The sequence below is a fragment of the Equus caballus genome, chromosome 17 (assembly GCF_041296265.1).
Source record: "Equus caballus isolate H_3958 breed thoroughbred chromosome 17, TB-T2T, whole genome shotgun sequence".
Lineage (NCBI taxonomy): Eukaryota > Metazoa > Chordata > Mammalia > Perissodactyla > Equidae > Equus > Equus caballus.
Window position 1 is genome coordinate 94,925,074 of NC_091700.1, and position 72,089 is coordinate 94,997,162.

Genomic DNA, 72,089 nt, shown 5'->3' on the forward strand with positions numbered 1-72,089 from the left:
GACATGGAGGAACATTAAATGTATATTACTAAGTGAAAGAAGTTAATCTGAAAAGATTACATACTGTATAATTTCAACTATATGACATTCTGGAAATGGCAAAACTACGGAGACACTAAAAAGATCAGTGTCTCCTAGGGTTTAGGGGGTGGGGTGAAGGATGAACAGGTGAAATGCAGAGGATTTTCATGGCAGTGAAACTATTCTGTATGAGACTGAAATGACGCACACATGTCATTATATATATTTCTTGTCAAAACCCATAGGACACATAACATAAAGAATGAACCCTAATGTAAACTAGGTATTTTAGTTAATAATAATGTATCAGTATTGGCTTATCAGTTGTAATGCAAGATGGTAATAATAGGGGAAACCGGTTGAGTCGGGGAGAGTGAAGGGGATATATAGGAATTCTCTGTACTTTCTGCTCAATTTCTCTGTAAAACCAAAACAGCTCTCAGAATAAAGCCTATTAATTTTAAACAATTAACAGTTCTGAACATATACACTAATCATGCAAAACGCCATTGAAAGAGTCTATGAATGTCACTCCACAAATATGCCTTTTAACAACTTAGCATTTTAAAATATGCTTTAATATGCTTTGGATTGGAGAATCCAGTTGGAATTCTTTTCCTTCACCAATAAAGTATTTAATTATTAGCATGGGGTTGGATTAATAGTTTGGACCCCCAAACTTCTGTATTTTTATAACCTATCAAAGAGAAAAAAGGTTTCAATGCCTCACTTTCCTTTACCAATATAACCCCAGCACAACGAGATGGTTTCCACTTGCCCCTACTAAATCTGTTCCACTTTGACAGCTTATTACCTTGTAGACACAACCTTACCAAGAATGCTCTTAACCCCATCATCCTAGTCAATGATGGATTATTATCCATCTCTCCAAGACTGACCTCTCGTTACCCTTCATCAGTGTGTCCCAATCTGCTGCGAGAACGTTAATAAGCACCTTCAGCAGGGCCTTCCGGGGGTTTCACAGGGGCCTGGGTTCAGCAGAGGAGCCGAAGGGCCTGCCTCTCTGTGTGCAGCGCTCCTCCCGCCCCCAGTGAACTGGAAAGGAAACAGGAAGGGTGCTCAGGACAGTTCCTACTTTCTGTTTTCCAGATTGAAGTTTCAAGTAAAATTTCTTTCACAAAAAGGAAAAAATATATAGACCATATTATTTATCTTATTATAGTGAAATTAATCAAATTTCTCTTTAACTTGCTGTTCAAAGTGTTCATTCTGCTAGTAAGGTAAATTGCCTCTTTAAAACAAAATACATCGATAACTGAAATTGTAGCTAGTAGCTACCACCTGTCAAGAAATGTAACAGCAGATTGGAGGAGATCAAGGCAGTAGATACCAACCTAGAAAAAGACTGAGAGATGGGGACCTGGAGACTGGCAACAGGGAAGGATTTCCACTTGATATAAGATTAGCAAGTGGCAGGGGAAACCTCTGTGAGTAGAGGGAAGCTAGTAACAGATATTTATCCATCTCAGCAGAAAGACTTTGCTAAGAAAGAAATGATAACCTATTCCCTATTAGAACCTACATTAGTTCAAGCCCATATCCCACATCACACCAAGAGCTAAACACATGTGTACTTGGGCACACGTGCATGTGTGCACTCAGGAAAAGACCATGTGAAGACACAGCAAGAAGGAAGCCATCTGCAAGCCAAGGTGAGAGTCCTCAGAAGAAACCAACCCTGATGGCTCCTTAGCCTTTCAGCCTCCATGCTATGAACATTTGCATGCCCCAAGAATTCATACGTTGAAACCCTAATCCCCAATGCGATGATATTTCGAGGTGGGGCCTTTGTGAGGGAAGCAGATTATGAAAGCGGAGCCCTCCTAATGGATTATAAGAAGAGATTTGAGAGCGATGCTCTCTCTCCCAGCCACGTGAGGATTCAGCCAGAAGGTGGCCATCTGCACACCAGGCAGAGAGCCCTGCCCAGAACCCGACCATGCTGGCACCCTGGGCTCAGACGTCCAGCCTCCACAACTGTGAGAAAAAACGTTTGTTGTTTAAGCCACTCAGTTTATGGTATTATGTTACAGCAGCCCGTGCTGACTAAGTCCCTCCAGAACTGGGGGAAAATAAATCTCTGTGACTTAAGCCACTCAGTCTGTGGTATTTTTGTTATGGCTGCCCTAGCAAACTAATACAGTTTTCAAAAGGCCGAGAGTTCCACATTTCATTCTGCATCAATCAAAGATAGAGTAAGTCCCAGAAAAAAAAAAAATTGGAGAGCAAGAAGAGAAGTACTCCTCACATTCACAGGGTCGTAGGGCCACGGCTAACAAGAAGACAAAGGAGAGGTGCTTTAAAACGCTGAGACCCCCCCAGCTCTGGCCATCCGCACAGCCCACTCTCCCTTCTGCCACAGCCTCTACAGTTTGATTCTGCTTCTCCGGGAGGCTCAGACTCCCGTGGGAAGGCTTATAAGAGAGTGGAGCAAAGCAGCAACAAACAGAGCTATTTTGATTGGAGGAAGACAAGAGAACTGACTAATGCTCTCTAGCCGTGTTGTCCCTGTAACCCTGCGTGTTCGCTGTTCGTGGAACCCGTCCGCTCTCCTGCAGTGAGCAGCAGCGAGGACGCCAGGCGGTGTGCTGGGCACAGGCGGAGCCGAGCGCAGGTCTCCTACTGCTGCAGACGGGCCAGAGGGATCTGGATCAGGAGGCAGCTGAGGGTGTCACAGGCCTTTGGGGGAAAGGGAGGAACAAAGGCAGCCTCAGAGATCCATAAGGAACCGCCTGAATGGGGTTACAGACCGGGAGGCTGAGGGGGAACGACCTCAGGAGCAGACTGCAAAGGAGAGCCTTGCAGAAATGATGGCCTAACTGTAGGACCTATAGCAGAACTGGGTAATAAACTGTGAGAGGGAATTTAGCATGAAGTCAGAGAACAGCTGAAATTCTCAAGGAATTTGACATCATGTTAAAATTTGTAAAGACTTAGAAAAATATTAGTATTCTAATGAGGGTCTTTGACTATGATAGGGATATGATATGTTGATAAAGCGAGAACTGAAACAAGTAAGCAACGATAGATCCGGCGTCCGGCCGGGTACCCGCAGCGGACGACAAACGTCTAACAGACGCACACTGAATGGACGGATGCTTTGGAAGATGCCGGCAGGGTTAGGGGCAACATCCGGGGATGCTGAAACACCCAGGCACGACAAAATGCAAGACGCCACCACCCAGGCCTGAGGGGACAAGGGGCAGGGACGGCGGAAGCAGAGCTTGAGGGCGGGAGCTGGGGCCGGTGCAGGGATGCTGCCTCCACGGGACTCGCAGGGACCCGGAGGCAGAAGCGGCTGATGCCCTCTCCACTCCCCGCCTCCAAAATCTCTCTGTGCTCCCGTCGGGGCCGCCCCACTGAAGCCAAGGGCAAGAGAGCCGGGCGCCCTGGTCCCTAGAGCACCATCCCCCGCCACCCAGAGGGCAGGCAGGTGCCGGGCCGAGCAGGAGCGCCGCGGAAGAGCCCGTCGCCTGTCCCTCGGTTAGGATGCTCCGGAGCAAGAGGCCCCGAGCACGTGACCTCGTGTTGTTCAGCCAACAAGGAAAACAGCCCTCAGAAGCTCCAAGATGGGACTGACTGATGCTCAACAAACTCCTCAGGACCACGGCGCTGGCTCCCTCCCCTGCCGCTGGCCCAGGGCAAGGTGGGGGCTGCCGCCTGGTGCAGGGAAGAGGGGCGCCTTGTCCGTAGTGAATGTGAAAGCAGTAATAAAACCGCTCAAAGTCTGCTTTTTGTTATCACCGTGTGCTGGTAAAACTAAACAACGTCAGTGAGGAGAATGTTCCTCCCAGAGAAAATCTTTTGTGTCGAAAGTTCTAAGCAATTACTGGATAACTGTTGAGTTTTAGTAAGACGTGTCCGCTTCAAATTAGCACATGTTATTACTTGTCCTTGAGCAAACAAGGTATCAGAGAACCCCTGGTGATGGCGTTGACCCCTGGTACACCTGGAACCAGTTCCATACAGAAGTTTCAAGAATAACTTCCTAAAACTTTGGAACCGTTTGAGCTCACTGCAGACATGGCTCGTGTCCCCAGTCCTTGAGGGGCTAAATACTCCGGCATTCTAAGCCTCTTCTGCCGATCTTCCACCTCAGGAGGATGCTGTCATCCATCACATGTGGGGACCCCAGTCCACCTGCTGGGCCTGGGCTGCCCAGCGCCCACCCCCGGGATGGGAGAGGCCCCTCCTGCCGCTCCCACGGCCCTGAGGGAGTAGGGTGGGTGCTTGAGGGAAAGAGAGAGAGGCAGAGAGAGGGGAGTACTATAGTCGTGTTATACCATTGCTTTAAGAGTCATTCTAAATCTCATTTACTGTTTATTATTTGCGTATTTTTTTGTTTGAAATGACATGTGGGTCCCAACCTGGGTCTAGACGTGGCATTAGAGTACAGGTGGCAAAGGATATCATCCCACTCGTGCTTGAAATTCAGCCTCATTGTGGACCCCCGGCCTCCAGGAAGCACAGCACCAGTCAAGAACCTGGGAGACAGCCGAGGCCACCCTTAGGAAGGAAGACCACCTCATCCACCTCAGGAGGCTCCTGCAGGTCCAGGTCGGGAGCATGCTGCAAGCAAAGCTTCCTTACATCTCCGCCATTTGCATTCTTGCAGTCAAGGGAGGTGCCGAGTAAGAGGCCAAAAGAGCTCTCCAGATTCCCTGGGAAACACTGCCAGGAGCTCCCAGGAGCAGGGAGTCGGGACTGTGGGAGGGAGGTGTCTGAGGTTCTGCACCACCTTTGGGGCTGCAGGTTCAGGAATCTGAATCTGCTCTGTTGATCAGGTCTCATTAATATCCCCAGGCACATGAGACCTGTGGGGAACTCAGGTTACAAAATAAAGTACATAGATATTTTTAATACACATAAGGAATGGAAAATGCATCATTTAATCTGCTCGACCTTAGGACAGAAAGCGTCCATCTTTAATCTCCGGGAGCAGATGTGCTTTGTGGTTCAAAGGCTGAAGGAGGCGCAGTACCACTAATTGATAGCAGCGTCGTCACAGCGCAGCTGCTACAGAAATGATTAAATCCGTTTGAATCTTAAGCAGAAGAAAATAAGAGTTGAATTTTGGACAAATTTTTGGAGTTCAGAAAAGTACTTAAACTCAGTGCCTTTTTGAAATGTAAACAGTTTATTTAATTTTTCTTCCTTCTTATCTGGCCTCTCACTTTATCATCTTGACAGATGCTGAGGAAATAACTTTGTACACAAGTATGAGTTAAGAAAGGAATATCTGACCAACAGTTACCTCAGTGAACAGGTTTAGATGTGCAGAAGTCAGTGGCCACTGGCCTTGGCTCAGCAGCTTGGCTATGTCTCTCTAAATCCCTTGACTTTTCCTAATGACTGTTGCTTCAGAATCGCAAAATGGCTGCTGCATCTCCAGCCATTAAGTCCAAATGCTTGATAAGAAGAACGGTGAAAAATGACGGGCTTTCTTTTCTTGGGGCTTCTATTATTTATCAGGGAAGGATGGTTCTCCCCAGTGATCTACTCTTGCATCTCATTGGCCCAGAACTATATCCCAGGGCTACTCCTAGCTACGAGGGAGATTAAAAACTCAGATATTTAGTTTTCCAGGTTTTATATGCCTTATTTCCTGAATTGCAAAACAAAAGACAAAACAAAACAAAAGAACAAATTCACTCATTTCTCTTCTCCCACTCCCATTTTTTCATTCTTGGGTAATTGACATCATAGCTTCATTAGCAGAAGCCAGAAGATTTCTGAGCCATGAGATGACCCAATAACTTCTATGTACAGACCCCTCAGGCTTTGAGACATGGGTAGCTGAACGGGAAGCAACAAAGCCCAGGGCTCAAGAGGAAAGCTGATCCCTGAGGGTCTGTCCTGTCCTCCAGTGGCAGAGTCGGGATTTGGGAGGTCTCTTTGGGGTTCTGGGTTCTTGTTTCCTGATGCAGCAGCTGGATTACACTCTGAGTCTCAGTTTCCAATCTTATCAATGAGGAACAATAGTTCCTCCTTTTCCCATCAGAATGTTGGGAGGGTCAAATAAAACATTCCAAAACAATTGTGAAAACCTGAAAACATTATGGCAATGCAAGGTAATTAGTTACCTTCATGTTAAAATTAGTTCTAAAACAAGAGTAAAAAGAAGTACATGTGGACATATTTAGCTCACTGCCTCTCCTGGGGGCCTTTCTCGGTCCATCCCAATTTCCTTGAAAACACAGACCTCAAGTCCTCGCCTTTATCTTCAGATGCATTTGTCACATGCTAGTCATGGCCCAGCAGCAAGGCTTCCTTTTCAGTTCGTCTCCATCAGTCGTCTCTTCTCCCTTGCCGGCCGTCTACCCCCAGGAGAATTTACTCCACAGACATAATGATGTTGTCATAAACAGAGCCACGGGCTCTGCGCGCCCAGAAGCAGCCCACACTTTGGGTGCTGAGTTGCGCCGCCTCTCGTGTCTGAACAGGTTTAGTGGCACAGAATCAGTATTCAGTGCTTCCAGAAATACACTCATATACTGTAAAATAACCACTCTTCTATCAGAATATCATGAATATTAGGGGAGATAAATATACTGTCAAATGTAATGACATCCTCCTCCCAGCTCCCTCATAAAGAAGTATTGAGAACACATAATTGCCCTCAAAAGATGTCTATTTTATGATAATCATTACCTAAATATTACACACCAGAGACTTGTACTATTAAAGAGGGTTGAAATTACTCCTGAAATATTAGCTGTGTTTTACTTAAGCTCTTTGGACCTAATTCATAAAAATTAATTCATGGTTTATAAGAATGATCTCTATTCCTTAATAGAATACTTCTGTAATTGATTAAATTCTTTTATCCCATCACCTCTGATCATGTACATTTCAATTCTAGTCTTTCAGAAGGAAAAAAAGAGTAACTTTCAGCAAGTAGAAGAAAATCAGAGTTTTCAATCAGGACCCACATCTCATAAGATCATAAAGACACTTGTAGAATATGAAGGAAATAAGGTGAAACAAAAGTCGACCCAAATATGCCTGTTTTTCAAATATATTTATGACTACTTGGGAGCAAACATAAGTTAAGAAAATGTTAACTTTTGAGGAATTTCTCCAAGAATATGTGGATTGCTCCTGAGGGGGGAAGCGTAATTTCTATATTTTCAGGGCACATCCTGGATTTCCTACAATGGTTTCCCGCCTGGATGTTCAATATCTTTAAGATGTTACCAAGAAGGAGCTCCAGACCCTTTGGGGAGACTGTGGGGCTGTGTACCCCCGTCAGCTTTGGACATGAGTCTTCAGGGAAACAATATTGTGAAATGTAATTTATTATTTCCCATAATCATAATTAAGTAATTGTTTGTTCAATTTATCAGTTCACATCTATCGTGAATACAGCCCCTGGGCTGTAACACCCACGAGGGCAGGGCCTGCATCTGCCTCCATGGTCTCTGCACCTTTTGCCAAAAAGTTTCAATTAGCATTTTCAATCGAAAACTAAAATATTTTACTAAATTTACTCTTGTCCAATAGGGGTAAGTAATATCAATTCAAGTCACAATACATTTATTGATTTTCCACTAGAAATAAAAGCTTATAAAAATGAGGAAAATAGTCCTTTACATCTGTATTATCCTTAAGAGTTTCCTAACTTTTGATGTGCATTATGGAGTGTAACGCTAACACTAACCTTATGAGGAATTAGGGGAGATTTCTTTCCTGTATTTTATAGATAAAGATACTGAGATTCTAGGAAGTGACTTACAACAGAACGCAAACCAGTGACATGGTAGAGTGAAAGGCAACAGGTTCAGCATCAGCACCTGTGGATTCTAGATCCATCTGCCATATTTATTTTGAACAAGTCACTTAATTGTGGTGTCTTCATTAGAGAAATTGTCAGGAACAAAATGACCTTCAAGTTCCTTTCTAGTTAAATTAGTGTCTGCTGTGGAACACTTGTCCTAAGAGATAGAGAGAAATCAAGGTGCCTATGGTGTCTCCAGGACGTAGCATGTAGCCTCATGGCACAAAATCTGACTGCAGGAGTGTGCGCACAGGGAGGTATTGTGTCAGGTAACACTGAGTCCAGCAGCGGGCTGTCCCCGGCTGGCCCCGCTGCTCACCAGCGAGCCAGGCACTTTCCTCCCCCATCCTCATGGTTCAGGTGACTGCTCCACTTCCAGGCATCAGGACTATGTTCCGGGCAGAAGAGTAAAGGGCAAAGGCTCTCCCGCTTTAAAGAGTCTGTCACTTTAATTAGTATAACAAAAGCTTTTCTGACATTTTTACGTTAAAGACCTCCAGTTAAATCTCATTGGCCAGAATTGTATGATATGCCCCCCACCCCCACCCCAGATAAAGGGAGTGTAGATTTGTAAGCATATTAGCCTCCTGAACCAAAGCGTGGTTTTCTTCCAAAGGAAGAAAGCTAGAATAGCTATTGGCTGGATATCCAACATTATCTGTCACTCGTGGTAGAGTGACTGAGCTTCTTTAACATAGAATTTCTCAAATTTACCGTGTGAATCCTACAATGGGAAAGTGGGAGTGAGGGTGTGCTGTGCAGGGGTTGAATTATCTCCTCCCCCATTCATATGTTGAAGACCTAACTCCAGTAACTCCAAAGGTGACCTTTTTTGGAAATAGGGTCATTGCAGATGTAATTAGTTAAGATGAGGTCATTAGGGTGTGTCCTAATCCAATATGACTGGTGTCCTTATGAAAAGGGGAATTTTGAACAGACATGCACATGGGGAGAATGCCGTGCAAATATGGAGATGGCCCTCTACCAGCCAAGGAGAGCGGCCTGGAACAGACCCTTCCCTCACAGGCCGCAGGGGGAGCCAACACCACCCCTCCTTGATCTCAGACTTCCAGCCTCCAGAACGGTGAGACAATAAGTGACTATTGTTGAAGGCACCCAGCCTGTGGCACTTTGTTTCAACAGTCCTAGAAAACTTACACAGGGTAGATCTAGGAGACAGCTGTTCCCAAGTTGGTTTGACCAGGGAACACTTTCTTCACAGAACACTTCAAAAAGCTACTGACTGCAGAACTCATTTTGCTTAAATTCTACTGAAGTGGATTATGGCACTTAAAACCAGATTGTCTGACACCCAATCCACTATTCTTTTGACTATCTCATGTATTGAGTGTTCCCGAATAGGTTTTAAGTTTGTGTATGTCAGTGATTTTCTCCTAGTTTAATACCATAAAGTCCTACTTAATAAAGGTAACAATAGTATCAAATATCTCTTTTCTATATGTCAGCCATTGGACTTAGCACTTTACAATAATTTTCTTATTTAATCATCACCAAAAACACAATAGAGTAGGTACCACTATGTTTTCCATTTTACAAATGGGAAAACTTAAAAGATATGAAGACTTTCTTGACACGGTGACTCTAGATTGATTGTTGTTGATTTTTTTTAATAAATTTATTTAAGTATAACAAGCCTAATGAAAAGCATCCAAATCAAAACTGTACAGACTAATGAAGTTTCACAAAGCAAAATCACATCTATGTATACACCACCGTACCAGCAAATGGAACATCATGACCACTTTCCTTTCCAAAAATTAACACCATCCTGACTTCTATCACCCTAGAATAGTTTTATTGGCTTTAAACTTTAAATAATATAGTATGTACTCTTTTGTTTCAAGTCTTTCTTTATTTTCTTCCTTGTTTTTACTTTGATTAAAAAAGTAAGACAATCCTATGAACCAGCAATTACACTCTAATTATATACCCAATGGAAGTCCATACATATGTGCCCAAAAGACACATACAAAAACATTTCATAGAAGGAGCATTTGTAAAAGCCAAACCTGAAAAACAATCCAACAGGCCAGCATTACCCTGATACCAAAACCAGACAAAAACAACATGAGAAAAGAAAACTACAGTATCCCTCATGACCAAAGGGGAAAAATATCAGCAAATCAAATACAGCAACATATAAAAAAATAATAACACCAGACCAAGCGTGGTTTACCCCAGGAATGCAAGGTTGGTTCAACACTTGAAACTCAATCAATGTAACCCACTGGATTAAAAGTCTAAAGAAGAAAAATACCACAATCACATCAATTGATGAAGAAAAAAATTTGAAAAAACTCAACATTCATCCACAATTTAAACAGGAAAAAAAAACCTCTTAGCAAGCTAGGAATAGAAGGGAACTTCTGGTAGCAGACATCTACCAATACAAACAAACAAACGAGCAGAAACAACTTCACTAACATTGTACTTAATGGTGAAAGACCAACTATTTCGCCCTAAGATTGGAACAAGTCAAGGATGTACTCCCTCACCATTCCTACTTGACATCATACTGGAAATACTATTTAGTCCAATAAGGTAAGAAAAAGAAGTACAAGGCACACAGATTGAAAAGGAGAAATAAAACTGTCAATATTTGCAGATGATAGGATTGTCTTTTTAAAAACATCCTAAGGAATCTGCCAAAAAACAAAGCTCCAAGAACTAATGTGAATTTTGTAAGATTGAAAGACACAAGATCAACACACAAAAGTCAAGTGTATTTCTATATACTAACAATGAACAATTGCAAACCAAAATATCACAAAGTAATACCATTTTGGAATATCCAATTTCTCATAAAATTAAACATTTACTTATCATATGATCCAGTAATTTCACTACTGGGTATTTACCCTAGAAAAATGAAATTTTATTTTCACATAGAAACATGGGCACAAATGTTTACAGTAGTTCTATCCACAATCACCAACAGCTGGAGAAAACTCAAATATTCTCCAACAGGTAATCAACTCTTATACATCCATTCAGCGGAATACTACTTGGCAATCAAAACGAATGAACTGTTGATACACACAACTTGGATGAATCTCAAAGCCATTAAGCTGTGTGAAAGAAACCAGTCTCAAAAGGTTGTGCTCTGTATGATTCCACATATATGGCATTCTCAAAAAGACAAAACTATACAGTAGTGCCACCTCACAGGTCAGTGATGGCCAGGAGTCAGTGTGGGTGTGACTACAGATAGGCAGCCTGGGAGAGTTTGGGGGAGTAGTAGAATTTTCCTGTTTCCTGATTATGGTGATGGTTTAAAAATCCATACACGTGCTAAAATTCAAAGACCAAAATAATGAAAAGTCTACTTCACTATACATTAACTTAAAAAACAAAATTTGAAAAGTCAGCGATATATACATATTTAAAGGAGCCATAGCACATACTGAGAAAAGCAAACCACGCAAAACTGAAGCAAGGATGCCACTAGGAGCTTTGAGTATTTTAAAATGCTCATTTCAGAAGCAGCTCTCTCCTCCTTCCCACCACTTCTTCCCAGCCCACAAATACATTCTGCCATTAGTTCAATGATCCCAGCAATTTTATCAATAAAAATTAATATATTTGCCTTAAAAATATTTTTAAATAATCAACTCACTTGATTTAGCCTTGTACATATACCGCCCAGAAAGCAGTAACATTTTAAATATTAACATTCATTTACACCTTACCGGGAAGAAAGTTAAATAGTTATTATTACTAGTTAGCTTAGTGCCTTGTTGTACAAAGTAATAATAAATTTTCTTGAGCAAATGAAAGAAGTGAGCTCAGGATCTGATGCAAAGGAGAATGACAGGTGAAGGACACTCGGCTGCCAAGGTTGAGGAAGAGCCTGAACGAAAAGAAGGGAATCTGGGGCTCATGACACACGTCCAGCAGATCTCATGCCAACAAGTTTCCCTGAGGCCAGGTGAGATGACCAGTGGCTTCTGGCCTGGGCCAGACTTTGACCAGTACTGCCAATAATTGACTGGTATTTCACTAAACACCAAATAGGAGCTCAGACTACTGTTGCTTTTTAGATTCTGTGGCTCTGCCTCTGTCAGAATAATCGACAGATCAGTAGAGAAACTCAGCCATCGGGTTGAGCAGAATTAAACAACTCTTCAAAAATTTGGAGGAAATAAAAAAGACAGGAATTAGCAAAAAGTTTCCCCATGTTCTTATAGCATTCAGCAAAACTCTGAGAAATGCGTGAAGATTGCTACTGAGCATCGATCAGCATATGCAAAATGAGTACTATACCTTATAGATAATCCAGATTTGGCCATAAGCATCCATCTCTTCATCTTTTTATTTTTTATAGCTTTTTTCTGCTTAGAAGAGTAATATTTTCTTGGTGTAAAAAAGAAATAGAAAATTTTAACAAAGAGTAAAAGTCTCCCTTAATCCTCACTCTACGCCTTCCCCTCACCTCCATTTAAGCACTACAACAAGTCTGGGGACATTTTCTTCAAAATTGTTTGACAAGTACAATGTATAAAAATATACCTTCAAGGGGCCAGCCTAGTGGTGTACTGGTTAAGTTCGCATGTTCCACTTTGGCAGCCTGGGTTCACGGTTCTGATGAAGCAAAAAGGGAAAGATTGGCAACATATGTTAGCTCAAGGCCAATCTTCCCCACCAATATATATACATATATATATAGCTTCAAGAAAAAATCATGGCAGGCCAGTGGCACAGTGGATAACACGTCTGACTACAGATCAGAAGATTCTAGATTCAACTCCTGCGTGGTTCATCCTCTGGGCTGGCTCCGTCCCACAGCAGTTAACTGTGCACGTTCTGCTTCTCGGCAGGCCAGGGTTGGCTGGTTCGGAACCCGGGTGTGGACATGGCACCGCTTGGCAAAAGCCACGCTGTGGTAGGCATCCCACGTATACAGTAGAGGAAGATGGGCGTGGATGTTAGCTCAGGGCCAGTCTTCCTCAGCAAGAAGAGGAGGATTGGCAGTAGTTAGCTCAGGGCTAATCTTCCTCAAAAAAAAAAGAAAAAGAAAAAATAGGGTCTTTACTGCTTTATCTTAAATCTTTTTCATGTCAGTATATGGAGCTATATATCTTTTATAAATGACTATATAGTATCCCAATATGTATATTTACTTGATTTGTGCAATAATAGATATTTGGGTTGATTCTAACTTTTGACCATTACAAACAATTCCTGCAACTTATATATTCCTATTTATGCAGTTGTGCAAAAATTTCTATAGGACCCTTGCTAGAATTGGAATAGCCATAATAGTTCAGGTTTATAAACATTTTAAATTATAATAGATATTGCCAAATTTCTCTTCAAAAGCCTTATATGAGTTGTGTACCTAGCAGTAATATACAAGAGTGCCTGTTTCCCCAAACCCTCAATAGAGAATGATCAAATTTATACATTAATATTTGCCTTTCAACTCAAATGTCTTTTATAGTGATCTGGATTTCCTGCTGTTTAGCATATTTTATACTGGATATTCTTGTTTCTCATTCTATGAAATACCTGCTCATATCATTTGTCTATTTTTCTGGTGCAGTGTTTTGTTACAGACATTGAAATCCTCTCTGTATGCCATAAATGGTAATTGTTTCCCATCATATACCAATATTTGTTTCAAGGTCTTCTTTTATAGTTTGACTTCGTGGCGGTTTTTTGACGTGGAATTTAAATTTCCCATTCAGTCAAATTGAGCAACATTTTATGGCTTCAAGCTTTGCTGTCTTGTTTAAAATGTCTTCCTCACTCAGTTGTGTTTTCTAAGAGCAACTGGAAGCACCCATTTCAGTGGTTTGTGCCATCTTGGCATGAGCTTGTCTGTCCCCTGATGTAGGTTCAATTGTCTCCAGGACCTGGAGCACAAAATAAGCAAATTGAATTGGTTGGCTTAACATTTTTGTTGTTTTTGTTCAGAGTGATGGTTTGAATGTTATTTGCACCGCAAGGGCTTCTGGCTTCTCCCAAGGAGCCCCGGACTGGCCCCTGGCTCAGTGGAAGGCACAGATAAGAGGGTGGATATTTCCACGTTTAAGCTGATGTAATCATTAGACATCATATCAATGGACCAAATAAACAAAAACTTGCTCGCAAGGAAATGCATACTCGTTGCCCAAGTAACTACCTGGAGGATGATCTCACCTCTGCTCTAAAAAGCCCAGTCAATAGACTTCTTACCCATTGAAGACCGTTTCCTCACTTGGTATGGAATCCCATAGCCTCTGAAATAATGAAGGACAGCAAAGGGGAAAAAACAAAACTCAGTTTCCATATGGCTATATGGTGTGTGTACATGCACATGTGTATGTGTGTGTATATTCACATACGTTCATGTTTGTATATTACCCCTTCTCTTGTTTTCAATGAGCTTTTAATTGTAAGAAGGCCCTTGCTAAAGTCAACATATTTCAAAGACCCAAATAATTTGGATGGGAACAGTTGAATCATTGACAACCATCATACAAGACTTCTTTATGCACCATCATAGAATTTCTCTTGATTTCTTGGCAGTGCATGATCATAGTCTGGCTTCTTGAAAATCAGCCTCCATCTGCTTGTGTTCATGCCTCGAGGTAGGAGTCACATCTGGGTCATTGTGGCTTTTAGAGAAGCCTACAGAAAAAGGGCGGAAAGTGCACGGGTCAAAGGGTCCAGATTTTAAACAGAGTTTAGCTTTTTCTTCCTGCTTCAGCCCCTCAGGAGTGTATTTCCCATGAGAGGTTTTTCGGTTTTTTTAAGAACAGCCAAAGTGGGGGTCACCTCATGGAGAATCAGAAAAATCTCCCCAGGAAGTGTTAATTTAGTGCAAATGATTGGGTCCTGGTTGGGTGGACTGCAGTACAAACTGCGCCCCTCCCCCCCGCCGCCTGCCCTCGTTTTTCAAGAAGAGACACAGTAGGATTCAGGGGAAAAAAATTTTATGACGAGCATTAACCACAGAAAAACACTTTGTAGTTGTTATTTTTAAAATCCCAAGCTTTCAAGAGGAAAGACTTGTTTGTCTTAGGAAGGATTAACAGTAAGATGCTAGGCCAGTGATGGCCAAAGAGAACATTCTAAGGGATTACGTAGTCGCTTCTCAACACAGGGAAGCAGGAGACTTCCCTGAGTTTATTTGGAAAAGAGTGTTAAGAGCAAAGAAATTAAAGTTGTTTACGGTAATATTAAAAAATAGTTTATTTAAAGGAAGGAAAACATTGCAAATGAGTGATGTTATTATTTTGATCTTTAGAATGAAAAATTAGTAATCAACAATAAAGAAATATGAATAAAAGGAAAGGCTGTACATCTAATTAGTTTGAACACATTTAATTTGCAGCTTAAAACCAAAGCAATTAGTGAATTTAATGGTGGTTCTACCTGCTGATAAATTACTGTGAATACCAAACAAACACTCTATTAGCCACGATAACTCTGGGTTAGAATCTTGCATTAATTGGATTAGTTTGAGTTTATCTTTTAAGAATATCTACTGAGAGTCTAGATATTAATCCTCTATACTTTTAAATGGTTTAGTATGTAATTAAAGCAGATGTATATTAATCCTCTCAGACACAATATTTTCCAGAAATAGACAATGATAACAGATTGAAGTGCATACGAAGGGTGATAGCCGACTATCTTTCAGAGTTGAGCAAATGGTTGATGACAACCTTGAAACATGGGGAAAAAAATATCTTTTACTTCCTGTAGCTATTGCTGCTTGTCACATTTGAGATGTTTTAATTTAAGAAGATGTTTTGCATGTTAGCCAGATGTCTGAATTCTGAGGCGTCAGTATCTATGAATACTACGGGTCCTTTGGCCAGAGCAACAAATGGACTGGTCAGTAGAAAGTCACTGAGTAAACAATGAGTGTCTATGGCTACCTCTTCTGGCTGACACCTGAACCCAGAGGTCTTTGCCTTAAAAGCATAGGACACTGTGGCCCAGAGGAGGGCATGAGTGAGGGTTGTCTTCAGAGACCTCCTTTCCACTCTATTCCAAACCACATAGCCTGTGGCCTGCTGAGGGCCCCCCCACCCTGGCATGGCCTCTGAGTTCCTCAGGCCTCTCCCAGGCTGCTGAAGGCCCGCCAGGAGCAAGGAGGGCGCTTTCTGAAAAGGGGGATAACTCCCTCAGACACCCAAGGTACACAGTCCTGCTAACGCGGCAGTGGCCCCCCTGCAGAGCGCTCCCCACAGCCGCACCACCCTGGCACTGTCTCCATGTGGAGAAGAGGGGTGCAGACCCAGTTTCAGCAAAAGAGAAGAACTTTGGTGTTTCCTCAAACAACCGACTGAGACTGAACTCCATATGGATGCAAAAGGAAAAACGAAACAGCAATCGCAAAGGGAGATTGTTGGCTCCGAGGAGAATAACTCAGGATGACAGAAGCTCTGCTAAGAGCGGGCCTTGAAGGGAAATAGCGGGCAGTGTGGGGCAGGGAAGGGGGGCGGTGTCCACATCTAGAGTGGGCTGCAGACTCTCCAGGCCTCGGGCTCGGAGGAAGGAGACCGGCCGGTAAGTCACAGACCACAGAGGGGTCAGGGCTCAGGGCGACTTTTGTCTCTTAGCCAGTGTCCATGGTATGATCTTACGGTTGTCAATTACAGCTTGTTTCAGGAAAATTTCAGAAAATTACCATCATGTGTAAATGAACTAAAAACCTAGTTAATAACAAAACCACACACTTTTTGATAACTGATAAAATAATACCAAACACAGAAAACAGTCAGATTTCACTGTAAAGATTGAGATATATTCCTTGCCTCCTTCTACTCACAATGCCAGAAATAGTCTCTAATTAATAGAAAAAGATAGAAAATCGATTTACCTCTTAACGATTTTAAAGCATAATTCTTAAAGGGCCGGTAACTAAGTTAAGGCAAAGATAATAGTAACAAATATTTTAGTTCGTCTTGTTGTAAAAACATATTAGTTCTTATTATGATCATAAATGTGCTAACATGTAGTTTTATTAAGATATTTTAAAGCTAAACTTGGTAGTTAAACATGCTAACTTTGTATCTTTTTCATAGTATATATTAATTTAATCAGTGAAAAATATTTTGCAGCACAATCCCAGCTAAATAAATAAATGATAGACAACTGTAAGAGGCCACAAACAACATAAATATCCTGAAAAACACCAAGTCCCACCAGATTCTCAAACACAACTCCTGCCGCGAAAGGACAGCTGTGTTGACCTGAAGGCGATGTTGGGCCATAAGCAGTAAAATTCACGAGCACTCCAGGAAGCCAGCAAACACATTTCCAGATCTCTCTTGGTCATCCTTGACTCTGGAGCTGTCCTTCTGTCCTGAGCACCCAGATCACAGCCTCTAGTTTTTATCTCCCTTTTCCTGAGTCAAAATAAATCAAGATCTCATTGTATATCTGTGAAACCCATTGACAGAAGAATGGAGAGTGTCATCTGTTCTCTTTTATATACCGTTACGAACCACCATATGCATTATCAATACACAGGTAGGAGTAGGGATGGCAGGTAAACATATATTTCTTATCCAATGGTCTTGGAAAAGAAAAGGTTGCTTTCAATATAATTTATACCAGCATCAACACTGCTAGCTTTTTGTATATTTTGGTACTAGAAAATCATACAGTTGCACCAACATCTGCCAGTGGGGTACTTTTTCATTAGTTCACCTATTTTTGAGGTGTTATATTTCTTGACAATACCAAATCAATAAACCTAATTTGCAGCAACATACCACATTTCAGCATTTTATTTCAGACTTCCAAGAACCAGCAGTCTAAAATCCTGACAATTTAAGCCACGCACCAACTCCTGACATTTAGATCTTTTCCAGTAAAAAATATAATAAAGTTTTTTTTTATATACAGCGCAGTATCTGTCTTCCCTACTTCTTTCAATAGCACCATCATTTCAAACAGTCGCTGAGGCTTTAAACTTTGTAGCTAGCATCTTAGATTCTCTCTCTCCTGCGTGCCCGTGTCTGATCAGACACCAAGTCCTATGACTTGGTCAGAATGTCGTCTGCCTTCATCCATTCCATTTATTCCCGGGGGCATTATCCTTCTCCGGTCACAGGTCATTTCACACCAGGATTATCACTGTCCTTTCCTGATTCATCTCCTTATCTCTCAACTCTTCCCCGATTCATTCTACTTAAACACCACCTGATCGGTCTTCAAGAAATCTTAATGTTTCATGTTACTAACCTGCTTAAAAGCTCTCACTGTGTCAAGTCAGCATTCACATCCCTCCACAGTCTCCCCAGCTCAGCTTCCCAAGCGTCTGTCTCAGCTCTCCACAGTGTAACGACAGAGGAGCCTTCTCAAGCACCCTAACCACGCCGCACTCATGCCTCGCACCGCCCTTGTTCCTACGCTGCTCCTCACCAGGAATATGCCTACCAGCCTCCTCTCTTCATCAAAACTGTACCTGTCCTTCAAGGCTCAGCTCCAATCCAACTTCCTCCATAAAACTGCTCCCAAACATTCCTGCCCACGAGGATTTTCCTCTCTGAATTTCTCCAGACATAGGCTGTGCATTTGAATGCATCCTTCCTGCCTTTATTATTCAATCATATACATAGGTATACACACTCAGAAAACATACACACACATATTTTTCTTATGTAATTGCTACCGTTTGTAAATATTGCTATGTGTGCTGCTTGTTTTATATACTACCAATATATGTTGGAGGCCTGTTCCCAGGATACTTGTGGGATAATAGGTGGCTATTTCTTTATTTAAGTCTTTATTTTTCAAATTTTCTACAGTAATCATGTATAAACTTTGTAATGACATAAAAAAACATTATTTTCAGATTACAAAAACAAGTAGACTAAGAGAAGATATCAACATGAGGATCATGACTTCAACTTTCTATCTACTAGGGAAAAAGGAATTTCAATGATGATAAAAATGGATAAACAGAGGGGACAAAATTGTATCACCTTCAAAATTCAAAGGTTGTTGTAAAAAAACTTAGGATAGCTTATCTACAACAATATTCATATTCTTGTGCAATATACATTTAAGCATCTACTGGGTGCAAGGATTGTGGGATCCAAGCACAGCAATGAATTTGCCCCCAATCCCTGCTCTGGGGTGACAATTCATAGACATTTGCTTGTATTTCTTTTCTTGAAGCTCTCACTGCAAAGAAAAGGTATCTTTTGAAAGAAGTACGTTTGAAAACAGGGCTAAGCTATCAACCACAATGGTACGGATAAGAGTCTATGATTATGCAACATATGCAGTTAATTGCTTGATTTTAATATCTAAAAAATGATACCTTAGGCTTAAAGTGCTTTTGACTTTTTAAAACACCTTCCTAACTATTATCTCATGCTACATTCATGGCAACCCTTGCGGTTGGCAGGTATCCTTATACTGCAATAGGAAAACAGATTTGGGGTGTCTGAACCAAGATGTGAGGTTCCCCTGAACCAAGCCAAGGAATAAAACTTCGTGTTGACAAGAAAGATTCAGTCCTGGTCCCAGAACAAATTTTAACATTAGAACTAAGTTATAAATAAGTCGGATGGCAAGAGCCTAGTTTTACGGCCAAGATCATGTGGCACCCTGAGTGTTCTCATCTGTCTTTCCCATGACGATCCTGGGTAACTATGAACCAGAAAAGAGATTTGCTCAAGCACATTCCATTTGACAAGTGCAAATAAATTTATTCAATTGCTTATATTCTAAAACCATCCAAGCAACACTACATCACATAAATAAAAGCAGCCAAGTTGGAAACAAACCTATAAGTTCAGGCACGTGCAATGTTTCAAAAGATACTGATTTTAATATCTGATCAAATGTTGAATATGAGTGGGGGTAGGGGACACATACAAAAAGGACCATCTGTTACTTATTTAAGCCCTTCTTAGACAAGAATATATTACTTTTCAGGGGGGAAAATATTGTTCTTTCCAGAGGAATAGGAATGTGATGTAAACAATGAGATGAGATAAAGCTGTTTATATCAAAGGGTGAATCAGATTATAACACTGAAAAATAGTACACATTTCCTGTTATTGCTGCTATAAGTAAAACAGTATTTGAAAGACAAATTACCATGTTACTATTCTTGAAAATCCCAGGCTCTTCTATAAGTAATGACATCTTGGTAGACATGAGACTAACCAAGTGCAGACATATCTCCATCTACATAATTTACGGGGGGAAGAAATCAATCATTCCTCCTTCAAAAAAAGAGAATATTTTTTCCTTTAAACCTTAAGAAATCTAGAAAAGCTTAAATGTAAGAGAAACAAAAACCACAGCCAGGAGAGAAGATATAAGCGGTAAATATGCTCCCGGTGGGACTGGAGACGCCGTTCCAGATCATAAACAGCGGGCAGGAGAACAGAGCAGGTCCCCAGATCAGAAGTGCTTGCAAACCATTCACAAGCCCCCAGGGGCCTCCGCAACCACAGCTTCAACAAGGCTCAGGACAACAAAGGCTGGAAACCTCACCTGTGGCACTTGGCAGAGCAGGTTTCCAGTGAGGACTGCACAATGACACACGTGCACTTGGCATTTGCCGCCCATCCTGCCGCTGGCTGCAGCATGCGGACCTGGGTGCCCACGGAAACCACTATGGGTCTTGGCATGAAGAGACCCTGGTTCCAGCAGGAGCTCAATAACAGATTCCCACTCCACCCCCTACTCCAACCACCCCCTTATTTTGGAAGCTCACCTAATCTCACCTCTTAGCAACTCCTTGATTTCCTAAAGCAAAGGAACATTTGCATCTTGAGCCTGAGATGTCCCCTGCTCCCTAAAGTCCATCAAGAACTTGGGCCTAAGACCCACTTCTCTCTTGCTGGCAATTGAGGGACCATCTCTATCTCAGAGCCTCAAACATTCTGAAAGACAACCAAACCAAGAAGCTACCTGGTAACCAACCGTCCAGGTTCACCCTAGCTAAGGGGCTTCCCAGAACACAGGATTTGCAGTGCTATCACCAAGAAAGTCCCAGCAAACCAGGACTGTTGGTGACCCTATAAGTGTCATCTCTGGGTTGTGTCGAGGTCCTACATCAGCTCACCTGAGCCCCACCTCCGAGAGTCCTTCCTGGCAGATCCATGACAGCCGTTCTACTGTGAGACAAGAGAAGCTGCTCCAGGGAGCCCTAGGAGTCCCCCGAGGGACCCTTGCAATCACCAGGGCCTGACATGGCTTTTGTTTGAAAGTAGGTCATCTCTCCCTGGGTAAGCCGTAGCGGTTTGGATGGTTACAGTTACTTTGGGCAAATCCTTAAAGAAGAAAAGTCCATCCACGAGGCCAGGAGAGGAGGGAACCCATCTAGAGCAGTGGCTCTCAACCAAGCAGTTGTGCCCCCGGGGGACATTTGGCAATGTCTGGAGACACTTTGTGGTGTCACAGTGGGAGAGGGGGTGCCAAGGCATCTCATGAGTGGAGGCCAGGGATCCTGCTGAACATCCTCCAGATTCAAACCTGGATCCCAGCAGGGGAGGGACATTTGACCAGGGAGGCAGCCTTCTGCCCTTCGCATTTTATCTCCCGGTCACCTGTCTCCCTTTGTTCAGGAACCAACAAAAGGCAAATCCCGATTCATGAAGGAGACCGAAACTTGACATTTGCTTTTCTTTGAGGCCACAGTTGAGGAGTCAAACAAGCACCGTCAGGTGAAAATGTCAAGGTAATTGAGGGCTGGAGTGGAGAAGAAGGTAAGGTCGCATCTGGAGAAAACCCAGAAATATTTTTTCTTCAGCGGCGGGGCTGTACCACATGTGGACGCTTTCTAGTTAAAGACAGGAAGTGGGTGATGGTGTAGCTTGTTGAACCCACAGGGATAACTGAGAAATACATGAAAGATATAATTACCTTCATTGGGATGGAGGAGACGTGCGCATTAACCTCCGAGCTCTGAAAGAAGGGGCCTTGAGAGTCCGTAGTCAGGTTTACCTCTTATTTAAAACTCCGCCTCCAACAATTGTCCCCTAAGTACTGGGAAATAGGCTCCATATCACCTCAAAGGCATGAGAGCCAAGTCCTGCACTGGAGCCACTTCCTGCAGACATCCCAAGCCCTGTTAGAAATGCCTAATCTGCTCAAACCCAGGGAATTGGGACATGTGAAAGACCACAGAATTAAGTGACAGAAGGGCACTTTATACATTAGTTTGGTGGACCTAAAGCCTTATCATGTAAAGGTTTGCTTTCTTAGAATTGTTCCTACAGTTTTAACTTTAGAGACATATTACAGAGAAGAGTAGGCAGGTAGATCTCTCTCTTTGCTCCTCCCCACTTCCCTAATTAGCCTGTCGCCCTTGCTGTGTCTCTAAACCGTCTCCACAACGATGTCAGAGGTACCAAGAGGGCGTTTGGAATCCCCACCGTGTCCCAGTGAATCCCGCTAGGCCCAGAGTGCCTGCCTGTCTGTCAAGGAGCAGCCGGAGGAGCCCCGGCTGCCCATGGGGAATGTGTTGCCGTCTCTGGGGCAGTGAGTGAGAACAGGATTCAGACCATTGCATTGGAGCCATCAATCCCATAGTTTGTCTACATCATGTGCGTCTCCTCTGGTCCTTCAGCATCTCACGTTTCTTCTCCCCCTGCCCCAGTCTCACTTTGTCCCCCTCTTTTTCTACCCCTCTTGGGACACACTGCAGCATGGTGAAAAACATGCGCATGGGAAAGAACAGGCTTTCCCAAGTCGCCCAGATGTGGGTTTGAGTGATCAGCTTGATCACAACTAATTGGATAACCTTGGACAAATGTAGACCTCTAAGCCCACACCTGTAAAATGGTGACAATAATACTATGAGCTTCCTACACTGATTATTAGGATTAAATGAGATACGGAGTCTACAGTGCTTGGTGCTTGCTTAATGCTTATTGAATATTTCTCTCTTTTTTTGCTCTCCCTCTGCCTTTTCTCTTCCCCATTGCTGATTCAAAAATAGGATCAGAGGAAAAGCAAACAGCCAGACAAGTTATGGATGCATCACAGAATTTCAGACCTAGAAGGAAACAGAAAGCTCATCCAATTCAGTCTGCTCGTTTCATAGAGTTGGGCAATGAGGCTCAGAGAGGTAAAACAACTTGCCTGAGACCACACAGCAAGCGCGTGGGGAGTTCATGATCCACTTTCCCCAGGCCTCCTCCAACCATGTCATGCTGAAGACAAACCAAACAGATGGGAGGGATGAGGTGCACGGTCACCATTTTCACAGTATATTTGATCCATATTCACACAGAAAACGTAATTCTATAACTTTAATGAAAACCTAAATTATTTTATTGAAATTCTTCAAAACTAGCATTACTAATCAGTTTATGCCTCTAATTGGCCGTAAGTTCACATTTTTAAAATAATTTGCCCAATTTGCAACCCTTCCCCCAAAAACATCCAAAGCATTGAATGTGCACATTTCCCATTTGGAAAATCGCAAGGATCTCTGCGCTCGGGTTCACCCTTGCCCGGCTGCTGAGCCCAGTACTGGGTGCCACCCCATGCCGCCCCATGCTGCCCGTTCTTGGGCTCCAGCTCTTCTGCTCGACCCTCAACACAGAAGCTAGGGAGTCAGCAGGCCCTTCTGCTGTGTGCTCCAATAAGATGATTTGATAAGGCACCCCACTCTAGCGACAGTGCCCAGCTCACTCCCCACAATTCTCTGCTGTTTTGGGTAAAATGTGTAACTTAGTAATGACTCTCTGGAGACAAGGTCCCACCTCTGTTTCTCAGAGAGGGGCTTTCTCAGTAGAAAAGGAGTGTGTGTGTGTGTCTAAGGGGACCTGCTTTCTTTGTTCCCAAGGCCCAGATAAGAGGCTCCTCTGATTGCCAGACCTGAGCCACTGTGTACATCCCTTACTCCTGAGTCAGGCCCTGTAGTCATGCAGGCTTTCTTCAAAAACTGTTCATCAGGACCAGCACTCATGACTAACCATGAGATGAAGCCGATGGTGAAGTTGATCTGACTCACCTCATCTACCAGGCCTGTCAGCTCCACGCTGAAGGGGGGGATTTTTGCCACCAATTCCCAGGATGGGAAAAGACAAAGAATTAGAGAAGTAAGCATTTACATATGGGTGGCTCTGTGCTGTGTCTCAAACCACCACCTTTCCACCGTTTGTCAGCTCCCCAAGCCTGCTTGGCCAATTCTCAGGCTAAAAGGATGGAGTTGGTTCTGCGTTCCTCCCACCCTCAGAGAATCTGCAAGACCCAAGTGCCGCATTGGCTAAAGGCCCCTCCCCATCCTTACAAGCACAGATGTGAACATTGCTTCCAAATATGCCGTCCAAGGGATGGGGTCATTTATGGTTGTAAATGATCAAAGAAGCCGTCAAAATATGCCTTCATTTATTCATTCTTTGTTCAACCATTCACAACACAGGGGTGTAGTGGATTGTCTGTGGGTGTGGAGTCAGAAAGTCCACAGTCAGAATCTTAGCTCCACCACTTCCCAGTTTAATATCTGATCCTGGGAATCAGTATCATCACCTGTAAAAATTAGGAAAATAATACCAACTTCCTAAGTTTGCTGTAAAGATTGGGTAAGATAAGGCAGGCAAAGTACCCAGCACAAAGTCGCCGCTCAGTAGAACTAAGTGCCACGGAATTCCAACAGGATGACATCAGTTAGCGGTTTGCAACAGATAAAGTTCCAGACAATAAATTGTATGTAATGTTGGCATTTGACGTATAAAGGGTCGCATTCCTCTTGCGTGCAGCTCTCTTGCTAATCTCCGCTTTGCCATGGCCAATTACTCGGCATTTTCCTGAGTCCCCAACTTCAGGCCTGTGTCTGGTTTCCCACCTCACCTCTGGCTGCCCAACCCTTTCCAGCCAAACCACCTCACGCGCTGCTCCTCAGCCCAACCAGGGATGTTGGGTGGGGCTGGAACCAGCGTCTGTTCCCTGCCCCACCAGTCACATGCACCAAGGCTCACAGGAAAGGAGATGCTCTTAGCTGCATAGGGCACGTGGCAACAGCTGGACAGGCAGTCCCGTATCCACGGGCATTTCTCACTCTGTGGAACTTGAGAATGAGTTTAAAAGATCACATACTTTCAACTTTCTCATTTTCAGGAAGGAGTGAGGCTCAGAAAAGTTAGGACTACACACTTAGTAGAATGGCTAGATTTCCCCTCCCTCCATTACTCAGATATAAATAGTTGCTTGGTGTGCCCCAAAACCATCCCCACACTTCAAAAGATCAAGAGCTTGTAGAGACAAGATCGCATATTCCACTACAGCAACTTCCTGATTTCCTGATGATGGACGATAGGGCCCAGATTATCACTAAACCGCATTTCACATTCTGACAACTGACGCTACGTGGGAGCCACTGCAGCTTTAGGAATTGGAGTCTAGTTAGCACGTGCCTGGCAGGAAGCCACAAGGGGACACTCCCTGCCCTTAGACCCCCAGGGACTCCTGGAGTGTCTGTGGTAGGCCATCTCCATGACCGCACGGCTCGGGGGTTGAATGAAGAAGCATCCAAGAGTTTGCCTCCCATCCATCTGCACCCTGAAATCCAGTATCTTCTTTTAAGAAAATAATACATGAATATGATTAAAAATAAGTTCAAATAGAACAAGAGTATAGGGTATTAGTCAGTGTTCTCCAGAAAAACAAAACCAATAGGATATATGTCTATATATAGAGAGAGAATTAATTTAAAGAATTGGCTCATGTGATCGTGGGGGAGGCAAATCTGCAATCTGTAAGGCAGGAAATTCAGGCAGGATTTCTATGCTGCCGTCTTGAGGCAGAATTTCTTCTCCAGGGAAACCTCCGTGTTGGCTCTTAAGGCCTTCAATGATCGGATGAGGCTCAGATTAAAGGGTAACCTGCTTTACTTGAAGTCAACTAATTGCAAATGTTAATCATATCTGAAAAATATCTTCACAGCAACATCTAGACTAGTGTTTGACCAAACACTGAAGGCCACAACCTAGCCAACCTAGTCAGTTGACACCTCAAACTTACCATCACAGGAGACAGTGCAAAGGGTGCCAGGTCCCACCCAGCCCCTCTCTTCCTTTTCCCAGAGGTCAGCCCTTTGGTTGGCCAAAGCCATTCTTCCAGGAAAGGGCACTGGTTCTATTAGTATCAGAAGGTCTAAGTTGGTAGGAAAGCACTGGACTCTCTTTACTCTTGACATTTATTCAGTCTTTGCTCTGTGCTAGGCCCTGTGAGAAGCGCTTTACACTCATTAGCCTATAGAAGCCCCTTCAGAGGCCTTGGGATGTTGGTACGATTATTATCACCCATTTCAGAGACAAGATAATGGAAGTACAGAGGCATTAAGATCCTTTATGTTGAATAAATTTGATGATAGGGGCTGCCCCGCGGCCGAGTGGTTAAGTTTGTGAGCTCCACGTCGGCTGCCCAGAGTTTTGCCAATTTGCATCCTGGGCGCAGACATAGGGCTAAGGTGGCATCCCACATAGCACAACTAGAAGGACCCACAGCTAGAATATACAACTATGTACTGGGGAGCTTTGTGGAGAAGAGGAAGAAAAACAATATTGGCAACAGATATTAGGTCAGGGCCAGTCTTAAAAGAAAAATAATAATAATTTGATGACAAAAATTTTCAATTTGCTTCCAGAAAAGCAAGACCATTTGAACCACTTTTACTGAAAAATTAGAGGTAGGAACAACTTCAGAAAATTTCAAAGGCACCCTCGGTGCCAAATATTAATGAAAGCACTAGGATCTGGAACCTTTGAGTGACACCAGAGGGACCTTATCTGGGCCATTTTTTCTTCTCCTCCCTGTATAGACGGCAATTTTCCTATTTTAAATTATTTATTATTTTGTGTTCCCAATTAAGCTATAATGTGACAGGCAAGCTATTTTACAAGGCAATAAAAAAAATAATCACGCTCCCCAGTGAGTAAACTACAAGGCCAAAAGGTGAGTTGTTTCTATCAGTGCGAGAACCATATTACTGCCTTGAAAAATAGTGGGCACGTTTCGTTATTGCTGCTACAAGTAAAAACAGCTATGGAAAAAAAAAAAACAAGATAAACTGGTTACCAGCCTCCTTGAAAGCACCTATTTTTAGAATAATGACCAAACTGTCTGTGTTTGCATAAGGAGCAAAAACGATTGATAGAAGGGGTGGAAGGAACCAAGCCTGCCCCCAAATTAGGGCCTCAGGGAGCGGGCAAGGTGTGGAAAGCTTCAGAAGCAGAAAGACTCCCTGGGTGTATGAATGGCAAAAACATGTAACAGCAGATTAACCTGACTTGAGGGTCCCATCTTCTTAACACGATGAATAAAACATATCTCAAATTCAAATTAGCCCATCTATGGAAAACTAAAATGATGTTATGAGCCGGGCTTTGTCATTACAGTGGTTTATGGGAAGCCAGGGTGGCTACATATGGCCACCAGACGGGAGCTGATGGGAGCTGGTCTTCCAAACAAAAACAAAAAACGCCAAATCTCTGCCCCTCAAGCAAAGCCAGGGTAGCTCACCTGCTGAGAGGCTCCATGCATTTCAGCTGGAAGTAGCTGGTGACAAGTCAGCCCAGGGGTGAGAGGGGGAAGGAGCTGGGGGAGTGTGTTATCAGAGCATTTTCCTCTCGGGGGGCAGCTGTGTGCAGTGGGTTTGTGTGTAGGGGCAGGTTGCAGGAGGTGAGAGGGAAGGAGGATGAAGAGGAAGCATATGGTGTTCCCATTGACGGAGCCAGGTCCACGACACAGAAGAGAGCTGCCCTCCTTCTGAACTTCAAATGCAGTCTCGACGAGAATAGATCTTCTCCATCTTGTATTATTCACTCTGTGCCTTCACTGCCAGGAACTGTGCTTGGCCACAGAAGGCACTCCATGCTCTTTGTTGCATGCAACGATGACTAAGTGTCTGATTAAGTCTACGAAACTTGTAATTTCAGCTTCAGAGGAAATGAGTCTTAGCTCCCCAGTCTGCTAAGAAACTTGGTCCCTTAAAAAGTGATTTAAGAAGAGCTTTCCCTAATACGTATAAGAGAAACACATTGACGTATCCTCATGGCTTTCGTTGAAAAACTCTCACCAGCTTTTCTTTTTAATTTCTTCTAAAATATCCTCATCTTTTGTTCATTCCTTCTCTACTTTTAGGCTTCCTTGTTTCAAAAGCTAGTTTGTGTTACTTTTTTAAAATCTTTGTACTCGTGCATCCCAACTAGAGCATGACCTCCCTCTGGTCGGTAACGTTTGTAAATTTTGCCCCCTCCCCAAATCCTCACATGTATTAGGGCTCCAGTCAATAGAGATTGGTCACGAGGAAGAATTACCAGCCAAGAAAGTTGATGAGTTAGACAGACTCTGTCAGTTTGCAAGGAATAGGGGTGCCCTCAGGATACCTTGGGTGTTGAGGTGCATTGTTACAAAAATACAGTGTGGGGGTATCTTAGTCCATTTGGGCTCGTATAACAAAATACCGTAGACTGTGTGGCTTAAACAACAAACACTTCTTTTTCCCAGTTCTGGAGGCTGGGAAGTCCAAGATCAGGGGCTGGCAGAGTCCGTGTCTGGTGAGAGCTCTCTTCCTGGTTTGCAGATGTCTGCCTTCTTACCGTAACCTCATATGGCAGAGAGAGAGATCTTGTGTCCCTTCCTCTTCTTATAAAGGTGCTAATTCCATCACAAGGGCTCCAAGGTAACCCTAATCACCTCCCAAATGCCCCACCTCCAAATACCATCACAGTGGGGATTCAAGTTTCAACATGAATTTTGGGGGGGACACCAACATTCAGTCCATAGCAGCTAGACAGTCTCCCAGGATGGCCACCATCTCTTCTCTGCCTCTCTGTGAGCACACTCTGTTCCACATATCCAGAGGGAAGATCTTTTTCCTCTCTCCTTGCATTTCGACTGGTCTATACCTTGGTTTGAGCAACAAAATGTGGCAAAAGCGATGTTGTGTCTGTTTCAAGACTAGCCTTTGAGCCTCTTCCTCCTGCTTCTTAGAAGCAGTCACCATGCAAGAAGTCTGACTACTCCCAAACCAGCAAGCAGTGAGACGCCCAAGCTGGCCACGTGGGGAGAGAGGGGGCACCGAGGAGCCAGGTATGTGAGCAAGGCAGTCTGGACCTTCCAGCTCGCTCCAGCATGATCTGAGTGCAGGAATAAGCCAGCCCAGCTGACCACATGCGGAGTAGAGTCTCAGAGCCCTGTGAGAATTCCTGACCCTTAGAATCCTGAGAAATCACATTGCTTTCGACCACCAAACTTCGAGATACATTGATAGGCAATAATACACCATTAAAACACACAGAAAGTTTAAAAAAATGTTTTTGAAGAAAAGTGATCCCACAGCTACACAACCAGGGCTCGTGGAACCTGCAGCTCTCTACATGTTTCTTGCATCTTACAAAACTCCCCAGTCCTTCTCAGTGGGTCTCCATTCATGGTCCCTGAACAGGGTTCAAGCTGTTCAGCCCATGGGTCGGAGTTCTAAAGCCAGGCCACCTCGTAGGCCAGAGGTCAGCTTAGGGATGGCTGGCTTTGGCTCAGAAGCAAGTCCTCGAGGAGAAGGTGGCTGGGTGTATGTCACCATGTTTGGGAAACAACTCACGCAGCTTTGGCAGACATTAGAGAGCTGAGATTGTGTTACTCCCTCTAGAACACCCCACCTCTTAGTCTCTTTGGGCTAAAAGGAGTACACCAAGGCTGCGCTAGGCTGTAGGCATGGCCACAGCCAGAACTCTGAGGCTGGCCAGCGACCCTGCCTGCTCATATATTAATGTAGATCCCCCATGATTTTGGGGACGCTTGCTATATGTGGGATCGGAGAGGAACAAAACTCTTGCCTCTAACAACACAAACAGTTGCTTTTCATGTGCTAAAGAGATTTTTGTCTTTTCCACAGCTGGGGGCGTGGCTGTTAGCATGGAGCATTTTCCACAGGCTTCAGTAAATTTCTGGATTCAATTTGTGAGTTTGGATATGGAAGTGAATATTTTCCTGTCACTGGGAAAACAAATGAAGTCTAAGAGAATTGCTTGGAATGGCTGAGACTCCAAAGGAATCTCTCTGCCCATAGGCAGTACAAATAAGAAGCCAGGGAGAACACCTCATCTTGGCAGCTCCACCTATGACTAGTGTTTTGGGATTTTCTTGACTTGGGGTTTCTCCTTGGAAGACGACATGCTTCCAGGATCATTCCTCATGGTCCTCCTCACATCTGATGTGCCTCTTGCCCTATTAAAAAGAAATCCAACCCACCCTCGGACAAAGGTTATCATTTCCCAGAGACACATGTGGAGACTGAAATGCTATTGCAGGGGGTAGAACCTGGACTTTAGAAAATTAATACACTGCAGGATTCTGTACTTTGTGGTAGGCTTTCTCTGGCTAAAAAGTGAGTTCAAGGTGTTAGAAATTGAATAGCCACACAGAAACTGCTACTGATTCATTACGGGCAGCCCCTTCTCCCCATCACTTCATGAAGTTTAGCGTTTTTGGTCAAAAGAACCAGAGAGATTGGTGATTTCACAGACTTTCCTGGAATAAAATAGAAGAAATTAACTCCTACCCCCGGAAAGTGTGGCTTTTCCCAGATGGAACTTATTGTGCAAAGTTGCATAAAAGTAAAAAAAAAAAACTTCTGGTGAAACTGATTTAATGTTTACAAAATGCATTTATTAAACAGACCTTCTCCTATTGAAAATTTCCATTGTGGGCTTGGAAAAAGATCAAGGTCAGTTCTTAAAAATAAGCCTATTTTATGCAAACTTCCATGTCAGTCAGCCAAAAGAGAGTATAAAGCATTCGGAGCGGCAGGAACAGCCCTAACCCTGGACAAAACCACCAACTTGGTGAACTGCATGTCTGGCACCTCCACGTTTCCTTTCTCCCCCGTTTCTTCCTTCCCAGGGGCTTCACTATTTTGTTCACGAGAGACCATCCCTGTGCCCATGCACTACCGACTCCATTAGAAGAACACACAGCAGGCATTGACCACAGAGAAAGAATCCAAGCTAATGACTTTGTTTTTCTAGTTACAGAATGAAAACTTTTATTCCTACTGAAGGGAAGATGTTGAGAGGGAGGTGAGCTTCTCAAGCCCCTGACATCACATCCCAGGAGACAAGGGCAAGTCTTCTCCCCGGAGGCCAGTTCCAGCGCAGAGGCATTTACAAGGTATTCCTCTGAGGTTCGAAAAAGCGGTGATTCCAAACAACAAACCATGAACCTCTTGGAACATCAGAGCTCACACTTACTTTCTGAAAGGACACTGAGACCAGAGCTACTGTCAGGAGGGAGGGAGGTGAAATCTAGGACTTTTATTTTTACATTCAAAGGGAAGTTTTTTTATCTGAAAATGTTGTGATGCAGTGCAATTTAAAAACAAAACAGTATGGTCCCATGAAAGAATTGGCGGTCTGATACAGGAGTAGGTGAAGAGGACACAATAGTTAAATATGCAGGATTCAAAATAATACTGGAAATAGATACTACACATTTACGTACTATTCATGCAGATACGTAGATGGATAGATGAGAGATGGAATCATAGATGACATAACAGATTTCCTGCCTATTTATAGACCTGAATGGAGATGGTAATGTTAGTTATGAAGTTCTATGGAGAAGTTGATATTCGAATGGATATTTTTTATTTGGTAAGTGTCATTTCATCCATTCATTAAACCAAAGCATCATCCTGGGCAGTGCTAGGACCCAGAAGTGCCCCAGTAAGTACACATGGCCACTGTCCTCAGGATATTGTCAGTCTGGTGGGGGAAGCACACGTTAAAATCGGTGATCACAGCTACCTGGTGTGCTCTGCTTTCCCTAGGTAAGGATACCAGTACCCTGTCGTGCTTACACTTGACAGTTAAGCAAGCGAGAATCTCCATGTGAACTCTTTGAAACACCAAATCCAGTGTGGTATCCCTTCTTGGGTGGTGCGCCAACAGCCTTGGACTTTGGGGTTGCACATATTTCTCATTTCACACTCGCACACCCAGTCGTTGCTCGCCAAAGCATCAGTCCGGATCCAGATGGTTGGGCACATACATGGCTCCAGCTTCAGGAAAAATGGTTGCTGAGCTTTTTTTAAAAACCATGCCAGCTTAGTATCTCCCAGCCTCACTGGGAGGCCTGGGTTTTCCTTCCTGCCAGCAGAGCTTGCCTGGGCCACTCTGCTCTCCCTCCTGTATCTCTGACTTTGAAAGGGAGGGCCTTGCCGGCGGCACAGTTCCTTCCCTCCCAAAGGCCTTTGCTCTCCTTGTGAAAACCCCTGCCTCCTTTCCCAGCATTATGATTCCAAAGGGAAGAACAGCCTTTGCTAAGATGGAGAAAAAAGGATGAAAAGATGATTCAGCGACTTGGCTCCCCCTCACTTAACCAATCCAGGAGTTACTTGCATCACCTCCACGTGACCAAGGGGAGGAAATCAAATGATTTTTTTTTTTTCACAATTAGGAAAATCTGCTTCACAATGACCTGCTGCCCACTTTCAGATTTTTAGGAGATAGACAATTTTTTTTAAATTCTATCTCAAACCAGCATGCTACATACACAAATAATTGAGTCATTATAATTGTGATGTGTAACACAAAAAAAGCACAAGACAATGTGAATGCATAAAGCAGGGAACTCTAAACTGGTGTGTGGGTGGTGGCGGTGGTGGCAGATTTGGGTACAGAGGCAGGCTTTCCCTGGGGGCATGAAGTATAGGTTCAGGCTTACTAGGTGAGGGGTCGGCCAGGTAAGTGGAGGGACGGGTACAAGGTGTGTGTGAAAGTCTGCCGTGAGGAGGAGCCAGCTTGTCACCAAGATGACAGAGATGCAGGATCACGCTGGAGGGGGGCCTGGCCCGGTCCTGAAGGTGGGTAGGGACTATTAGTGCAGGCCGAGAAGGTGAGCATGCCTGTGCAGTGTGCAAGAGAAGATGCCTACAGCATACGGTTAGTAGAACAGGTTCACACAGCTGGAAGCAAGTCTCCACTGGCCCTGGCAGTAGAAAACTAAGAATAGTGTTGGTAGGGGACAAAACTTCCTGTTGTCTCAGAATACTCCTGCTTTGGACTTGTTGTCATGTCCCCTTTCACAGGGGAAAGTGTGCTGGTTTGCTTTTCTCAAACAATTTGTAAGAACAACAGTAATGAAGTGCATATATACATGAGAGAAAGAATGAGAGAATGGAGAAGCCAATGGGGCAGCATGCTAAAAATAAGTGAATCTGGCTTTATTAGTTTCCTGTTGCTGCTGTAACCAGTTACCACAAACTCAGTGGTTTCAAACAACACAGAATGTATGCTCTTAAGGTTCTGGAGGCCAGAGTCTGAAGTCAGTTTCAATGGGTGAAGTGGGTCAATGTCCCGGGGTCAGCAGGACTGGGTCCCCCGGAGGCTCCGAGAGGAGTATCCGTTCCCTTGCCTTGTCAGCTCCTGGTGCTGCATTCTTTGGCTTGTGGCCCCTTCCTCTGTCTGCAAGGTACGTCACTCCAGCCCCGGCCCGTGCCCTACCTTTCATCCTACCACACTGAGTGCAGGGAATGCAGGAGCTCCTCAAATCTTTTTGGGAAAGTGTTCTATCACTTTAAAATTATTTTAAAATGAAATGTTTCTAAAAGATGAACCAGTTTGGAAGATAAATTACATGGGCTCCCTAGTAAAGGCCATGAACTTCTTTTTACCCAGCCTCTTCAATCCTCTTCTCCCTTTATTTCATGAAAAATATCTATTAAATCGTATGTGTCCAACGGCATCTTGATTCGAACACCTACATGCTTCATTTTATTTTGAAGGCAGACGCTCCCACAGTGTGATCCCTGCTGCTGTCTTTTTTAAAGGCTGAGAGAAATCGTCAAGAAAATTTCCCCAGCACTGAAATTTATAAATGTAACGTTGTCAGAGGAGGTACGCTTCTACCATCTTACAAAGACTCTAATAATTAAAGAGCTAAGGAAGAGTCTCAGGGGCTTTTTTTTTTCCCTTAACATTCTTGCCTGCACAGTGAAGTAATTATAAATGTCTCTTTGCATCTGCTCTGGATCTCTGCACATTGCCACCTATAGACGCGTGCCTGTGATCTGAGCTTCTCAGTGCTGGTATTCCGATAACTGAGGACTTGCTGGCCGTCCTTTGGCTCCTGTCCCCTCATATTTACACAAGGTAGCCTCTCCTTCCTCCCAGGTTGTATCCTTTAATCCGACTTGCTCATGAACTCTACCTACTGCACTCCCTTGCACTATTATTATCTGGTATCACTATTATTAAGGGCTCTGTGTGGTGAGAAGGGCTGTGGGATGGAGGACAGGCACGTGAGCCGAGGTTCCAAAGAGCTAAGGAGTCTCCACCAGGATTCTGCCACCTTCCACTTCCCCCAGCTCAGCCCACTCTGGCATTGGCAGGCATGACAAACCAAGTGATATTCCTCATCGCGGATAAGCAACAGCTGCCAGAGAAGGAAGAAGGATCTGAAAGCCAGGCAAGGCTCAGGAATTGCCCCCAGCTTGAGCTGAGGTGGACTGGGCAGAGCTGGGCATGCAGCCATGGCTAAGACAGTTTTTCAGGTGGATGTGAAGAGAAATTCAGGTTTGGGGGAAAAAACCTCCATTCCAGGTAAGGACGTGGAAAACACATAATGAAACATTTGAAAACTTATAGAAAGCAAAGTCCTGAGGAAAATGATTTGAATCACAAAAGAAAAAAATGTTGACAATGCCACATTTTCCTTTGGGCTTAAAACTTGGAACGAATTGCTGAAGAAACAAGCAATATTAAACATAGGGTAATAAAGATATTTCACACTTGTTCCTTTACAATATTTCCACAAGAAAAGGAAGCCCAGAGGATTTTTGCCTCAGCTATTTTCATTGAACAAGAACTATTTTTGAGTATTTTGCTTCTCAGCATTAGACAGAGAGCGGGTTACTGACCAGGAGCCATTTTCAAGAAGACATACAGAACCATCTTGCCTCAGTTCAGAAAAGTCATTTGCTTCCCTGAATTGCACTCTTTCAGCCTCCACCCAGAAAACTTCCTTTTCTATGATCTTCCCCAAAATCAATGGGAAAAAATGCTATGCATCTGCGTATTTGAGTATTTTTATCTTGTCTTTCAACTCGGCTATAGACTGAATATTTGTGTCCCCCTCAAAATGCATTTATTGAAATCCTAACTCCCAATGTGATTTTATTAGTAATGGGGGGCCTTTGGGGAGTGGCCAGGTCATGAGGGTAGACCCTTCCTGAATGGGATTAGTGCGCTTAAAAAAGAGACCCCAGAGAGCTCCCTGCCCCTCCCACGAGGTAAGGACGGAGAAGACAGCCGTCTCTGTACCAGGAAGCCCGTCCTCACCAGGCACCAGATCTGCCGGTGCCTTGATCTGGGACTTCCAGCCCCAGAGCCGTGAGAAATACATTTCTGTTGTTTATAAGCCGCCCAGTCTATGGCATTTGGTTGTAGCAGCCCAAATGGATTTAGACAAACTACTTCACAACAATTTTGCTCATTTATCTGACAAAAGACACCCTAGAATGGCTACACATGCTACAGACGTTTCCCCCCCAATATTTTCAGATGAACCCGGTAACTGCAACAACTAGGTTCCCAGTAATCCAAATGTGTTGTCAGCAAAACAGAACAAAGCATTTCCTTTTCGCAGACATCACCATTCAGATCTGTCATCTTGTAATTATTTTATAGGATTACAGAGGAGGTCATTTCTTCGGTCTTAGGTACATCTTTATCTTATTCCGGATTTCAGGAACACTTCAGTAACACGGTGATTTTAACCTCTTGCCCTCTTTAACCTTCATCTGTTCTCAGATCAAAATCACAGTCTATGCAGGTGACTAGCTGGCGCCCCAGCAGGTTTCCTTATTATCCCGACCGACCCGCAGGACTTTTCAGCAAGGCACCTGCCTGCGGGAGGTGGGCTCCGGCTTTATCTGACTGTGTGTCAAGACCAGTTATGACACCATCCTCTTTCATTTCAGTTTCTTTCAAACCCCCAGAGAGATGACTTGAATTCCCCCCAGACCCTCATACTCGCCTGTCCTCTCATTTTCAAACTGAAAAAAGCTCTGATTTCTTCCTCCTCCTCCTCCTCCCTTTTCTTCACAAAAGAGAAAAAGATCTTTAGATTGTTTAATGGACAAAAGGGCAACCATGTTTTTATAGTTCACATGAATATTAATGAGTTCATATGTAGTGTCTTATATAGCAATGTCTTATAGAAGAATATTTTCCATTAAGATGTTACTGTTCAACAGAAAAGGGACTATTGCCAAACCGGCTGTAACTGGTCTGAGGCGATCCTGAGATTTTTAGATTTTTAGGTTCTGGCCCCAGGGGGGAGGTTAGCAAAGGAAACTTGCAACACACCACAATCTGCCTGTGGGCGTTATTCCTGGAGACCCATCTGTGGGGTTTGTTCCAGGAACATCAAATGATGCTCCGTGTAAGTCTCTTGAAAAATGGCTGTTGTGCATTTTAACCGACAAGAGCTGCTGAAAGCAAAGCTTGATGCTGAAATATGGACAAATTTCCAATAAATTACGCAAAACACAAAGCATATTTATCATTATTAAACAACTGACTTACAAACTCAGATTTTAAATTAGCCACCCATCCCACCCTCTTCTTCATCCGCACGTCTAACCTTAGGAAATACAAACAGCCCTCGCTCAGACTATCCTGGGCTTGAGAGCGGGGTTGGTTCCTTCTGAGGCTCTGAGGGAAGTCTGTCCCATGTCTCTCCCTGAGCTTCTGATGGTACCTGGCAATCTTTGGGGTTCCTTGGCTTGCAAAAGCACCACCCTCATCTCCACCTTGATGTTCACATGACCTTCTCCCCAGGTACACATCTCTGTCTCCAAATGTCTCCTTTTTAAGACACCAATCATGTTGGATGAGCAGCCTACCCAACTGTGGTAGGACCTCATCTGAACTAATCACACTTGCAAGGACCGTATTTCCAATAAGCTCACATTCTGAGGCAATGGGGCTTAGGAATTCAACATCTGAATTTGGAGGGAACACAATTTAACCCACGAAGTGCAGCATCTTTCCTCTTCCCTTGAGACACTGTGGGAGAGAAGTCAATGTCATCACCAAAGTTGCTAGAACCTTCCAATCACCCACCACCCCACTGCACACTGTGGGGGCCTCCATGGGGCCTGTCTTCTTAAGCAGGACTCTGCCCCCTGCACACCACACGGAACCCTCCTCCATGTCAAAGCCCGCTTTCCACAGCTGTACTATCTGATAACTGATGGTGTTTGTTATTGAGACAGCCTAGATGGAAAACTAAGGCGATGTCCTCCCTGAACCCTTAACTCCAAAGAAAGAGCATCTAATTGCTGCAAAGGGAGGAGGAGGCGATGGATGGTCAGGTTCTCCTGGCACCCTCCAAACCATAGGCCAAAGGCCAGCACCTACGCTCTGCACCAGCTCTCAGCCCTGAACTCACTCCCACCTCTACTTCTTTCAGTCTGAACATGGCATCTGGTGCTCCTTTCATCTCCCTTACCAATGTCATGTCCCACTCATTTTTTTTTTTTTTTTTGAGCTATCCCCAGGTCCTGAAACATGCCAAACTTTCAATACCCGTTCAGAACCTGGCTGCGGTGAGAATTGGCCAGCCCTTAAAATTCACCCTATGAGATGTCCCTGACATCGCTATGTTCCTCTTGCGAGGGAACCGGGTGGCTTGGCATTTTCTATTTTCAGCTGACTCACTCTGGGGACAGACTGTAACCAGAGGCTCTGCATTCAGGACTCACAGTGTCTCAGACCTTCTCAATCTTCAAACAGAATTCTAGCCTTAGCGCTCACAGGTGGAGTCATCAACGTAGTAAAATCACTGTATCCACTCCCTTGTTACGGCAAAATGTCAGGGTCACCACTAAAACAGTAAAAGTTCCTTTATAATCAGCTAAGATAGTTCTCGGAAATGGAATACCATTATTAAAAAGGTATCTTATTAGTGGAATTGGGGGGGAAGATGACCCAAAAACGATCTTTTGGTGCACTAACCATAGAGAGTGGTATGAGTTATTAGAAGCGAATCCATTGTATCTTTTGATGTTTTATCCTTCCGATGTTATTTAACACATTTTAATAGCACATCTTTCTGAAAATGTTATTTTAGAACTTAGGCTATTTTTAAAAGATGACACTCAGACATCACACATATAAACGTGATATTAATGCTCGCTGCACAACCCAGACTCTCAATCAGAAAGTAGAGTAGATGTCTAAGTAATTGTCTATTATATCTAATCAGTCTGGTCTCTCCTGCTCTTTGGTTCACCCAGAAGATTCAAAGAACAATCCCCTTTCCCCTAAGGGCCATCTCAGGTTGTCTCTGCTCCATGGGAACTATGTGTCTGGCCCGCAGTCCCCAAGGTCATGGGTTACCCTGCTACTTGTTCAGGCTCTAAATCACCGCCGCAAGTGGCCCACTTGCAGGCAGTGTCAGAACAAGGGGAGTCGCAGGCATACCCCCCGCCCCCCACCAGACTGAGAGCAGGCTGCAGCCTCACTGCCCTAGCCTCACTCCCCTGGCCTCGCAACGTGGCTCTGCCACGCCAACTCCACTGAGCTAGCAAACCAAGTTTGTCCAACTGTTCCAGCAACAGGAATCAAAACTCCACAGCATTTTACTTTGTAAGTAGTTTAGAAATTACTATCAGCACCTCCTCTCCCTTTTTAAAAACTTATTTTAAGATGCAGAAGGAAGTTCCAAGGATGGCAATGAACTCCTTTTCTATTTTATAATAAAATGGTGCATTTACATTTATTTTCCTCAAATAAACACACATTGCATGTGGGCTCACAGTCTCTCTGCCAATACTACGGAACATTCTTCTCATCAAAACAGTCACAGACTATGGCTGGAGCACCACCTCCCCAACACCAGCATTCCATATATATTATCCATGGAATATGTATAGAGAGAGAGAGAAAAATATATATATATATTTAAATCCACGCATGCACACACACACACTTCATTTGGATCATTCAAAATAAAATATGCTTGAAATAAAGTCACCTTAATAGTAAAAACTCAAATTGAAAAAAGGCAAAGTTAATAACCTGACTCATGGCTATCAAAAAACAGTAGCGTCTTTTTAGCAAATGTGCCTTTTTCAGTGGCCAGAGATAATTTCTAAGTGCTTATTACCCACCTGAGCATGCAAATTTTAAATACCTTGCTCTATTATATCTATTCTATTACATCAATTCCTCCAGCAATTTCCTTATAAAATTAGATTTGTGCTCCCGCTCTCTCCCACAAAGCGCTGAACCAAGAATTGTGGTGATCTCAATTGCCTTTCATGCCAGATTTAACCTTATGATACACGCATTAAATACAGATTAACATCTTGTCTCTGAGAAACTTACATTTAGTAGACTGGCCAAAGTTTCATTAAAATATAAATCAATATACAATTCACGAAAAGAAAACTAGCCAGGTAGAGAGTCTGTGTTCTTCTTTCTAGGAAAATATATTGCTCCCACTCAACCACTGCCCACACAGGTAAAGTGGGCTTTTAGTCAGGACAGTGAACCAAACGGATTTTCCTAAAGTTATGGAAATGAACAAAATGGATTTTTCTAGGCCCACAAATCTCAATTTTGTAACTTGTTATTCAAAATGAATCTAGGAAATCTGACCTAATTCCAGTGGTCTCTGAGGGTATATTTTGGAGGATGGTGCCTTAGATATACTTTAGAGTTTCTTTAAAACCCACAACAAGAAGTAGGATGCAATTTCATCAGAAAGCTAATTCCCCTCAGGAGTGTACCTCATGGCAAAATGAAAACTTACTCTATATTTCAGGCCAGATGGGCAGTCCTGTAATTGCATAGGAGCAATTAGACAGATCTTTTCATGATTTCCAGAGCAGGGTAAATGCACTTTCCACAGGAGAGGTTCTGCCCCTACTCCTCCTACTGTATGACCCTTTCCAGCAAGACCCCAGGAAGACAGAGTGACAATCAATTGGAGACAGGTACAGAAAAGGAACTAAAACTACCATTTCTACCAAAATAACAGCCACACAAAGAGATAATCAATGTGTTGAAAAAAATAGGAAAAAATAAAATGACAGGTTTTTTTAAAAATCACATTACAAACTCTAAGTCCTCTCTACTCTCCTTGCATTATTGTCTCCCTTTTCTATATTCCAAATCATAAGAGTCATTCCTCTTTCATTATTTCAGTGTCCTTGGAGATCTAAGCCACTGAGCTTGCTATAACCCATGTTCTTTTCTTAATACTAAGAAATGTAATTCTTAGACTCAAAGGCAGAAATTGGCTTTCTATGCGAGCCAGGCCATCTGAGAAATTTACTCTGTGATTACTAACAGGTTGACATTGCTCTTATTCCTTATTTTTCTGTAAAATGAATGTTTTTATACTCAATTATTTCAATGGAATATTTGAGAAGTGAACCAGAATCTTTATGGTAAGACGTGTTGAAATAATTATTGTGGGCTCAGGTTCTATCCACAGAATGCCTGTTGTTCCTGGGTAAGCCATGGACGCTTTTTCCCCTATCTTAACCCAAATTGCTAATGAGACAATTTGTCCCACTGAATTGACTGTTCTTTGATGTCACCATTTGCACAAATATTGATATATCCAAGGTTAACCACTCCCATAATTATAATATTTGTGCCTAATAGGAAATTCCATTTCAGCAACATAGAACATTTCCTTTGCTGGATTTATGAAATAACGATGCATTTAGCTGGAAAGATCTGACTCTGCAAATGTATGACGCTAAAGTAAATCATTCCTAGATCTGGTCTCCATAGAGACCAGTTTCTGAGCCCTAGGAAAGTATTAGCCACAGACGAAGGACCACCGCAGAAACAGTTCTGTGGTATTCACAAGACTTGATGTCTTGGAATTATTTGCAAGAGCCCCTTAACACATCTTAAATTTCATGTTAGTACAGGGAGAAATAATAGAACCAAACCCTCCAGAAACGTGTTCAGGCCCCTTAGTGTTCCGTTATGCAGACAGATGTGAATAAATTGAAATGCTGCCTGTGAAGAGCCTTCCTGATTAGGTGCCCGTGTCTGGTACTGGGAAATTAGCATTCCCAGGTGTAGGTGGTAAAGGCATGCAAAACTGTGCAAAGTGGCCTAAGAAACTGTGAAGCTTGGGGGTGAGATAAGATAGCAAAGATTTCCCTTGTCGATCTTCTCTCATCTAGGCCTTAACTAATTCACTTCCATTCATGACCTTCCCGGCTTGGCCTTAGAAGAGACAGCTGTACCAAATGGACTAACCTGAGAGAAGTTATGAGCAGAGTGTGCTTATGGTGAGGATGAGAGAGCAAAATGCTTCTATCAGCTGAAGAATACCCAGACGGTTTTGACTAGAGGGGTCTTCAGAATGGATTTTAAAATATAAGTTTCAAATTGCAAACTATCAGAAAGTAGGAACACTTTTTCTCCTCTGAAACTTTGAAATAGAGAATTTTTTACCCAGAATATCTGGAAGGAATACTTAAATTTATATTTACGTTTGTTCCCTGTGCAAGGGCATAAAACCGTGATCACGATAAAAGCGAATTACTTGTATAACAACATTTTTGGGTTTCAAAGTGGTCTCAAAGAGTAATTCTTCCAGAAAAGTAAAATATTCTTGCAAGATATTTATATATAATTACGTTTAACAGAGTAACTGAGTAAACAGTTAGTCTAAGGTCAAAGGCTCTAAAGCCAAGGTCAAAAATGAGCTATTTAGCAATTTATTGCTTTCAGCACTGTATGCCAATTTTTATTTAAAGTACTTAGGACATTCCATCCAAAAAATAATATAATTCCACAGAATATGAAGAACGAACACTGCTTTCCTTTGTTTATATAACACTCTCCAGAGCAAAGTGTGAATCAAATTAACTTAAAACAAAAAAAGGTAATCGACTTGTTTTTCCTTACATACAGGTTTCTAGGATTGCAATGATGACATTTGGGTTATTCCCTGGAAGTATGTACTAATTTAATTGAGAAACCTTGAGGTTATTTCCAGATAGCTGCTAACAATACCCCAAATATAATCATGTTAGATGATGCTGCTTCAGTGGCAGCTCTTGCTTAATTTCTTAAAACAGAAATAAGAAGGGTAATCACCATGTGAAGCAGGAAACATCAAAAGATATTTGGCAGCTGTGTGCCTTCAAGTTAACCAGCACTGCATCAGAACAGCAACAGGGCAGCTGTGCAAAGCCAAGCCTGTGGAGGAGTGGAAGTGAAGGCACGGCAGCTACAAGACAGACCTCGTCCACCATTTTTGGTAAGGAATCGTTGACTGCCATAGGAAACAAAGCAACGTCAACAAGGAACACAAATATCTGGAAGGGCTAAGCAATATATCTAATGAAATAAGCACAAGGTGATGATTGAAAAAAATAGATTTAACACCTTAATGTTATGAACATTCTACAAATATGAAAGACCACACTAAATTACATCCAATGGGATGGACTGGGAATACGTAACAAATCCATAAGGAAACACACATACACAGAAAAGATTTGTTTTTCCCTCAATGTGTGTTACTTCTTGGTACTATCTATTACCGACTGCGGAACATCAGCAATTAACGGCGAACGTAAACGCTGATAATTAGAGGCAGACACTTGGCACCATAGTTTTCCTCTCATAATTCATTGTTAAAGCCAACAAACATGAAAGTAAAACCATAGGTGGGAGAGACAAGAGTAATTTTGCAAAATTTATGGTGCAATTCAAGTCTGTCCGAGATACAGGAAAGAGGAGTGGTACAGTGATGAAGACCCTGTAGCACCAGTCACGTAAACTACGGCAACCCAAGGAAATGTAAGCAGTCGACCAAATTCAACTGCTCTGGTCACCTTAGAGGACGTGTGCACTCTTTCACCACTATGGGGGGTGCTAATCTACAACGTGTCTAATGTGTCACAACTTGTGCAAATAACATGTAGCAATTATTCTGTTACAATGACTTTTTTTCTTGGTTATTTACTAAATATGGGTTGAACTCTATTTGAACTCTGTGATGTTTCAAACATTGTCCTGGGCACTTCTGAATCACTTTTTATACCTCATGCTTCTGTTTAACACAGGTTAATAATATCTCAGTGGCTTTATCCATACAAATTCAGCAATAGGTTTAAATGGTTTTTTTTAAAAATCCAGGTGAAACTTTATTTTTCCTACCTGCAGAATATTAAAACCCTGTTTTTAAAGAACATTTAAACAACATGTGGTCCAATACCAGGGCTACACTACTGGATGGAGACCTACGGGCAGTGACGTCCACAGAGGGTGCCGCCGATGCAGTCCCACACAGACCCACACAGCCTCACAGAGGAAGGAGGGATTTGCTTTCACTTCCTCTTAAACATTTTCTGTATCATACAATTTTGATGATTGGTATGCAATACTTTCTGACCAGAACACACACACACACACACACACACACAAGGAACTCTTGCTCCCCCCATGGCAGTGGCAATACTTCTGCATGTGACGGTTACTCCAAAAATTAGAAAAAATCCAAGAGTGCTTCCAAAATCAAACTCCAATGCTATCAGCGCCTCCTCATTCTCAGCTGCGACCATGAAAAACTCCTGAGGACGTGCTGAGAGCCTTCATTCACGGTTAACCATTCCCTGAACTTACAGCAGAAAAATCCAGAATTCTTGGCTAGACGCACCGTGATCTGTTCAGAGTTTGAAGAGACTTGGATTAGGGCATACCCAGGGACGAAAGGCCGCAGGAACTGCTAAGTCAAAATACGACCCACTCGGAGTCTCCCAGACCTTGATGGGAAATGTTCACTGTGACATAGCTTGTGCGGAGTTGTGCTGCTCTCTGCATTAGGGGTCATGCATTATTAAAAGGCTCCTCATTACGATGGAAATTATGACCTTGTCACCAACACTATAAATGTCAAGAAATACCATTTAAAAGAATATATTGTCTCGATTATAAAAAGAAACCTTTTTGCTTTGGAAAAAAAAGAAAGAAAACTTACTTTGTTTTCATTGAAATCCTTTTTATGAAAAAGATTTGTAATGAATCATGGCCATTTCATAAAGTTTCTTATAAATGCAACCTTTAGAACTGAAAGGGAAATTCCACATACATACTTCGAGACAGTATTGGGAAGTCTGGATCTTCCTCGCTAAATAACTGCCAATTGCACACATAAATTATTTGACATTCCCCCTCATTCCATGTAGCAGTAAAGACCATGTTATCTAAATAAAACATTACTTTCACATACACAGAAATGCTTCCCAAACTTTAACATTTACATAATTTTTGTTCTATTGGAGTAACGCACTATTATTTCTTTATATAATTCCTTATAATAGATCACTTTTTAAAAGTTTAAGTGTCTGCTTCATCCTCAGGGATAATATTGGTATAATTTATAACATATTGACAAAATATTGGTAAAATAATGTCAGTAAAATCCTGGATTTTACATGCAAGTTACATATTCTACCTCATACATATGAACTGCTTTTAAAAAATCTAATGAATGAATATACTAAATATACCATGGTATATGAAACATTGATAAAAGATATTTCTTGTTAAAATCTAAATCCACCCAAATATGTCTGTATAACTCAGCACTACAAAAAGAGATACTCCGCACAGCATAGAATACAGAGAAGGTGCTCGCTGTGAGGCAGAGCAAAAGCCGCTGGGCTTGATGTACAAGAGCTGGACCAGTGGGCACAGGGTCTCTTAGCCACCACGGACTGATGCACTAGCCTCTCTTGCTCATGTGTAAAATGAGGATGAAACTGAGTCCTGAATCTGAGAATTGGTTAAACTAACATATATGCAGGTTGCTAACAAAATATAAGTGTTTTGCAAAGACAAGCTGCCATATTAGACAGCCTGACGTAAGTGCCTGTGCACTCTGTTGTGTGTGACACACTTATACATAGCCCTACTATGGCCCAGGCACTCCGTCAGTGACCCGATATACTGAGGAAAATAGTCCTGGGCCCCACCCTCAGGGGAGAATTCTTTCACTAAAAGCTCATGTGCACATGATGATCAATATCACTCAATACTGATCAGTTTAAGGCATGCTTATTCGAATACATATATACAGAAGATGGTAGAAAAATAACTCAGAGCCCACCTTTCCTTTGAACGTCACTTGTCTTAGTTCAGGCCATTATAACAAAATAGCACAGACTGAGAGGCTGATAAACAACAGAATTGTATTCCTCACAGTTCTGGAGGCTGGAAGTCTAGGATCGGAGTGGCAGCCTGGTCAGGCTCTGGAGAGGACCCCGTTCTGGGCTGCAGACTGCCCACTTCTGCTTGTCTCCTCACACGGCCAAGGACAGGGAGAGGAAGGAGGGTCTCCCTTCTGACTGTTAGAGGCACTAATCCCTCACCCAGGGGGGTGAGGGCCCCACGCTCCTGACACCATCTGAACCTAACCACCTGCTGAGGGCTCCAGCTCCTAACGCCAGCGCACGGAGGGGGAGGACTTCAGCAGAGGAAGTTTAGGGGATGCAAACGTTCAGTCCACAGCATCACTGATCTGCTATTGGATTTTAGGCTGCCTAGACACCACACCTTTGTCAACCGCGTGGATTTAATTACACTCTCACAGTATTTCCTAAACCTAGCAAATGTTGGAATGGCTGGAGGTGCTTGCTGAAAATACAAACGTGCCTTGCTTCTCCTGAGTCAGGATGCTCAGAATCCTACTGAGGAGGACGCGCTTTGGATGGCGTTTAAGTCCCCTGGTGATTCTGTGAATAGCTCTGTTTGAGAGAGTGGTTCTCAAAGTGTGGTCTCAGGAACAGCTGCATCAGCATCATTTGCGAACTTACTAGAAAGGCAGATTCTCAGGCCCCACCCCTACTTACTGAATCAGAAACTCTGGGTTGGGGCCCAGCAAGCTCTGCAGGGGATTCTGGCTGCGTGCTCGAGTTTGGGAACTGCTGGTTTAGGACATAGCGTAAAAGTCTAACAATGCACACGATGATTACCCAAGTTCGAGAAATACTCTGCTATTGCAAATAAAACGTGCAGCTCTACCACACTGGTTCTCAGCTGTGCCACCTCATGAGAATCACCTGGGATGCTTTCAAACATCCTGAGGCCTATGACCACACTGCAGACCAATTTATATCCAGAGCTCTGGAAAAAGAAGCAGGCATAGGTATTTTAAAAAATACATTTTTCCTAGATGTTTCATTCAAATAGAACTCTGATGTTTCATTGAAATAAAAAAAATCATGACACAAATATCCTGATTTTGTTCTCCGGTTTCCTTGCCCCAAACACAGAACATGAATATCCATCCAAGATGGTTTATGTTTTATTCTGAAATTTTTAAGACAAAGAAATTACAATACAACTTATTATGTAAGGACATCGCATAGGTACCACATCTACGTGATATGCTTGTAAACATGTTTACAGATGCAGAGTATCAAGCTTGCATTTTTGAAATTTATTTTAAACCATCTAATCTTGAAGCCATTGAATCATATTTTGTGGTTACAGAATGTATTTCATTTACACAAACACACATTTTTGTCAATAGGATATAGGACTTTTATCTTCTCGAAGAGGTCAAGTGTTAAGTCAGAAACATCTTTCAAAGGGAATGTGATAAAAGTAATGTCAAATTCAAGCAAGTGATCTATTCCAGAACAAAGTATCCCATTTTCTCTCTTCAAAGGTTTCTAACAAGTAGGTATTAAACTTCATCTTAATGTTTAACACACAAATTTATTTTTCAAACTGCTGCTTTGAAAGGCAAGGCTGTGGATTCCGTAATGGTGCTGCATTTCTTCTTTGATTCCACCCTGCAAAGGCAAAACCAGCAGTCGCTGCCAGTGGGATTTTATCTAGGCGAGAGGCAAAACTGAACGCCTAAAGTGATCATACTGTGCGCTAATCTCAAGGCTAATTTGTCAAATCTGCATTGCATTTGTTTCTCTGGTTTGGCAGAAGTTTATTGATAAGCCACTTTTGTCATCTTCCCAGGAATTAGATGCGATCAATCTCGTTTGCATCCCTACCTCTTTCGTAATTAGTGACCCGGTGGGTCTCCTACAGGAAGGGCAAATGCGAGGACAAACTCGATTGAGCGGGTCTTATTGTAAACAATTTGCTTTCTTGCTGGGTTCCCAGGTTGCTACATTTTGAAGGTTCATATTTTTTTCTTAAGAATTTGTTCTGCTTCAGAACATCATAAAAAGTGATGTCAACATTTTATTTACCTTATTTCTGTCCATTGTTTTCAGGACAACTGATCCTAAAAGGTATAAAACATCTGGGACTGAGAGATTCTTTTTAAGATGGTGTTGAAAGCGAAGAAGGAAAGCCCTGACGCCACACCCCTCCCCTGCAAAATCAAAGTCACAGCTGTCTTTGAAGGTCAAGAAGCCTGTGCTGAAAGCTGTTCACAGCTACAGAAATCCAGTCCCTCTCTTCTCTAGGCGCAAGACCCTGGGCCTGCAGGAGCAGCCCACGCACCCTTGGTAGAGCCCTCTGCAGAGAAACAGTTTCCACACTACAACCTCGTCAAGTTCCCCAACTACGGAGACAAGAATGGAAAAAGTTGAGGGCAACTCCCTAGTGGTGTTTGTTGAGGCCAGGAGGGGCGATCAGCACCAGATCAGACAAGCTGTGAAGCAGCTCAGAGCAGTCTGCTCAAGGTCAACACGGCCTCGAGGCCTCGTGGAGAGAGGCTGACCCGGGACCAGCCCCTGACCGGCATGCTTTGGATGCTGCCAACCACTTTGGCATCACCCAAACTGAGTCCAGTTGGCTGGTCCTAAATACATTAATGCTTTCCATCATCCAAAAATGGAGCAAGGGGAGAAAAAACTCTGACAAGTCCAACAACATCTGTCCCAGACGTCACTTGAGCTGTCCTTGCAAACATTTTAGGTGTGCCTCTAACATACCCTTAATGGGAACCACATGAGCTGCCATTGCACAGAAGCCAACACCAGCAGTTTGTTCTGTTGCTGTTCACCTGTCTGAATCACATCCTCTCGCTTTGCATCATCCACCTCCCGCCGCCTCGTCCCTCAACCCTCTACAGACGCACTGCCATAAGCAGAGAAGTCGGACCTGTTTCAGAGTCAGATCAGCATGACACCGTGTCTCGGTTGCGCACTGACTGTGCACCCATCCTGGGGGAAGTCTCTTTAGCCATAAAATCGGCAGAACAAAGTTTACTCGCAGGGATTTTGAGGTAGAAACAATGAGTATACAATGCGGGGACGCAGAGCAGGCGCTCAGAAACTGACTGCTATTATTAGAAATATGAGCTAAGAAGGACACCATAACATTCAAAAGGGGGAGAGGGGAGGCAATTTGGCAAGATTTCCCAGAATAGGGAAAAGTAGGAGCAGGCCAAGTACAATTACACCAAAGAATTGTTTGAGCTCTTAGATCTGGGGCCATTCTCAAACCTTTGGGAGGGTCCAAGTATCAGATATTCAGGACTAAGTGTCAGCTCATGAGTCCTGGTGGGGAGGGGCAGGAGGGTTCTGCTGCCAGGACAGACAAGCCAGCAGTGTGACCTCCTCCCAGGCTGGCTGTGCATGCGGAGGGACAGAGCCTTTGAGAGATAAAGCAACAAGAATAATTTTAAAATTATTTCGTGAGAAGACTCATTCCCTTTTCACCTTCATGAGGATTATTTTAGTGACATAAACGATGGACTTCTCGCTGAGGGAGCAATACTCAAGCGCGGCTATTTTGGAGTAGGTCAAGAGACACACTGCGTGGTGGACAGCGAGAAGGCCGGCCAGGGAAGGAGAGCAGACCCAGAGTGCGGTCCCGACAGAATGCTGCTTTCTGATCCTTTCACCCTGGTGGCAGTTGGTCCTCCAATGCCTGGCGTTCACTCAGGATCGTCCTGTGAAGTCGCGCACCTGTGCTTGTCCTGCGCCCTCAAGAATCCCACCCTTCTTCAGCCCCGCTGAATTCAGCGTATCATAACGTCGGGGTATTTCCTTATCTGCTTTCTCATTGCTCTCTTGCCAAGAGAAAAAAGAAAAGGTCGAAAGGGGAACTATTGAAGGCACATTCATGGTCTGCTCTTCCCTCTGCTCCATTTTGATGATCAGCAGATTCAGCATAGTGTTTCAGGATTCCTACTTGCAGTGTATGAACAACTCCCTCTTGAATACCAAGACTGCCATCTCCATTCTCAACATTTTGAAAATAAGTAATTTAAGAAAGTTTTCACCATTTAATACATTCCATATCATTTTGTAAGGTATTTAATCCCTCCATCCCTTATCCTCCCCCCACCACCACCTTTATTGTGTGACTACTATGTGCCACTTCCTGGGAACACAAAAACAATCATAAGATAAAAGAGACAGCATCTTCCCTCAGTGAGCTAAGTGCATAATGTAAGATATGATAAACTGATAATTAAATAGCATTTAAAATTCCAAAAAGTTTCTTTAAGTTACTAGTAAATGTAAGGCTTAAGATGTGCTGTATATAAGATACTATGAGAGCAAAAGCCCTGTCTGGTATTGATGGGAAAAGTGAGGAAGGTTCCTGTGGGAGACAGAATAACGGCCCCTCTAAGATGTCTAGGACCTGATTCTCCAAATCTGTGAACAGATGAGGTTCCATGGCAAAGGGGAGTTAAGGCTGCAGACTGAACTAAGGCTGCTAATCAGCTGACTCTGAGGTAAGGAGAGTATCCTGGAGTATGCAGGTGGACCCACCGTAATCAGAAGGGTCTTAAAAGTGAGAGGGGGAGTTAGAAGTGGAGGTCAGAGGGAGGCGACACAAGAAGGACTCAACTCTCTCTCATTGCTGGTGAAGGTGGAGGGAGGGAGCTGTGGGCTAAAGAGTGCAGGTGCCCCTAGAAGCTGGGAAAGGCAGGAAAAGGGTTCTCCACCACACCCTCCAGAAGGAATAGAGCCTTGCCGACACCTTGATTTGAGCCCAGTGAGACTGTCAGACTTCCAACGTACGGAACTGTAAGAAAATAAATCCGTGTTGTTTTAAGCCACTACGTTTGTGGTAATGTCTTCTGGGGGCCACAGGAAACTCATACAATTTCCCTGAGGCACTGATGCCTGAGCTGAGTTTTTATAGATGAGGATTTAAGCCGAGCTAGGCAGAGAGGCGATAAAGCACATCCCCCATGAAGATATTCACAGTTAGCTTCCTGGCACCGAAGCGTAACGGCGAAGGCGGTGAGTGGTAGGAATTGGGGCTGGAACCAATAGACAGAGCTCCTCTTTCAGTAGAATTTCTATATTGGGTTTATAAGGTTCATTTTAATTATGAAATTTAATAATTCAACGTAAATCCCTGACAATGATCATCTAACCTCTCTGGATTCTGTCCAGTGATGGAGTTTCCCTGCTCTCAAGGCAAGCCTATTCCTTTCTGGGATAGTCTAATCAGTGAGAAGGGCTCGCTTCTTTTGAGACATACTCTCCTTCCTTGCAACTTCCATCCATTTTAACCCTTGGGAATTTTATCCCTCTTCTAAATACATGGCTTAAATGTTATCTTTCTTCAAACATCTACAGATGTTTTTCTTAATCTTATATAACATCCCAGTTCTTTCCCTCATTCCTTCTGTGATAAGATCTCCGTGTCATTTTCCATCCTGATCACCTCACTCGGGACATATTTTACTTCACCAACGTTCTCTTTAAACTGTGGTGCCCAAAACTGTCATTCTGCAGATCTGGGCCAATAAATCCAAAATGAACTGAAACCATTTCCTCTTCTAAGATAACTGAAAATTACCTTGCTTGCTCTCAAGTAGAGCACTCGGATCTTTTTGGAATCAACAAGTGTGTGAATGAGCTGGTCCCAGATTCACACTGTACAATAGTCAAGTAAAAAGTTCACTGGAACGTCACTTGCTTGAACAGCACCGAGAGTCTGATGCAGTAGTGACATGATCACTGGAAGAACAATCCACAGAATAGTGACATAGAACCAGCTGTCTCGCTTACCAGCTGTGGGATCTGAGCTGTATTTCCCAAATCTCAGCCATTCACTTACAACTATTGTAATACTTGCTAAATCTCAGTACTAATATCCAATTATCTAACAAAATCAACTCATTTTCAAAAAGTTAAATACATTTAAATAGGAATTTTTAGTCCATTAAAGACCACGGACAAGTGGTATACTAGAGCCCAATTTTCACGTGCCCGAAACTGGACCCCTGACCTCCCCAGCAAACCTGTCCTGGGTCAGCTTTCCCACAGTCGATGTTCCCATCCTTCCAGTGGCTCAAGCAAAGCCAACAGAGAGCAAAGCAAACCTTCCTTGGGGTCACCTTTGACTCCCCACTTTCTCTCAGAAGTCCAACTGATGGGAAAATCTTATTGGTCCCACCTTCAAAATGCAGCCAGAATCTAATACCTCTCAGTGGCCAGAGTGATCCTTTTAAAACATAAATTGGTTCCTGTCACTCCTCTCCTCAAACTTGTCCAATGGCTTACATACCACTAAGAATAAACATCTGCCAGATCCTACACCACCCACACCTGCCGCACTCAGCTACTACCTCCACCTCATCTCCTCCCACTCTCTCTCTCACTGCCCACTCCACACTGGCTCCCTTGCTATTCCCCCAAGAGGCCAGGCATACGCTCATATTAAAGATTTTGCACTGCTATGCCTCCTGCTATGATGATCGTCCCCGAGACATCTGCGTAGCTAAGTCCTTCATCTCCTTAAAATCATTTCTCAAATGGCACTCTCTCAGCGACATTCTCTGACTGCTCCTGTTTAAATTGTAACACCCTCAATCCTACTTACCCTGGCTACCTTGTTTTCTTTTGTCTACAGAACTCATCACACTCTGATATGCTATGTAACTTACTTAGCTACCATGACAGTCGTTTATTTTCTGTCTCACCCCTCCCACTAGAATGCAACCCCACAAGGCCACAGACCTCAGCTTTGCTCACTGATACATCCCAAGCACCTAAAACTGTGCCTAGCACATAGCCTGCCTGGTGGTCTTCTCTACCTTCGTTGAGCCCCTGATCTGATTTCTGCTGCTCACCATATCAGCCAGAAGACTGCAGCGCCAACATCGGCCCTATAAAGAAAAAGGATGTAGGAAAGAACCTGGATGACCTTGCGTATGACTTTTTAGATGCAACATCAAGGGCGTGACCTATGAAAGAAATCATCAATGAGCTGGACTTCATTAAAATTAAAAACTTCTGCTCTGCGAAAGAGAATGAGAATCCAGGAGGATGCCAAGAGAGTGAGAAGACAAGCCACAGACTGGGAGAAAATATTTGCAAAAGACACATCTGATGAAGAACTGTTGTCCAAAATATACATAAAAGTTTTAGAGCTCAACAACAAGAAAACAGTCAAGTATACGAAAAGATGTTCCACATCATATGTCGTCAAGGAAATGCAAGTTAAAACAATGAGAGGCCGCTACACACCTATTAGTGGTACTTATTAGATACTACAACACACCTATTAGATTCCACTACCTACCTATTATATACCACCACACATCTATTAGAAATCTAAAACGCTGATAGCGCCAAATGCTGCCAAGGACGTAAAGCAACAGGAACTCTCGCTCATTGCTAACAGGAATGCAAAATGGTACGATCACTTTGGAAGACAGTTTGGTGGTGTCTTCCCAAACTAAACATATTCTTACCATATGATCCTGCAGTTGTACTCCTTAGTATTTATGCAAAGGCGTTGAAAACTTATGTCCCCCCCAAAAACCTGCATGTGGATGTATATGGTAGCCTTATTCATAACTGCCAAAACTTGGAAGCAACCAAGATGCCTTTCAGTAGGTAAATGGATAACTAAACTGTGATACATCAGACAATGGAATATTATTCAGCACTAAAAAAAATGAGCTATCAAGACATGGAAAGACCTGGAGAAACCTTAAATGCATATTAGCAAGTGAAAGTAGCCAATCTTAAAAGGTTGTAGCATTTTCTTACTTTTCTTACTGTATGATTCCAACTATATGATATTCTGGAAAAGGCAAAACTAGAAAGACAGGAAAAAGATGAGTGGTTGCCAGGGGTTGTAGGGGATAGGAATGAATAGGTGGATTACAGAGGGTTTTTAGGGCAGTGGAAAAACTCTACATAATGATGGATACACTTCATTACATATTTGTCCAAACCTATAGAATGTACAACACTAAGAGTGAACCCTGATGTAAACTATGGACTCAGATGATAATGACATATCAGTGTGGGTTCATCCTTGTAACCAGTGCACCACTCTTGTGAGCGATGTTGATAATGAGGGAGGCTGTGCCTGTGTGGGGTGAGGAGGTATACAGGAAATTCCTGTGCCTTCCCTTCAATTTTAATGTGAACCTAAAACTGACCTAAAAAAATTAAGTGTTTGTAAAAAAACATTTTTTTAAAAGAAAGAAAGAAGGAGACCAGGTATTCCAGGTACTTCCCTTCAGAAACCATGAGCTAGGGTAACTCACTAAACCGTCTTGCCTCCTCTACTAATCTCAGGCTAAGGATAGTTCTTTGGAATAAGGTGCTAGGATACAGTGCAATTTCGTGATATACAAATATCTTAATTTTATTGTACAGTTGGCCTGAAAATAAGTTTTGTTTAGAGCTCCCTGTTTTTCTGATAGACGTATGACCAGTGGGTACCTACTGACTTGTGCTCGGTGCTAGTGACATAAGGAATAATTTACCAGATGTGAGGGTGTGATTTTTCTAGTCCAGTGCTTCACTCTCAAATATCTTTGGTTTCACCACTTCCTCACTGCAGCAACTTCAGTTTCTTATATATTGCTCACCAACACAGTAACTTTCTTCAAAGTACGAAGAAATCGGGTTAAATTTTTCTCTTGCCTTAGAATATTCTTCCAAAGCCAACAGGAGGACTTAGCTGAAGACCAGCCGTAGAGAATCATGACACAAGTACAAAATATAAAATCAGGTGTAAAAGTATGTATGCCACGATAGCTCTCTTATTAAAAAAGTAAAATAACCTGAACAAAGAAACAGCTACAGAAAAAAACCCCACAGCAATTAGCAAACCCCCCTCCAAACGTCTGGGACTCGTAAATATCCATCCTCTGATGTATAGAGGCATAAGCCTTACTGTAGGCCACGTGCTGTTACCTCCATCACTATCTTGAGTGGGGTATTTACAGTAACTTACAGCTGCACATTCTGGACTGCACGGCCATATGTTTCATTATTCAACCAGATGTAGGCCATAAAACTGTTTTATCTGTTCTGTGGTTTGCTTAGTACTAATAAAATAAACTCCAAATACCTAACTTGGTGGCTGTTCTGATATGGTAGCACACTAGCAAAGTCCAGCCTTGCTGCCTGGCACGTTCAAAATGTTCTAAAATCAAAGTCTATTTGGGAAGATATATTCCTGCTCCTACAGGTTTCATAAAGACCCTTGCAATTTGAATGAATTGTGCTGTGCAACGACTTGTTTTTCTATTGATTTCTAGGCTGATGGACCATAATCTTCACTGATAGTTCATTTTGGCTTCCTTCAGACTGAAAAGGAAATAGCACTAAGGCTGTTCTCTTCCTTGGAGCCTACATTATTGATATTCTTTAATCATTGTGTTGCAATATAAAGCTTCTGTTATGTTGCAATTATTGTGTGTCCTTACTAGAATGTAGTTAGTGAAACAAAAATAGACAATGCAGTACACCACAGGGCTGTCCCGCTGGTCTCTGCCACACTGAGTACAATACACAGAACTCAGAGAAAACTCCCCATTCATGCTGATCTTTTGGCAACAGTGGCACAAAAGGAATCTTTCTAAAGTTCTTACAAGTGAAAATATCATAATTTGCATTTTAACCCAATAGGGGTTATGCAGAAGAGCTGAGTCAATTTTCATATAACAATGGATTCTTTTTTTAACTCACATTATCTTTCTTTAGTTACTTTTTATGAATTTCATATCATTTTTAAGAAAAGAAATAATGAAAAAAAATTATGAACTTTCTATAAGAAAAAGCTGACAAAATTTTGGTAGATTTTTTTCAATCTTTTAAGATTTCTCCTAACAGATTTTACCTAAATGCTCTAGAGCATAGAAAGCAGTCCTGTCGACCCATAGCCCTTGAGATGCCTTAAGACACATGAAGTGAAACATTCATAAGAACAAACACTGCCGTGCCTTCTTTCTTTTACTATTCATTAAAGAAAAAAGGAAAACAAAGAGCTCTAATGATCAGGCGTGCTTACCAGAATGGATATTCACATTTCTGAGAATCACCACCATAAAGGCAGCATGAAATTCAAATAATTCCAAGTCAGAATGGATGGGGGATGGGGAGCAGGCTTCGTGGCTTTGCCATGGTTTCTTCCTGAGCAATTACCTGCTGTTTGCAGAATATTTCTTGTTTTCTCCCTGTTCCTGGTACTGGATGAGACCATATAATTAGTTCTGGTCAGTGCCTTGTAAGTGTAAGTGATGGGTTACTTCTGAAATGAGCATTTAACTATTGGTGCAAAACCCTCCAGAACTATCTTTTTTTCTTTCTGGCACAGCTGCCAGTGGCTACTTTATCCGACTGGGTTCTGGAGGGTCCATGCTGCCACCCAGGATGGACATAAATAAACCTTTGTTGTTTTAAGCCTCTGACACTTTGGAGCTGGTCGATGTCACAGTATAACCTAGCCTATTCTGTCGTTTAAAAAAAGAAATATTTGCGATAGTTGGATCACTTCTGCATCTTGCCTTATAAATACGGTTGTCCACATTAAAAACAGTGTGAAGTTTTCAGGGGCTTCGTATCCCTGGGTTTCTATGCAGTGATGAATGGACAGAAAGCAAGAAAGGACAGTGGCCATGAAAGTGGTCTTTTTTTTCTAAATCAGGGAATTAAAAATGCCTGGAGCGTCCGATGGAACAAGATTCCGGGATAAGAGTTACCTGTCCTCTCTTTTTACAAGAGAAATCTAGTTAAAATGAACTTCAGAAGTTGCTTTGAAGAGGGAAAAAAAAAGGGTGGAAGTACGTAATATACAGCCAGAACCAAGTGAGTCGGCAAAGGTACCCGGTATTTATATACTCATTATGTGTATATGAATTTCAGAACTTTGATTGTTTTTTTTTTAAGTACCAGCTGTGACTTTGCATCCCCCACGTATTGCCTGCTCAGGGAAACAGATTAGGGACCCAGGGTTACGGCCCTTTGTTTTACTCCAGGGGACAATGGGAGAAGCAGGTGTGGCTGAAGATGAAAAGGTACGAGGTTCCTTTGCTCTCTGTCACCTCCTGCCCTCGCAGCTGTGAATGCCGAGCTTTTTACCGTCTCTGTGTTAGGACCACAGGAACACTCACATTTCACTTACTCAAAATAATGTGGAAGTCATAAGCACAGTGGACTTGATCTTTTGAACTTCCAGAAAACCCTAACTCAAAGCGTGTTATCTTTCATTTTTAGAACACGAGTGCAGTTTGGGACCCTTCTTGCGCGCACGAGCCCCGTGTCTTCCCTTAGCTGCTCTGACAGATTTTCTTTTTGCCCATGGCAATGTGAAAAGGCGTTTTTTTTTTTCTCTGTCTTGAAATGACAATATTGTGAACATCTGGTTTGTAGCCTTCTCAACCAAGTTTGTTCTGCGGCACCGTTAAGTTTCAACATCTGTCATTTACATCAAGCAGTTGACAAAGTGCTCAGTGTTGAATTGCAACACAGGGAACTGCATCATTAAATATCTTTTTTGGGAAACAAATTGAAAAAGAGTTAATTGTCTTTTCTTGAAGAGAATGGGTCCTCATCACCAAAGGTGTCTGTTTTCTTTTCCAAATGAGAAAATGTCTTCAATTTATTCTAGTAATTTTTTCTTTTCTGTCCCACTGACTACCATCTTTAATTCCTCTAAATCACTCACCACATAACGACAATGATGTACTTCTAAAAGCCGTTTCAAGGGTGTTGTTTTATAAATGTGTTTGTCTATTTGAAAAGCACTGAAAGTTCTCAGCAGTTCTGGACTCACTGGGTGTCCTCGCAGGCGGGATGGGTATGTCATTGGTGATTGGTGTGGAGGTGCCGGTTGCCGTGAGCTCCTGGGAGACCAGCGCTCTGCCCTGTCTCCATGTGCTCCAGGAGGAGAGAAGAACCCATAAAACATAAATGTGAACTGTCATTAGCTGTTTAAATGGAAAGTGATAACAGATGAATATCATTAAGACCCTTGGACCTCTTGAATCCAGATAGTGGACTAAGATTTGATTTGTAAAGAGGCTGGCCGCCTGCTCTTCAGTACCTATGTACATCTGGAAGGCTCAGCCATTATGGAACAGGCAATAGGTGATGGATTAAATACAGAATATCTAGATGGCCTCATGCCACTCACAAAGCAAAGCTTTCACAGTGATCTTTTTCAAGCAATGGGACAAAGCAGCTTTTTTCCCACCCATAAAAAGCAGCTTTCCTTTTATTCCCTAAGTGTAAGACTCCTTCAGTTATAATTTCTGTAAAGGATTAGGTAATGTGAGAATATTTATTATGTTTGAAAAACATGGTTTTTTAGTCAAAACTTTAAAAATGAATTTACTTCTTTAAACATCTAGTATATAGAAATTCTACCTCTTCTGTATCAAATTCTTTTTTTATTTGGGTAAAATACACTTTTTTTTGGATGATCCTTAAATCCTCTGTAATGCCAAATCCAAAAGCACAAAGAAAGGGAGAAAAAAAGTAAAATAAGAACAGAGACATTGTGCCGAGGAGCTTCTGTGGGGTCTAAGTTGGTGCTGGACTATTTAGCATCCAAGTTTCTATCTTCTCATTTGCCCAGTATTGGTAATAAATCCTACCTCACACAATCGTTACAGAAACGAAACCAGACAACCCAGGTAAGAGCCTCGCAGACAAATGCTGAATAGAAATTAGCTATTCCTATTACTTCCAGTAATTTAGGAATTTCTGAATAATTTCCAAATATCACTAAATATCTGAAGTTGTATTTCTTTACTGTTTCTTGTCAAAGAATATGTGATTTGGTCCCCAGGTTTCTTTCTCTGGGTGTTTTCCTTTGAGATTTGACTTAAAATGATCTTCATTTTTCCATTCTCATAGGAACTAAGTGACTTACTTTGTTCTTGGTTGGTTGAGGTTGTTAAGAAATAGAGAACTGAGGAGCCTCTCCAATTAAAGTTGACACACCAGGCACGTGAGAGACATCTTTAAAGCATGAGCCAGCCTGAACCCATTATGCATATGAACAGTACTACACATCAAAATGTCCTGTTTAGCCGACTTGAATTTAGCATTAAAATAAAACTTGGTTAGCTAGACACATTTTACGTCTTTTTTAAATTTCCAGGAACAAATCAAGAAGGGGCTTCACAAAACGCAACCCTTGGGCAGCACCTTCCTTCTGCTCTGGGCTGGTCCCCTGCTTGGCACTCCATCCCCACGCTTCCCCTGCAAACAATCCGCCCCCATCCTCCCAATCTGAACCGGGCCAGACTGACAGCCCTCCGATCAGTATCTTTACTTGGTTCTAAAATCAATAAACACATTTTTAAAGTAAACCTCAACCCCGTAATGAGAAATTGTAATATTTTGCATCCTGCTTTTTAAAAAGTTTTAGCTCTAGTTCTAAATGGGGAGAATATTGTTTAAATATCAGTATTACCACGTAGTACAAAAGGTTCCTAGAATTCAGACATTTCACAAAGAGCAATTCCAAAAAGCGTTAGGATGGTCTTACCATTTGTAATAAGCAAATAATTTAATTTTTATAAAATTTATAAAATCATGACCAGATGTGTGATTATAAATACATAATTTGTATGCGGCATTCCTGGGGGACTCCACTCCATCCTTAGCTTTCATATAACGGGACTTAAGCGTCAATATATTACCAGATAAAACACTGATACAAAACTGGAATGTGGATTTTAATTAAAGCTCAATTTTCAAATTGTATACTTCTTTAAGCTAAGGATAAGGAAAACATTACAAAGTGTAAAGCCTTATTGAATTGACACTTGAAATTTCCAAATGAATTCAGCTCTTTTGACATTTGAATTCCAATTATTTTGGACAAAATGCCACTTTCTAGCATTTTTAAGGAAGATTAGCCCTGAGCTAACATCCACCACCAATCCTCCTCTTTTTGCTGAGGAAGACTGGCCCTGAGCCAACATCCATGCCCATCTCCCTCTACTTTATATGTGGGACGCCTGCCACAGCATGGCTTGCCAAGTGGTGCCATGTCTGCACCCGGGATCTGAACTGGTGAACCCTGGGCTGCTGAATCGGAAGGTGCGAACTTAACCACTGCGCCACTGGGCCAGCTCCCTAGGGGAAAATATTTTTGAAGTGTTTTATTGGAAAGCCTCTGAAAGGGTCCAGTACCCCAGGATGCTTTTCAAGGCAAACAGAAGTCCGAAGAGATGAGTGAAAATTAAGTCCCTACAGATTAACTTCCTCCTGGGAGAAGCTCCACCTGGATGTCACCTGTCTGAGGAACAGCCTCAGCAGGTGTAGTTGATGTTTTACCCAAATGCCACAATTCTGGGGTCACGATCCTTCAATACAAACAAACCAAGGAGAACTGAATGTGTTTTCCCTCGGTTGAGAGGAGAAAAGGCACGAGAAAGAAATTTTGCTTTCCCTAATAACTTCAAAATATTCATGAATATTTTAGTCAGGTTTGTTTTATTAACTCACATCTATGTTGATGATGGAAACTGCGAAGCATTTCCCATAGACTCTAGATTTTTACAGAAGCTCGGTGGAGAGTATAATATTTTCCAATGTGCATTAGAAGCGAATGTGAAATCATACCACCCATACCATAGTCACTATCTGGGACTAGACTCTGCTTTCTTAAGTAGTATAAATTTACTGACAATTCTCAAGACAAATACCCAAAAATAAACCAATAAAAGTAGGTACTGGTAGCCTCTATTTAGTTTAGTAGATGTAAAAACAGTAGAAAATTGCAAAGTAGCAAAAGAAATTTATTACAGGGATTGCCCAAAGAATAGGTAAAATTCTGTCAATTCTGTTTTCTTTCTTACTCTAATTTCTTTCTGAATTCCCTAAAAATATTCAGTGGGAGAGGACTGCACCAAAAGTGTATAGAACAGCTGATTTAAAAGAAGGTTAGAATTAGATTTAATGATTAAAAAATTATATTTTCAATATGATTACACGTATATGGGGAGAAACTCCCACATTGAACAAGATTGTAAGGGAATGAAAATACAGTCACGTAGGAATAGCGTTTACCTTTATACGGTGAGGCTATGGGCAAGTTTTTGGTTTTGGTTTTGGTTTTTTCCTCTTTGTACTTTGCATTTTCTGTGTTTAGCGGTATTACAATGACTATGTACATATAACTTTACATATTAACTCTTCAAAAGTAAATGACATAAAAACTTTCAATATCCGCATCTTACAGAAAAAGATGGAGGTGAGGTGCAGCTTCCAAACCTCTTTACAAACTCTATTCTTCTGATATTGTTGATACTAGGAATACGATATAGTTGGATGACGGTATTTCCGCTGCACGTGTATTTTTCAGTGAGACTTTCTTTGGCAGAGCCTTATTGGTGTCTCTATTATCTTAATGTCTCAGCAGGACCTCAAACTCAGTGTGTCCAAAACACACTATAATTATCTCCCCACAAATCGCACATGCCTCCAGACCTCCTAACTTCACAGCTTCTGTGAATGCAGCCACCATTATGCCACCTTGTAAGTCCTGGAATTATGACTGATCCTGTCTTCTCGCTCACCTTCTACAGTGAGATTCCGCCCTCACAAACTCACTGCTAAGCTCTCGTTTCTGTCCCCATCACAGCTGCCCCTGTTCCAAATTTATTACCTCTCTGCTTGATAGTTCCAGGAGTCTGGCTCTCTCCTTCCTGGCTCTCTTTTTTATCTTTCCACCAACTGACCCTTCCTCACATTTACTACAACGTTGCTTACTCTTTGAAAACCCCTCAGTGGCTTAACATTGCCAATCAATAGTTTTTTTCAGCCTCACTTTCTAGATCCTTCACTCTAGGAGCCCAGCCTGGTTCGCTACGACTCTACCACTGCTTCCTCGCACATTGACGAGGCTCCAGAAACACCGATTACTCACTGTCCCCCAGAAACGCTGTGTTGTGCCCCAGCCAGCATCTGCACATTGCTTATGCTCTGCCAGCCTCTAAAAACGTGCTCCCTTCCCCCTCTGCCTTTTGAAAGCTCTGCTGTTCCAAAGCTCTGCCCGAAAGTCGCCTCCTGCAGGACACGTTATCACATCCCAATGGAGTCCCCTTCCCTCTGAATCCCCCCCAAGCACTTTATTTTTGCTTCTCTCATGACACCTATCAAAATCTGCCTTGGATATAGTTACCTATAAACTCATCTTATCCAGCCTACTTATACTGAAAACTCAGGAAGTGACTCAGACTTCCTCATCTTTGCACCTGTACTTTGTGCGAAGCGAGCCCTCTGCCCCAGTGGCTTGAATTTAAAATACCGATTGCCATGATCCTGAAGGCCCTGAAAATTTGAAAGCTGGAGGCTTCAATTAATAAGTTGAGATTGTAAAGTTCTCACAACAGTGCCTGGCATACCATAAGCACCAATAAATCTTAGTTAGTTAGTCTTGTTAAGCTACTAATCAGTGCTCAAATACAGTGAAAGGCAATGACTCAGACACCACGCTATGCTGAATGAATGAAAACTAAGTGGAACCACACATGTTCTAAAATTCCAAGCCTACCACACAAATCACAGGGTAAGATGTCCGGAAAATGCCCTGCCCAACCCAAAATAAAGCTTCCTGAGGCTTCAGGGCAAACAAAAGCCAACCTGGAGCCACCTAAGGAAAGGTGAACTGGAGCTTTCCCCGGAGGGGGCATTCCTACCCCCACCTGACCTCTGACCTCCGGACCTATCCCTAGGGCTTGGAAAGCCACTGAAGACACATCTCTTATCTGGATCGACCAGTGAGGCCAGCAGCAAAGGGAAGATAGGCCTTTTAACTTGTTTATAGTGAAAAGTAAGATGGGGGGATGTGGGGGCAGCGGGGGGGGGGGGGGGGGCGGGGGGAGGCAGTTAAGCTAAAACAAGTTCTGAAAGATGCCTCTACCTCAGACGCCTTTGCATTTTGCCGGAGCTCTCAGCCCCCAGGTGAGAGGACGCCCTGCCTTCTTTTGCAGGGCTTCCTGGAGAGCCACAGTCCCGCACCTCTGCTCCCTGCTGAGTGCAGAAAAGCAGCCAGCGCACCCAACGTGCCTTAGCAGACCACGCAGAGTCTTCCAGAGAATGTGGGATATTTACTTTTAACTCCCAGAGGCCCTCATTGCAATTAACAACACAATGGGAGTTTTAATTTCAGCAAAGGTGTTTACACATAAATACAATGAATCCTTGTTTATAAGGCAGCCCTCAGAGAATGAGAGCAATCCTTCCTTCTGTACAAGTTAGCCACCATTTTTTACAGGAAGCAATCAGTTTCAAGGTACTTAATTTGAATCAGAAGTTTAAAAATTCATCAGATACTGAGCCTTGTTATGCAATATCTTAATCAATACTTTTGTGTCTAATATTTATTAGGAAATAGGATTATCACATTAAAAAACTCCCATCGTTTCAGAAATAATAATAGAACCTTAGCACCGGCAGCTACTGAAAGTTCTGAGCTCCCAGAATCAAGGATTCTCAATTGACCGTGAAGAGGTTCCATCCCAGGACACAGGTGCTTACCCTCCACTGTTCCCATCCAGAACATGGACAATGTCCCCGGCAGTTTGCCAGACCCATGCCATCTCATTTAGTCAGTACAACAATCAAAGGAGAATACTTGCGGTATAAGTCAGCACACTCGGAGTTAAGAGTAAGTTTATCATTAAAAAAAGGGGAGGGAAAAAAGACAGGAGAGAAGTACTTATCAGTTAGAACCCAGGGGTCATCAGTCTCCAGACTGTTAACTCATCAAATCTCAGGTTTTCTTTTGCACACGAGTTCAACCAGCTATTCCCTCTAAGAAATAAGTGCTTTGCTATGCCAGGAAGGATTCGTCTCACGACACAGATATGGGAGAGGGGACTTCAGGATAATTGCTATGAGAGGGGAGGGTGGACCTTGTATTAATAAGTTATCAAATTTCAAGAAGGCTTTTTACTGACAACACACATGTTTAAAGGGTCCCAATATATGGCCGGCAAAACATTTCAGATATCGAAAGTGATGAGCTGTTCATCCAGGCGTGTAAAACATTCAGGATCCTTTGACTGGCTGAGATTTTCACTTTCTTTGTCTAACTACAGACAGGTAGCATTGTCTTAGTACAGCAGGCTGATTCTTCCTCAAAATTCATCCCTTTTTTTTGTGATAATGCTCAGTGTTGAAGTAACTTAGCCGAGGTCACATGGCCTGCATAGAAATACAGGCCCAGTTAGAAAGCCACAGATCTTTGCACTTTTTGATTTGTTTACCTGTAAATGGCGATAATATCATTTCCCTCGGGAAGTTTTTGTAAGGAGTAAATGAGATAATAACATACATAAAAGATCTGGCATAGGTTATGGCTGACTAGTGTGTCCCTCCAAAATCCATATGTTGAAGGCTTAACCCCTGGTCGCTCAGAATGTGACTGTATTTGGAGGCAGAGCTTTAACAAGGTAATTAAGGTAAAATGCTGTCACATGTGTGGGCCGTAACCCAATCTGACTGGTGTCCTCATAAAAAGAGATTAGGACACAGACCCACACAGAGGGAAGACCATGTGAGGACACAGCTGGAAGACAGCTGTCTACAAGCCAAGGAGAGAAGCCAAAGAAGAAACCAACTCAGCCTCCACCTTGATCTTGGACTCCAGCCTCCAGAACTGTGAGACAATAAATTTCCGTTGCTAAGCCACCCAGTTTGTGGTACTTTGTTATGGGAGCCCTAGCAAATCAATGCAGCATATGGTAGGTGTCCAGTAAGTGTGATTTTCCTTCGTGTTGGCAACTTGGAGCTGGCCGCTCTGATGATGAGCTTTCTCCAAATCCAAGACACAGGCAGGTTCTTGACTGCTTTGTGTACACGTCCTCTGCTGCAAGGACTGCATCTGATTCTTGTTTGTGTGTCCCCTCCCAGGCCCAGAGCCCAGCACTTTGCCAAAAGCAAGAATTCTTTAAAAGATGAGAGAAAGATGTGGACCCTCAGCAAGGCCCCGGCATGTGGCAGGGCCCTTTAAGAAACCATGTGAGCCTCTCAGGCTCTGTGCCCGTTAGCACACTCAAGTCCTCCTTTTTGCGACCAAAGACAAATATTCCGGTTTGAAGGAGTAAACGAAGATGCTTAAACTCCCTACCCTTGTCCTCCTGGAGTAAAGAAAGCAGTGGAAAAATCCCATCCAGTGATTGGCAATGATAAATATTTAGTGATAGTTTTTAAAAGAATAATGATTCAAGTCTCTGTTTTTGCACTTTATTGTGATAACAATAAAGCTGACAAATACCTAAACTCATTTAATGTGCAAGACGGATCGGAGTGGTCCCCACACGGACTAGTAAGAGGTAAGCACAACAGAACTGCTAGGCTAAGGACCTCGGTCACTGCCTGCAGCGTGCTGGAATTATGACCTCAACAAGGCCCTGAGAGTAGGAGTGTGATGGTGAAACGTGCCCTGGAAACTACTCCCAGCTAATGGCAATAATCTTACCTACCCACCCCAGGTGAAAATGGTGCCTCCTTGATTCCCATACAGTAATTCATTAGGCCCCAGACCCATAAAACAGGAGAAGAAGCCGCAATGTCGTCCTCTTCAGATTTTATAATCCTGCCTTGAGAGTGACAGCAGAGCATTTAGACTATGATTTGCATGGTGATAGGTTCAAACCTTGATTTAAGAAAAAAAATTAAGCCTATATTTTAAGGCACTGGTATATATGCATCAAAGCTCATCATTCTTAGAGCACCAAGAGTGGGGAATTTGCTCTTGGCGTTTCCTGAGCAGGTGAACACCGGGAACAATATCACAAATTTGGGGCATTAATAATTCTTTACTGAATCTGGAGGCTTAAGAGCACAATACTAAACTGAGTTTTGGGGGGGTTTTTTCTCAGCACATATTCTATCCAGATATAATGGAAATTAAATGGCTTGTTTAAGAAAATGGTAATAATTTCATTAAAATATAATTTTATTTAAAAATTCATCACAAGTCTAATATGTCATCCGTGAGTTTAATGGTTTAGCGTGCAGGTTCTGGAGTCAAACAGACGTCTGTTACTAACCCTGCCGTTTACTAGCTATGACCCTGAGCAAGTTAGTCCACCTCTCTCTGCCTCAATTTCCCCATTTGCAAATGGGCATAATAATGGTATTTACATCAAAGGATTGTTGTGAATATCAAAGGAGTGAATATATTAAAAAGACTTAGGTTTGTGGCACACCATAAGCACTCAAGAAACTTTCAGTATTATTTTCCATGTCCTGCCAATGGTGGTAACACTAAAAGATTCCTAACTTTGGAAATTCCTCTCTTTAATGGTTTTCAAAAAGATGACCCTAAGGAAGCTGTAAGTAGCAGCACCTAGATGAAAATTCTAGTGGACTGGGCGTATAATTGCATTAACTCAATATAATGATTAAAGAGTTTAGCAGCATTACAACTGCCTCCTCTGGACAGACTCTGATTAACCAACAAGAGGTGCGAGAAAGCAATTGCGGATCAAAACTTGATAAGAAACACTCAAACAGGTTTGGAAAGTTGTAAATGATATTTAGTAACTTTAGCAAAATGATACGTGTTGAATATAAAACATACACTTATGGACTAACAGTACAGAACTTGGCTTGTAAATGAGGAATTGGAAAAGAACAGAGAATCATAAATTGAGGAGAAAAGTAAGTGTTTTATTTAATCTTAGATTTGACTGTCAGGCTTTTTTATTATTTTAAAGCTAAATTATGTATGTTCACCTATTGCATGTAATTGCAATATTCACATAACATATACACCACTTTAGAATATTTTAAACTTTCACAAAGTCTTTAAATATTAAAAAATATGCTGAACCAAAACCCACATACCCTTTCACAGCAAGCAGAGAATTCAAGCCATCCTCACACATTTGGGAATACTAGCCTTAAGCTATGGGTCTTGCACAATGTCCTGCAGAATAACAAACTGACATGTTCCAGAAGAGCTTAGCACCCAGCAGTCTGGTGAAAATGCACAAACTCTGAAAGGCTTTGAAGAGTGGCCAGATTCCCTGAGACATCGCTCCTACCTAGATTAGGCACTTTGCGAAATTTTTTCAAGGGAAAACAGTAGACTTTAGTAACTACTTGGACAGTCTGACAGATAAATAAATTTCTTCTCTCTAGATCTCAGTTTCTTCAGGGAGGGAATAAGATCTGATTATCTCCAAGTCACCATTTCATGTTCCAACATTCCTTGAATCTTTGGAAGTAAATCTTGTATCTCGCTCTATCAGCAACTCTCAATAAATATTAGTTTTAAGAATGAATGAATGTATGTTATACTCACCATTCTGTATGTAGTATATAAAAGTTTCTTTGAAGTTTACCACTTAAATGGGAAGCCAACTTTAACTCCTCTTATCAAACCTGATGGATTTTGCTTCAGAATAAATTTCTCATAAGACAAACTATAAAAATCTATAAATATGTTTGTTTGCTTTGATCCCTTGAGTAAATTGGAGCTATTTGGTCTAAGCAATGGTGCAGTCCCTTCAAACTAACTGCCCTTGGGTCAATCATCTTGGTATATGTCACCTAAACCGTATTTTATTTTCCTGGGTTTCACTTATATTTTATTTAAAAAGATGACTTAATATTTTTCAAGGGATCCTAAATTTGCCTCATTTCCAGCTGAGCATCTTGCAAACTACAGAAATTCATTCTTCTCTGCCTTGTAAGGGAAGAACAAATTGGCGTTGAACACTTTGGCAGCAGAGATGGAGATGCGGGGCTGCACAGGATGAGAACCAGAATTATGGAGGGAGCTATACTGGGCGGTAGGTTTCCATTAAATGGATGTCTTGGACTTGCCATCTTTCACTGTAATTGCTGTGTCCGGGAAGTTGACTGTCTCTGGAGATTAATCTATTTTAAGTTTAATGGATCAGTGGAAGCTATTGAAAGACTGGTACAACTCTTTCTCCTTGACTTTTCCAGTCCAAATGAAGACATTGCTATTTGTAAAGCTGTACGTGTTTACATGCCGACATTCCACCCCCACCCCACCAAAAAGAAACCACCTTCCATGGACTTTACGTTGAAAATCTTTTATGCTAAATCACTTGAATTTATTAGTAGTGATATATTTGTTTTCCTATGTGATATACATACATTTTATATAGACGTCTGTATATTTTTATATGTACACAGCAAGAGAGATTCTTCTGATCAGTGTGAAATAATTTGTGAAATAATTACCTAACTGAATTTATACAATGCAAAGAAAATTCATATGCATTTATTTAGTCTATATATGTTTGGGCCTTATTGCGAGTAAATGTGCAACTTCCATGAAATTTTTATTTGAAAGAACCATGGTGTTCAATGATGTAAACTTTGTGGATTAATAAGAAGCCACCTTCAGTGTTTATGGCACAGAGTTATTTGTGATTTTCCTAAAGAACAGATGTCAATCACGCACTGGTATATGGTGAAAAGTCACCTAGCTGAAGAGTAACCCAACCACTTCCCTAGCTTCCTCGTGCTGGAGTCCTGAATGACCCAGGAGGGTGTGTTATGTTGAAGGGGGTTGAATTGCGCCACCACACAAGGCATACGTTAGAGTCCTAATCCCTGGTACCTAATCCAATTGTGCCCTTATTTGGAAACAGGGTCTTTGCAGATATGATCAAGTTTAAAATAAGGTCATTAGGATGGTCTCTAATTCAATATGACTGATGTCCCCGTAAGAAGGCGGAATTTGGAGACAGACATGCACACAGGGAGAACTTCCGTCTATAAGCCGAAGAAAGAGGCCTGGAACAGGTCCTTCCCTGCAGCACGTAGAACCCTACCAGCACATGGATTTCAGCCTTCTGGCCTCCAGGACTATGAGACAGTGAGTTCCTATTGTGTAAGTCACCCAGTTTGTGGTACTTTGTTACGGCAGCCCTTGGAAACAAACACAGGGGCTATCAAGAAATGAAGCTAGAGAGCAATGTTGTAGATCATACTGAGGATTTTAGATTTTTTTATTCCAAGTACGTGACATGGTCCAATCTACATTTTTTAATAAATCTACCTAGCTACTGTTTATGGAATCGATTAGGAGCAAGAATGGATGCCTGGAGACCAGCAAGAAGGCCATTACAGGAGTCCAGGTAAGAGATGACAGTGCTGGGACTGGGGTCATGGCAGCGAGATGGAGAGAAGTGATCTGAGTCAGGATTTATTTTGGAGATAGAATCAACAGGACTCTCTGATAGACCAGGTGTACAGCAATGTTTGTGGAAACAGTACTTCAAGAGTGACTTACAGGCCTCTGATTTTTACAACTGGGTGGATAGTGTCACTTCCTCTGAAATGAGGAATAGAGGAAGAGGTGTGCATTTAGGATGATTGGCAAAATATATTTTGGAAATGCTAAGTTCAAGATAGCTGTGAGATATCTAAGTGTAACTTTCAAGTACACAGTTAAACATCTAGATTTGGAACTCAGAAAAGAGATCTGGTCTGGAAATATAAAATTGGGATTTGTTGGTATATAAGTGGTGTTTAAGACTGTGGGAAAGATGAGATAATCTAAGGAGAGAAGGTAGCACAAAAAGAAGAGAGTCCTAAACCGACCCCTGAGGAGCTCCTGTTAGAGAAAGCTTAGAGTTTCGCAACCTTGGCCCAGCTGATATTTTGGGCCAGATCATTCTTGCAGTGGAGCCTGCCCTGTGCATTGCATGATGTTTAGCAGCATCCCTTGCCTCTATCCACTAGACGTTAGCAGCATCTCCTCAGTTACGACAACCAAAGATGTCTCCAGGCATTGCCAAATATCCCCTGTGGACCAAAATTGCCCCTGGCTGAGAACCACTGGGATAAAATAAACAAGTAAAGTAAAAACATAAAGAATAACTAGAGAGGGAGGAGGAAAAGCAGAGGGCTTGATGTATCAGAAGCCAAGAGAAAAGATTGTCTCAGGACGATTAACAAGCAAATCAATGCAGAATAGTCCAGGAAGATGCATCCTGGGAAGTGGCCAGTAGTTCTATACCATGAAGATCATCAGTGACTTTCACAAGGGGAATTTTGGTGAAGCAATAGGAGCGCAGGCCTATTTGGAGCAGATTACTATTGTACTTTTCTTTACACGATCGATAATATATATAAATGTAATCAATTTTTACTAATAATTGCGAGGGGTTTTTGGTTTAATGTTGTTGGTTGCCTCCTCAGCAACAATTCTTCTTTGTTACAGAACTTCCATTTTTCATACACAGTACAGTCTATTCATGGGAAACTGCACTACAATACCTGTGGTGGTGACCCATTCTCTTTGCCAATGATTGGTTTAGGAGCAAGCAAGCGACACAAGTGTAGTCAAGGATGACGTGAGAAGAAACCTAAAGTCTTCAGTTAAATGTTTCCTTGCTGATACAGACAACTTAGAAGGCACACTGGTCTTCCTCTTCTGGGTGTGGCCTTCCAAAGTTCCTGGAGGAATTGAGGGCTTCTAACACAATTTTCCTCTCCACTGTGGAAGGCGAATTAACCTGCAAACAAGCCAAACAGGAAACGTAGCAAGAGGAAAATAGGTAGCACATGGGTTCTTGAACGAAGTAGTTAGAACTTTGGATTAACCCACCTGGAAAGCCATCCATACTCAGAGGACTGAACAGATTAAACCTCATTTCCTGCCACCCCCCATCTGTTTTCAGTTATTTTAATTTGTTTGTTTATTTGTTTGCATTTATCATCATCACCCCAGCATCTTTCCCTTAGGAATCTTCATTCTACTGTCAGCAACCTCTGGAATCATACAATCCTTTTCCTCTGATTTTCTGCTCTCTTACTAACCTGAATGGAATTCTGAGCTCCCCATTTCATGGCTTTCCAAAATAAGGCAAACCAGCCACAATCACCTCTTGACCCCTGCTCTGTTCTCTTTTATATCTCGTCTCTTTTGAAGTCAGCACCACTCAGCTCTTCCCTCCCCATGTGGCTCCCGCCCACTGACTTTCACAGCCTCACCCACAGGGCCTTGAGAGTTTGCACACTTAGGTCCTCCGCTCGCCTCTTTCCCCCATCAGTGCCCAGTAACCATTTATTTTGATGCCCTTGAAAACTGCTCCCCTCACACTTCGATGACCTCCAGTGAGCTTCAGCTATCCCCTCCTTTAGCACGACATTCACGGCCACACCTTGGACCTCATCATTGCCTGAGACTGCTCCACCTCCAGGATCTTAAACTCAGAAATTCTTTCCTCTTACAGCCTCCCACTGCCCCAGTCCTGAGAAGCCTCCGCATGACCTGTGATCCTCAGCCCCTCCCATGAGTCCCTAATCCCATGTGAATCCCTTTCTGGATGTCTTAGGAACAGAAAAATACAATCAACTATAAGGTAAAATGACCATTTAATTATTACACTTTTCTAAGAACCCAGCCTAGAACTACATTTGATGAACTGTTTCAATGAAATTGTTATCAGCACTCAGAACTCCTGCTTCCTCTAAACCTACCTGTCAGAAGCCAAGCCAAGGACAACTTACCCTGAGTTTTCCCCACTCTCGATTCTAAGCTGTAGAAACTACAGAAGAAAATTAAATGACCATGTGTAAGCCAATATTTATGCCCCAAATGTCTAAAAAAGCATGCATGGAAAGGCCATTTCAAGGAAAAAGAAAACAGTCTTACTACTAGCTGAAGAGAAAAACACATGCCCTAAAGAAGATGCTACAAAATGTTTCCTTAGTGTTCCCATCGGGCCACCTTTCTGTCCATGCAGAGGCAGCCTTGGTTGGGTGCCCAGGTGTCTCTTTCCCCCCAGATTGCCGTCAGTCTCCCCTCTTCCTTCATCCTGCCCATCCCCTGAGATGCTGTGGTCAAGGCCATGAGGCAGACACCGTTCGGGAAGGTAAGAGCAGGAACCGCAGTCAGCGGACCTGATAATGCTGAACGGGACTTGGTTTAGGTCTTTGGGAATCTTCAGAATAGAACAGCTACCCATGTGCCCCCAAAACTTTCTCTTTTCATATCTCTTGACCCTAACAACAAAACTCGGGTACATTACATTGAAGTTGCATCATTCACGCATTTAGTTAACATATATTTAACATAACAGCTCAATGGAATAACAATACAATTTAATACAAAATACACAACTTTATGCTGACGATTCCACTCAGTGAGCCTGACTTGGGGGTGAAGGGGTAGCGGGGAGCAGACTTGCAAATATGCTGTTTCCTCGTTCAGCCTTGGCTCCCGTGGGCCTCTTACATTAGAAATGTCTCAGCCACAGCGAGTGCGATTCTGTTGTTCAAGTGTATCTACATGTATTATCTTATGAACACAGCCCTTCAGTTCCAGGCATGATGTCATCCCCTGCTCAACCCTAGAAACACTACTCTCTTTCAGTCCTGGAGACTCTTGTGCTTGTTGAGAGAAAGTATGTAAGTCACCAACAGGGCATCACCACAAGGGAGTTTCAGGAATAAGTTTGACCATCTACTATTTTTGCCTTACATGCTGGTTTAGACTCTAACTCCTACTTAATTTTCATCTTCACTCTGGCACATGAGAAGACCCCGCTTTCACCTACAGCAAGGATGGGAAGCCCCACAAGCCGAGAGCGATGTCACCATATCATCCTAGAGACAAGCTGTTTAGCAGCAATGGGACCATCTGGGTAACTCGGCAGCCACTTCCTCAGGGAACTGACTTGCCTTCTGACCTCCCCCGGACACTTCCCACTCTTCTCTGGCCTTGAAAGCCCTTGACTCTACTGTAGTCTTTCCGTTATCGCCCAGCAATCTCATCTTCTTTTTAACTAAGGAAATGTAGATCATTAAGCTCCTCAAATTCCTTTCAGTCCATCTCAAGGAATATTTATAACTCTGTTAGATTTTGCTTTATGTGTGTTTCAGAGCACGGCTCACTTTCCAAGGCCAACCGCCCCTCCCCAAGCTCTTTAAAAACTTCTTCTTAATGTGGTAAAATATATGCAACATAAAATTTACCATTTTCACCATTTTTAAGTGTATGTTAGGGCCATAAGTACATTCACAACGTTGTGCAACATCACCACCGTCCATCTCCGGGACCGTCTCATGATCTCAAACAGAAATTCTACCCCCATTAAACAACAATACCCCGCTCCCTGGGCTTCTGAGTGTGTG

The 72,089-nt window shown here is 42.6% G+C and overlaps 1 long non-coding RNA gene across 2 annotated transcripts; it reads left to right on the forward strand.

The window, feature by feature from the left end:
• Positions 1-21,247: 21,247 nt before the first annotated feature.
• LOC111768634 (uncharacterized) lies at positions 21,248-49,223 on the forward strand. 2 transcript variants are annotated; one of them, XR_011428084.1, is made up of 4 exons: positions 21,248-21,513; positions 22,749-22,877; positions 30,784-30,925; positions 47,046-49,223. It is a non-coding gene; the product is annotated as an uncharacterized lncRNA (long non-coding RNA). The 2 variants fall into 2 exon arrangements; XR_002801104.2 differs by lacking the exon at positions 47,046-49,223 and adding an exon at positions 33,540-34,821.
• The last annotated feature ends 22,866 nt before the right edge of the window (positions 49,224-72,089 follow it).